Source organism: Hordeum vulgare, chromosome 3H (genome assembly GCF_904849725.1).
Source record: "Hordeum vulgare subsp. vulgare chromosome 3H, MorexV3_pseudomolecules_assembly, whole genome shotgun sequence".
NCBI classification, from domain to species: domain Eukaryota; kingdom Viridiplantae; phylum Streptophyta; class Magnoliopsida; order Poales; family Poaceae; genus Hordeum; species Hordeum vulgare.
Genome location: NC_058520.1, coordinates 473547991 through 473620079, shown reverse-complemented (window position 1 = coordinate 473620079; position 72089 = coordinate 473547991).

The following is a 72089-nucleotide window of genomic DNA, read 5'->3' as shown; positions in this document are numbered from 1 at the left end:
ATATTGCTAGGACGTAGCTTTAGTAGTAATAGCATGAGTAGCACGACAACCCCGATGGCGACACGTTGATGGAGATCATGGTGTGACGCCGGTGACAAGAAGATCGTGCCGGTGCTTTGGTGATGGAGATCAAGAAGCGCATGATGATGGCCATATCATGTCACTTATGAATTGCATGTGATGTTAATCCTTTTTGCACCTTATCTTGCTTAGAATGACGGTAGCATTATGAGGTGATCTCTCACTAAAATTTCAAGACGAAATTGTGTTCTCCCTGACTGTGCACCGTTGCGACAGTTCTTCGTTTCGAGACACCACGTGATGATCGGGTGTGATAGACTCAACGTTCACATACAACGGGTGCAAAACAGTTGCACACGCAGAACACTCGGGTTAAGCTTGATGAGCCTAGCATGTGCAGACATGGCCTCGGAACACATGAGACCGAAAGGTCGAGCATGAATCGTATAGTTGATATGATTAGCATAGATATGCTTACCACTGAAACTATTCTTGACTCACGTGATGATCGGACTTGAGATAGTGGATTTGGATCATGTACCACTCAAATGACTAGAGAGATGTACTTTTTGAGTGGGAGTTCTTAAGTAATATGATTAATTGAACTAATTGTCATGAACATAGTCTAATGGTCTTTGCGAATTACGATGTAGCTTGCGCTATAGCTCTACTGTTTTTATATGTTCCTAGAGAAAATTTAGTTGAAAGTTCATAGTAGCAAACTTTGAAGAGGATTGTCCTCGTTGCTGCGCAGAAGGCTTATGTCCTTAATGCACGAATCGGTATGCTGCACCTCGAGCGTCGTTTGTGGATGCTGTGAACATCCGACATACACGTTTCTGATGACTACACGATAGTTCAGTGCAAAATACTTAATGGCTTAGAAGCAAGGCACCGAAGACGTTTTGAAACGTCATGGAACATAAGTGATGTTCTAAAGAGATGAAATTGTGACTTCATGCTTGTGCCCTTGTTGAGAGGTACGAGACCTCCGACAAGATTCTTTGTCCACAAAGTAAAGGAGAAAAGCTCAATCGTTGAGCGTGTGCTCAGATTGTCTGAGTACGACAATCACTTGAATCAAGTGGGAGTTGATCTTCCAGATGAGATAGTGATGGTTCTCCAAAGTCACTGCCACCAAGCTGTGAGAGCTTCGTGATGAACTATAACATATCAATGATAGATACAATGATCCTTGAGCGATTCGCGATGTTTGACACTGCAAACGTAGAAATCAAGAAGGAGCATCAATAGCTGATGGTTTGTAAAACCACTAAGTTTCGAGAAAGGCAAGGGCTAGAAGGGATACTTCGTGAAACGGCAAAACAGTTGCCGCACTAATGAAGAGACCCAAGATTAAACCCAAACCCGAGACTAAGTGCTTCTGTAATGAGGGGAACAGTCACTGAGGCGGAGCAACTCTAGATACTTGGTAGATAAGAAGGCTGGCAAAAGTCGAAAGAAGTATATTTTGTATACATGATGTTGATGTGTACTTTACTAGTACTCCTAGTAGCATGAGGGTATTGGATACTGGTTCGGTTGCTAAGTGATTAGTAACACGAAATGAAAGCTACGGCATAAACGGAGACTAGCTAAAGGCGAGGTGACGATACGTGTTGGAAGTGTTTCCAAGGTTGATATGATCAAACGTCGCACGCTCCCTCTACCATCGGGATTGGTGTTAAACCTAAATAATTGTTATTTGGTGCTTGCGTTAAGCATGAACATGATTGGATCGTGTTTATTGCAATACGATTATTCATTTAAAGAGAATAATGGTTACTCTATTTTCTTGAATAATCACCTTCAATGGTTTATTGAATCTCGATCGTAGTGTTACACATGTTCATGATATTGGTGCCAAAAGATACGAGGTAATGATGATAGTACCACTTACTTGTGGCACCGCCGCTTGAGTCATGTTGGTATAAATTGCATGAAGAGGCTCCATGCTGATGGATCTTTATACTCACTTGATTTTGAATCACTAGTGACATGCAAATCATACCACATGAGCAAGGCCTTGTTTTCATTGAGATGAAATAAGATAGTAACTTGTTGGAAGTGATACATTTTGATGTATGCAGTCCAATGGGTGCTGAGGCACGCAGTGGATATCATTATGTTCTTACTTCAATGACGATTTGAGTAGATACTAGAGTATTTGCTTAATGAATCACAAGTCTGAAATATTGAAAAGTTCAATTCTGTTTCGGAGTGAAGTTCGTCGTAACAAGAGGATAAACTGTCTACGATATGATCATAGAAATGAATATCCGAGTTACGAGTTTTGGTACGCAGTTAAGACAATGTGGAAATTGTTTCGCGGTTCATGCCACCTAGAACATCATAGTGTGATGATGTGTCTGAACGTCATAGCCACACACTATTTGGTATGGTGCATGCTATGATGTCTCTTATCGAATTACCACTATCGTTTATGGGTTAAGCATTAGAGACAACCGCATTCACTTTAAATAGGGCACCACGTATTTCCGTTGAGATGACATAGTATAGACTGAGGTTTAGAGAAATCTAAACTGTCGTTTCTTGAAAGTTTGTGGTTTCGACACTTATGTGAAAAAGTTTCAGTCTGATAAGCTCGAACCCAAAGCGGATAAATGCATCTTCATAGGATATCCAAAATAGTTGGGTACATCTCCTATCTCAGATCCGAAAGCAAAGTGTTTGTTTCTAGAAACGAATCCTTTCTCGAGGAAAGGTTTCTCTCGAAAGAATTGAGTGGTAGGGTGGTAGAACTTGATGAGGTTATTGAACCATCACTTCGACCAGTGTGTAGCAGGGCGCAGGAAGTTGTTCCTGTGGCGCCTACACCAATTGAAGTGAAAGCTGATGATGGTGATCATCGAGCATCAGATCAAGTTACTACAAGCCTCGTAGGTTGACAAGGTCGCGTACTACTACAGAGTGGCACGATAACCCTGTCTTGGAGGTCATGTTGTTGAGCAACAGTGAACCTACGAATTATGGAGAAAGCAATGGTGGGCCCAGATTCCGACAAATGGCTAGAAGCCATGAAATCCGAGAGAGGATCCATGTATGAAAACAAAGTGTAGACTTTGGAAGAACTACTTGATGGTCATAGGACTATTGAGTAAAGATGGATCTTTAAAAGGAAGACCGACGACGATAGTGATAAGTCACTATTAAGAAAAGCTCGACTTGTCACAAAGATGTTTCCGACAAGATCAAACAGTTGACTATGATGAGACTTTCTCACTCGTAGCGATGCTAAAAGTCTGTTAGAATTATGTTAGTAGTTGCTGCATTATTTATGAAATATTGCATGTAGGATGTCAAAACCTAGTTTCCTCGACGATTTCCTTGAGCAAACATTGTATGAGATACAACCATGAGGTTTTGTCGATCCTAAAGATACTAGCAAGTATGCAAGCTCCAGCGATCCTTAAATGGACTGGTGCAAGCATCTCGGAGTTGGAATATACACTTTGATGAGATGATCAAGGATTTTGGGTTTGTACAAGGTTTATGAGAAACTTGCATTTCCAAAGAAGTGAGTGGGAGCACTATAGAATTTCTGATAAGTATATGTGGTTGACATATTGTGGATCAGAAGTAATGTAGAATTTCTGTAAAGCATACAAGGTTGTTTGAAAGGAGTTTTCAAAGGAATACCTGGATTGAGCTACTTGAACATTGAGCATCAAAGATCTATGGAGATAGATCGAAAGCGCTTAATGGAAGTTTCAACAAGATGCATGCCTTGACAAGTTTTGAAGGAGTTCAAAATAGATCAGCAAAGAAGGAGTTCTTGGTTGCGTTGTAAGGTGTGAATTTGAGTAAGACTCAAAACCCGACCACGACAGAATAAAGAGAATAGACGAAGGTCGTCTTCTATGCCTTAGCCATAGACTCTAAAGTATGCCATGCTGAGTACCTCACCTGATGTGTGCCTTGCAGCAAGTCTGTTGAGAGGTACAGAGAGTGATCCATGATTGAATCACTAGCAGCGGTCAAATTTATCCTTACTAACTGATGGACTAAGGATTTTTTCTCGATTATGGAGGTGGTTAAAGAGTTCGTCGTAAAGGGTTACGTCGATGTAAGCTTTGACACTAATCTGAATAACTATGAGTCGTGAAACGAATTCGTATAGTAGAGTAGATATTTGGAGTATTTCCGAATAGCACATGGTAGCAGCATCTATAAGATGACATAAAGATTTGTAAAGAACACACGGATCTGAAACCGTTGACTAAAACCTCTCTCATGAGCAAGACGTGATCAGACCCCATAACTATATGGGTGTTGGATTCGTTGGAATCACATGGTGATGTGAACTAGATTATTGACTCTAGTGCAAGTGGGAGACTGTTGGAAATATGCCCTAGAGGCAATAATAAATTAGTAATTATTATATTTCTTTGTTCATGATAATCGTTTATTATCCATGCTATAATTGTATTGATTGGAAACACAATACTTGTGTGGATACATAGACAAAACACAGTCCCTAGTAAGCCTCTAGTTGACTAGCTCGTTGATCAAAGATGGCCAAGGTTTCCTGGCCATAGGCAAGTGTTGTTACTTGATAACGGGATCACATCATTAGGAGAATCATGTGATGGACTAGACCCAAACTAATAGACGTAGCATATTGATCGTGTCATTTTGTTGCTACTGTTTTCTGCGTGTCAAGTATTTGTTCCTATGACCATGAGATCATATAACTCACTGACACCGGAGGAATGCTTTGTGTGTATCAAATGTCGCAACGTAACTGGGTGACTATAAAGATGCTCTACAGGTATCTCCGAAGGTGTTAGTTGAGTTAGTATGGATCGAGACTGGGATTTGTCACTCCGTGTGACGGAGAGGTATCTCGGGGCCCACTCGGTAATACAACATCACACACAAGCCTTGCAAGCAATGTGACTTAGTGTAAGTTGCGGGATCTTGTATTACGGAACGAGTAAAGAGACTTGCCGATAAACGAGATTGAAATAGGTATGCGGATACTGACGATCGAATCTCGGGCAAGTAACATACCAAAGGACAAAGGGAATGACATACGGGATTATATGAATCCTTGGCACTGAGGTTCAAACGATAAGATCTTCGTAGAATATGTAGGATCCAATATGGGCATCCAGGTCCCGCTATTGGATATTGACCGAGGAGTCTCTCGGGTCATGTCTACATAGTTCTCGAACCCTCAGGGTCTGCACACTTAAGGTTCGACGTTGTTTTATGCGTATTTGAGTTATATGGTTGCTTACCGAATGTTGTTCAGAGTCCCGGATGAGATCACGGACGTCACGAGGGTTTCCGGAATGGTCCGTAAACGAAGATTGATATATAGGATGACCTCATTTGATTACCTCATTTGATTACCGGAAGGTTTTCGGAGTTACCGGGAATATACCGGGAATGACGAATGGGTTCCGGGAGTTCACCGGGGGGGGGGGGGGCAACCCACCCCGGGGAAGCCCATAGGCCTTGGGGGTGGCGCACCAGCCCTTAGTGGGCTGGTGGGACAGCCCAAGAAGGCCCTATGCGCCATAGGAAGAAAATCAAAGAGAAAAGGAAAAAAAAGGAGGAGGTGGGAAAGGGAAGAAGGACTCCACCTTCCAAACCAAGTTGGATTCGGTTTGGAAGGGGAGACCTTCCCCCCTTGGCTCGGCCGAACTCCTTTGGGGTCCTTGGACCCCAAGGCAAGGCTCCCCCTCTTCCCCCTATATATACGGAGGTTTTAGGGCTGATTTTAGACGACTTTTCCACGGCAGCCCGACCACATACCTCCACGGTTTTTCCTCTAGATCGCGTTTCTGCGGAGCTCGGGCGGAGCCCTGCTGAGATAAGATCACCACCAACCTCCGGAGCACCATCACGCTGCCGGAGAACTCTTCTACCTCTCCGTCTCTCTTGCTGGATCAAGAAGGCCGAGATCATCGTCGAGCTGTACGTGTGCTGAACGCGGAGGTGCCGTCCGTTCGGCACTAGATCGTGGGACTGATCATGGGACGGTTCGCGGGGAGGATCGAGGGACGTGAGGACGTTCCACTACATCAACCGCGTTTCTTAACGCTTCTGCTGTGCGGTCTACAAGGGTATGTAGATCGAATATCCCCTCTCGTAGATGGACATCACCATGATAGGTCTTCGTGCGCGTAGGAAATTTTTTGTTTCCCATGCGACGTTCCCCAACAATATGCTTGCATCTTCGCTTGCTGAAAATCTAGTGATATGGATCCTCACCCACTTGCTAATCTCTTTAAGAGACCCACTTATGTGGAACAGATTGCTAGTGAATTGAGTGCACTTGACTATCTTTATGGAGTTTTTCCTGAGTTGCGTGAATCTAAAAATTGCGAGGAAGAAATTTATGAAGTGATTCACGAGGGCTCCTTGGATGAAAAGCATGATTGCAATGGTTTCACTATAAATTCTATTAGTGACAATCATGCTAAAAATATGCAAAACCCTAAGCTTGGGGATGCTAGTTTTGCTATGTCCACTACTTGTTGCAATAATCATGATTGGGGTGATGATCTTTCCTATGATCTTGAAAATTTGTGCAAACCTCGTGATGAATATGATATTTGCAATAATATTGAAAGTGGGTTTGGAGACGTCATGACTTTAGTTGATGATAATCCCACTATTTTTTAAGAGCGTCAACTTTGCATGCTTGTAGATCATGAAAAGAAAGCCTTAGGTGCTGGTTATATTGTTGAATTCATTCATGATGCTACTGAAAATTACTATGAGAGAGGATCATATGCTTCTACTTATTGCAATAGTATCAAGCTTCCTCTCCATGTGTTGAAATTTTTGAAGCTATGCTTGTTTTGCCTTCCTATGCTAGTTGATTCTTGTTCCAGCAAGTTGTTTGTTCACAAAATACCTATGCATAGGAAGTGGGTTAGATTTAAATGTGCTAGCCATATGCTCCATGATGCTCTCGTTGTGCTTCAATTCTTGTCTTTTGTGTGAGCATCATTGAAATCAATGCCTAGCTAAGGGCGTTAAACAATAGCGCTTGTTGGGAGGCAACCCAACGAATCTATCCTTTTTCTTTCTGTTTTGTGTTTTCCACACTTTCATAATTCTGTTATGATTGTGTTTTTTGAGTTTCTTTTTGCGTTTGTGCCAAGCAAAACCGTTATGATTAGTCTTGGGGATGATCGTTTGGTCATGCTGGAAAAGACAGAAACTTTCTGCTCACGATTTTTTTTTCCATTTTTTCTGTAAGAGCTTTTGAGTTTATTCTTTTTGCTGCTGATTGTTACACAAATTCTTCAGACTGTCGTAATTTGTCAGAATTTTTGAAGTACCACAGGTATACCAAATATACATATTGCTACAGACTGGTCTGCTGTTAACAGATTCTGTTTTTGTTGTGTTGGTTGCTTATTTTGATGAAACTATGGATAGTATCGGGGGATATTAGCCATGGAAGATTGAAAATACAGTAACCCAACATCAGCATAAGTAGAATTTAAGTTTTCTGCAGTACCTAAGGAAGTGGTGGTTTGCTTTCTCATACTAATGTTATCACGAGTTTCTGTTTAAGTTTCGTGTTGTGAAGTTTTCAAGTTTTGGGTGAAGTTCTTATGGACAAAGAGATAAAGAGTGGCAAGATCTCAAGCTTGGGGATGCCCAAGGCACCCCAAGAGATTCAAGGATGCCGTAAAAGCCTAAGCTTGGGGATGCCCCGGGAAGGCATCCCCTCTCTCGTCTTCAATCCATCGGTAACGTTACTTGGGGCTATATTTTTATTCACCACATGTTATGTGTTTTTGCTTGGAGCGTCTTGTATCGTAGGAGTATTTTATTTTTGTTGTGTCACAATCATCCTTGCTTCACACCTAGAGAGAGAGATACATGCACTCACCGTGATTTTGTCGAGCTTCACTTATATCTTTTGGTAGACAATTCAGCTCACATGTGCTTCACTTATATCTTTTGAGCTAGATATTTTTGCTCTATGTGCTTCACTTATATCTTTTAGAGAACAGCGGTGCATGGCTTGGTAGTTGATCTATGCTTTGAAAGTAGTCTCAAAAGGGGTAGTTATCCAAAGGGATATGAAAACTTCCACCTTTATGTGCATTGAATAGTGAGAGAAGTTTGATTCATCTCAATTAGTTTTGAGTTGTGGTTATGGTAATATTGAAGTCATGCTAGTAAGGTGTTGTGGATCTAGGAATACTTGTGTTGAAGTTAGTGATTCCCGTAGCATGCACGTATGGTGAACCGCTATGTGATGAAATCTGAGCATGATTAGTCTATTGATTGTCATTCTTTGCGTGGCGGTCAGGATCGCGCGATGGTTTATACCTACCAACCCTTCCCCTAGGAGTATGCGTTGAATGCTTTGTTTTGATTACTAATAAAACTTTTGCAACAAGTATATGAGTTCTTCATGACTAATGTTGAGTCCATGGTTTATATGCACTTTCACCTTCCACCATCACTATCTTCTTAGTGCCGTGCAACTTTCGCCGGTGCACAAAACCCACCATTAGCCTCCCTCAAAACAGCCACCATACCTACCTACTATGGCCTTTTCAAAGTCATTCCGAGATATATTTACATGCAACTACCACCATGACATGTGCCACCACGTCTACATTGCCATTGCATGATCGTAAGATAGCTAGCATGATGTTTCCATTAATGTCTATACCATGCTAGATCATTGCCACGGTACACTACCGAAGGCATTCCATATAGAGTCATTGTTGCTCTAAGTTTTGAGTTGAAAGTGTGATGATCATCATTAATGGAACATTGTCCCATGTGAGGAAATATAAGAGGCCAAAGAAGCCCACCACAAAAAGAGGCCAAAGAGCCCACCAAAAATAATAATAAAAATGAGAGAAAAATAGAGAAGGGACAATGCTACCACTTTTTCCACACTTGTGCATATTAAGCACCATGATCTTCATGATTGAGAGTCTCTCGTTTTGTCACCACCATATAGCTAGTGGGAAATTTTCATTATATAACTTGGCTTGTATATTCCAATGATAGGCTTCCTCAAAATTGCCTTAGGTCTTCGTGAGCAAGCAAGTTGGATGCACACCCACTAGTTCTCTTTAAGAGCTTTCACATACTCTTAGCTCTAGTGCATCATTTGTATGGTAATCCCTACTCGTTCACATTGATATCTATTGATGAGCATCTCCACATCTCATTGATATGCCTAGTTAATGTGACTATCTTCTCCTTTTTTGTCTTGCAACCTCCACCACACTCCACACCATCTATAGTGCTATAACCATGGCTCACGCTCATGTATTGCGTGAGAGTTGAAAAGGTTTGAGAAAGTAAAGGTGTGAAACAATTACTTGGCTAATACCGGGGTTGTGCATGATTTAAATTCGTTGTGCAATGATGATAGAGCATAGCCAGACTATATGCTTTTGTAGGGATAACTTTCTTTTGGCCTTGTTATTTTGAAAGTTCATGATTACCTTGCTAGTTTGCTTGAATTATTATTGTTTCCACGTCAATAGCAAACTATTGTTTTGAATCTAATGGATCTGAACATTCACGTCACATAAGAGGAGTTACAAAGGACATCTATGCTAGGTAGCATGAAAGCATCAAAAATTCATTCTTTATCACTTCCCTACTCGAGGACGAGTAGGAGTTAAGCTTGGGGATGCTTGATACGTCTCAAACGTATCTATAATTTTTGATGGTTTCATAATGTTATCTTGTCATCTTTGGATGTTTTATGTACCTTTTATATCTTTTTTGGGACTAACTTATTAATTCAGTGCCAAGTGCCAGTTCCTGTTTTTTCTGTGTTTTTGGCTCTTTTCAGATCTGATTTTGGAACGGAGTCCAAATGGAATAAAATCCCGGAAATGATTTTTTCCCGAACGAAAGAAGATCAGGGGGCCTGTGGGCCAAGCCAGGAGGGATCCAGGGAGCCCACAAGCCCCCATTCCGCCACCAGGGGGAGGCGGCGGTGGCAGAGCTTGTGGCCTCCTTGAGCGCCCCGTGACCTAGATCTTTGGCCTATATATTGCCTAAAATACAACAAAAAATCAGGGGATCCACGAAAATACTTTTCCGCCGCCGCAAGCTTTCGTTTTCATGAGATCTCATCTGGAGACCCTTCCCGGTACCCTGCCGGAGGGGACTTTGGAGTTGGAGGGCTTCTTCATCATCATCATCGCCCCTCCAATGACTCTTGAGTAGTTCACTTCAGACCTACGGGTCCGTAGTTAGTAGCTAGATGGCTTCTTCTCTCTCTTGGATCTTCAATACAAAGTTCTCCATGATCTTCATGGAGATCTATCCGATGTAATCTTCTTTGGCGGTGGGTTTGTCGAGATCCGATGAATTGTGGATTTGTGATCAGATTATCTATGATATATATTTGAGTCTTTGCTGATTTCTTATATGCATGATTTGATATCCTTGTAAGTCTCTCCGAGTCTTGGGTTTTGTTTGGCCAACTAGATCTATGATTCTTGCAATGGGAGAAGTGCTTGGTTTTGGGTTCTTACCATGTGGTGACCTTTCCCAGTGACAGTAGGGGCAGCAAGGCACACATTAAGTAGTTGCCATCAAGGGTAACAAGATGGGCTCTGTCGTTGATATGAGATTGTCCATCTACATCATGTCATCTTGCTTAAGGCGTTACTCTGTTCTTTTGGACTTAATACACTAGATGCATGCTGGATAGCGGTCGACGTATGGAGTAATAGTAGTAGATGCAGACAATATCGGTCTACTTAGTTTGGATGTGATGCCTATAGATATAATCATTGCCATAGATGACGTCACGACTTTGCGCGGTTCTATCAATTGCTCGACAGTAATTTGTTCACCCACCGTCTACTTGCTTTCATGAGAGAAGCCACTAGTAAACACTACGCCCCCCGGGTCTATTCACATCTATCGTTTCCACTTTTGCTTTTACTTTGCTTTGTTACTTTGTTGCTTTCAGTTCCCACTTGGTGAACAATCTATAAGGGATTGACAACCCCTTCATAGTGTTGGGAGCAAGCTTTTTGTGTTTGTGCAGGATCTTGTGATACTCCTCCACTGGATCGATACCTTGGTTCTAAAACTGAGGGAAATACTTACCACCGCTATGCTACATCACCCTTTCCGCTTCGAGGGAACACCAACACAAGGCTCCAAGGCCATGGAGAAATCCTTTGCATATTTGCCTAGGAAGTCCCTTAAGGCATAGCCGTAGCAGAAGGATTCCTGGTGCCGTCGACACGACTATTCCTGGCGCCGTTGCGAGAGAAGCACAACTGACATCACAAACCTATACCTTGCACCTCGTACTCTTGAGCTAGATGATGATGATCTTGGCTTCCTCAAGATGGACCTCCTTTCTTGCTTGCGTTGGCTTGATGAAGACTAGTTGATTGCTCCCCCATACACACTATGGGTGAGCCGCTCTTCAGCATATCTTCACAAGTCCATTGCCACCATCCTCCATCACTTGAAGCCATCCTCCATGGGTTGTATGAGATATTCCTCTTGACGCAAGCCCATGGAAACACGCCTAACCCCACATAGAACTCTCAAGAAGACCATGGGTTAGTACACAAATACGTACTGGACAATGCTTAGCATACCATGGGATCACTTGATCCCTCTCGGTACATCTTGTACGCTTTGTGTGTTGATCATCTTGATTTACTCTTTGTATGATGATATTGATCAACCGTGTGCCTCTATGACCATTCTTTGGATAATACCTTGAATACCACCTTGGTCATCATATAAACTCCTTGAACCCAACAAATGGACTTCAAGAAGTGCCTATGGACAAATCCTATAAATATAACTTAAGGCAACCATTAGTCCATATGAATTGTCATCAATTACCAAAACCACATATGGAGATATATGCTCTAACAATAGGCCTGCACACCATTGTAGAGGTGACCGAAAAAAATCGCTCCAGAAAGCGTTGGTGAAAATTGTTCGCTAATATGACAAGGGGCAAAGTACTCGTTCTTGAGCATCAAATGCTTCTGTGGACTCTTTGGGTTCAACACTCAATGGCCCTTGATATTCATGGCATATGCTCCTTTGCATGCTCCATGTGGGTTGGGACACCTTGCATCATGTCGCTTCATCCTCATTCGTCCTTCTCATATGATGAGGACAAATCCGTTAAGTTATTGTAGAAGTACTCGTGGTCCGAATCCACCTTATTTGCTTTAAAGTGAGAAAAAAATGTCAATAATTTAGCTACGACATTTGGTAAGCACTTGTTTAACGTGGTGTCAGTTGTGAACGACACTGCAGGGCGGAGGATACCTAGGCGGTTGACACGCGAGAAGTGGAATGGCAGTGTAGGCAAGATAGGCTTGGTACCTAGATGGAGCTAGGAGGTCCGACAAGTCCTTGTCAGGCATCCAGGATGGTACAACATGGCAACGCCTAAGAGCAAGTACAATAGAGCTGAGTCCGCTGGCTATAAGAAATAAACTAGTACATTTTTGCTTAGATGGAGGAAAGATAAGAGGAGAGAGAAGGTAAGCGGGCTCTTAGTTAAGAGTCAGCTCTAACATGTGCTCCTAGGCGCTTTGTGAGAGTGAAAGGTGGGCCATATAATAAAAAAGTAGTACACTCCTCTAATCAACTATTGTACATGTTGGCTATAAGATGGGCTATAGATGACATGGCAATGACTTATAGCCAGCAGCTGGCTATACTATTAACCATGCTCTAAGAGGGAGTAGATACATGGTAAGTAGGGGAGATAGACTAAAAAAACGAAGGCTCCGGATGCACATTTGGGTAGTTTGGAGGTGTTGAAGTCTACTTGATAGAGGTCCAAACTCCTCCAAAACCTTCATAACTTCGCATCTAGTTTACGACAATTTGAACACACGGACCTCCAAAAAATGATTCGGACGCATCTTTCTAGTTGTTCTCTGATGTGACATGGTGTTATGGATGTCTTGAGAGCATCTACAACCGGGAGCCCCAAACCCGCCTCTAATGAAAGGGCAATAGCCTGCTCACTTACCGGTCACAAAAATGGGATCCACACGGGCGCCCCAAATGGACGTCAAACGCTTGGGCTGACCCGCATCCCTCATATTCAGCCCAAAATATACGGCGAATGAGGGGGCACTAGGGCGCGTCTGCCACGTCAGACCCAACCCATGATGGCCCCCGACCCCCCCTATATTCTTCCCCATCCCTCCTCGGGCCGAACCCTAGCCACCCCACTCTGCCACCCAAACTCCCGTATGGTGATATTCTGCCTTCTCCGGTCCGCATTGCAGTCCGCCGCTCCCGGGAGGACATTGCCTGGCCGATGACACGATATGTCTGGTGTGACTCCATAGCATCGGGCGCTCGGATCCTCGGAGTATGGATCATCGCAGTCCCGAAAGCCTTGAAATTTCCCCTTCCCCATGACAGGTCTGATGGAGTACGAGTCCCACCAAGACCGGTGTGCCCGTCGTGGAAAGGAGAGGATGAGGGTGGTCGAGGCCCACCTTGCTGCCGAGATGGCTGCGTCGGAGGTGGCTGATGTAGCTATGTGGGAGGCTATAGAGGAGGAAGCCATCCTGCATCCGCATTGTCGGGAAGAAGCAATGGAGAAACACGTGTGCCCTTGCCCGAGAGAACAATAGGGGTGGTGTGTGTCATGACCGTATTGCAACCCAAGAAGGAGAAGGAGGACAACAACATGTCGGACAACTCCAGCGAAGAGTAGATCCGACTCAATCTGTACTATGTCTTCGACTGGTACTTCCGCGATAAGGTCTACAATGGTCACGAGAAGGCCAAGGGCAGCCATGGATGATCTTGTCCACTATAGCTAAACATGTCAAATTTTGGTAGTCTGATGTCATGTTGTACGTAGTAGCCGAACGATATGTGTGTATATCATTGCATGAGTTTGTATGGATTTGAGGTATGCTAATTAAGAAGTTGGGTCATGAAAATTATTTTTAATAAATTACATGGGCGCGCCCAACCGGGTCAGTTTTACAAGTCCAGTTGTAGATGCTCCGACTTAGGCCAACTCCAACACAAGACTCCAAATGGTTCGTCCCGGTCTGTTTGGGGGTTAATGGACAAAACAGTGCATCCAAAGCATGGGAGGAAATGGACCATTGTTCATTTTTGGTCTGCTTTCGACCCATTCCCGGTCCAACCTTGGGTCGCGTTTGATGCCGAACGGACACACATAGACGGGAGGGGGGGGACGCACACCCTTGTCCTTCCCGTGGCCCGCCCGTCGGGGACACAACCATTTTCCTCTAACCCCGCCCTTCCCCTCCGCCCTCCGCCCCCGCCATCATTGCAGCCACCCCCGTTCCCGACTGCACAGCCTTCCATCGAGTCTGCCTACCCCAAAACCATGCCGTGTCATACACAATCTCGGTCCGCATTTCGATAGAGCCTTTTATCGGTGTTTGTGGTTCCTTGCTGCTGGTGGGAGAGAAGCTACGGCCGTCGGCGTCAACCGTCCACCCAAACAACTTCCGTCTGTCGTGGGAATAAACCTGACAGTAGAGGTGTAGGGTACAAATGGAGAGGGCAGAGTCCTAGCTACGGCAAGATTGTACGCAAGATGTATGAGTTCAGGCCCCTCTCTTGGAGGTAACAGCCCTACGTCTCAGGTGCTCGGGGGCTCTTGCGGGGTGGTTTTGTGTAATACATGGGGTGTGAACCCTTATGCCAGAGGGGAGGGGTGGCTTATATAGAGTGCATCACCTCTCATCAATACCTCAACATCTAAGGGCTCGATCAATATGAGTTAAAGATATATGTTACTGATAACGTAAGTGGGTAATAAATGCTACTAAAGACCATTGGTTGAATGTGCGTCCGTTGGCCGTCGTGGGTGACTTCTAATCTTCAGTACCGACTGGAATCCTTCTGAGTGCATTTGGGTTGTCGAGTGGATGTAAATTTAATCTGAGTGCCTTCGTACCAAGTGACTTTTAAGTAACATCTTCATCGAGTCGGTGTCTTTTGTCTGACCCTTGTCCTAATAATGAGGTGCCCTTGGGTAGGACATTTAGGGCAGGCCTATGACCCTACCATAGGTACATATCCCCATCACCGCCAATTGGTGCAGTGCCACATGGCACACACCCGCCAACACCAACCTCGCTTCGCGTACTGGACTTCCTCTTTTCGGTTACGTCTCCACCATGACCGCAAGGTGTTCGACAATTCTCTCAAAGGTTATTATGGATAATGGCGATGAGTTTTTCTTTCACAGCTTCATTTGTTCATCAGATGATGAAGAGCTTGTGGTGGCTGCATTGGTCGTCCACGAACATGTTACACTACTGGAATCAAAGAATTTGCCATTAGCGGGTTCTTTATCATCTGTTGGCTGATGGCAAACAACCTCTTTGTCGTCAGCTTCTAGAAAACAGACGACAAAGATATGGCTGATGGCAACGGGCTTTTTTGCCATCAGCCATATCTTTGCCATCTACGAGGAGATGGAAAAGAAGGGAAAGGCGGGTAGTAAAGGGCCCAGACCCCACCCCCACTTTGTCGTCTGCCAGCAGACGACAAAGACGGGGCAGGCACATGGCAAAGGCTATGGCCTAACGGCCGACGCCATCCCCGCCACCACCCTTCTTCGCCGTCCGCCGTGGATGGGAAAGCCCACTGATACGTCCATTTTGCATCATGCTTTTATATCAATATTTATTGCATTATGGGCTGTTAATACACATTATGGTACAATAATTATGCCTTTTCTCTCTTATTTTACAAGGTTTACATGAAGAGGGAGAATGCCGACAGCTGGAATTCTAGACCGGAAAAGGAGCAAATCTGATATACCTATTATGCACAGCTCCAAAAGTCCTAAAAAGTCACGGAGAATTGTTTTGGAATATATAAAAAATATTGGGCAAAAGAAATACTAAAGGGGACCCACCAGGAGGTCACAAGCCAGGGGGCGTGACCTACCCCCTGGTCGGGCCCTGCAGGCTTGTGGGCCCCCTCCCAGGCCTCCGGTGCCCATCTTCTCCTATATGAAGGGATTTTACCTGGAAAAAATCACATCAGTGCTTTCAGGACAAAGCGCCGCTGTCTCGAGGTGGAACTTCAACACAACCAATCTAGAGCTCCGGCGGAGCTATTCCGCGAGGGAAACTTCCCTCCCAGAGGGGGAAATCGAAGCCATTGTCATCACCAATGATCCTCTCATCGAGAGGGGGTCAATCTCCATCAACATCTTCATCAGCACCATCTCCTCTCCAAACCCTAGTTCATCTCTTGTATCCGATCTTTGTCTCAAAACCTCAGATTGGTACCTCTGGGTTGCTAGTAGTGTTGATTACTCCTTGTAGTTGATGCTAGTTGGTTTATTTGGTGGAAAATTATATGTTCAAATCCTTAATGATTATTAATACTCCTCTGATTATGAACATGAATATTCTTTGTGAGTAGTTACGTTTGTTCCTGAGGACATGGGATAAGCCTTGTTATAAGTAATCATGTTAATTTGGTATTCGTTCGATATTTTGATGAGATGTATGTTGTCTCTCCTCTAGTGGTGTCATGTGAACGTCGACTACATGAAACTTCACCATTATTTGGGCATAGGGGAAGGCATTGGGAATTAATAAGTAGATGATGGATTGATAGAGTGATGGAAGCTTAAACCCTAGTTTATGTGTTGCTTCGTGAGGGGCTGATTTAGATCCATATGTTTCATGCTATGGTTAGATTTATTTTAATTCTTCTTTTGTAGTTGCGGATGCTTGTGAGAGAGGTTAATCATAAGTGCGAGGTTTGTCCAAGTAAGGGCAGCACCCAAGCACCGGTCCACCCACATATCAAATTATCAAAGTAACGAACGCGAATCATATGAGCATGATGAAAACTAGCTTCACATAAATTCCTATATGTCCTCGGGAGCGCTTTTCTTTCTATAAGAGTTTGTACATGCTTGTCCTTTGCTAAAAAAAGGATTGGGCCACCTTGCTGCACCATTGTTACATTTGTTACTTGCTACCCATTATGAATTACCTTATCACAAAACTATATGTTACCTATATTTTCAGTGATTGCATAGAATACCTTAGTGAAAACTGCTTGTCATTTCCTTCTGATCCTCGTTGGGTTCGACACTCTTACTTATAGAAAGGACTACGATAGATCCCCTACACTTGTGGGTCATCAAGACTCTTTTCTGGTGCCGTTGTCAGGGAGTGAAGCGCCTTTGGTGATTGGAACTTTGTAAGGAAAAATTCATATACTGTGCTGAAATTTACTGTCACTTGTCACTATGGAAAATAATCCTTTGAGGGGCTTGTTTGGTGTATCTTCACCCCGACCGGAATCACAAAGAGATGCTCCTCAACCTGTTGCACCTACTGAAAATATTTATTATGAAATTCCTTCGCGTATGATAGAAAATCTGCTAGCTAATCCTTATGTAGGAGATGGAACACTACATCCTGATTTGCATCTAATCTATGTAGATGAAGTTTGTGGATTATTTAAGCTTGCAGGTCTGCCCGAAGATGATGTCAAGAAGAAATTATTTCCTTTATCTTTGAAGGAAAAGGTGTTGACATGGTATAGGCTATGTGATGATATTGGATCATGGAATTACAACCGATTGAAATTGGAATTTCATCAGAAGTTTTACCCCATGCATCTGGTTCATCGTGATCGGAATTATATTTATAATGTTTGGCCTCGTGAAGGAGAAAGAATCTCTCAAGCTTGGGGGAGGCTTAATTCAATGTTATATTCATGCCCCAATCATGAGCTCCTGAGAGAAATTATTATTCAGAATTTTTATGCTCGGCTCTCTCGTAATGATCAATCCATGCTCGACACTTCTTGTGATGGTTCCTTTATGAAGAAATATATTGAATTCAAATGGAACTTATTGGAAAGAATTAAATGCAACTCTAAATATTGGGAACTCTACGAAGGTAATGAGTCAGGTATAAGCCATAAGTTTGATTCTGTTAAATCCTTTATAGACAATGATACTTTTCGTGAATTTAGCACTAAATATGGACTTGACTTTGAGGTAGTAGCTTCATTCTATGAATCTTTTGCTACTCATGTTGATATCCCCAAGGAGAAGTGGTTTAAATATCATCCTCCCATTGAAGTTAAAGTGGTTGAACCTATTAAAGTTGAAGAAGAAACTATTATTTATAATGTTGATCTTGTTATTCCTACTGCTTATATTGAGAAACCACCCTTTCCTGTTAGGATAAAGGAACATGCTAAAGCTTCAACTGTGGCCCGTAAGAGTTGTACTAGAACACCTATACCTCCTGAACAAATTAAAGTTGAACCTAATATTGCTATGGTTAAAGATCTCTTGGTTGATAATATTGATGGGCATGTCATTCATTTCTGTGATGAAGGTGCTAGAATTGCTAGACCTGATACTAAAGGTAAACATAGACCTATTGTTGGCATGCGTGTTGTTTCTGTTAAAATAGGAGATCATTGTTATCATGGCTTATGTGATGTGGGTTCTAGCGTGAGTGCATTTCCCTTTACCTTATACCAAGAAATTATGAATGATATTCCACGGGCTGAATTAGAAGAAATTGATGTTACCATCAAGCTTGCTAATAGAGATACTGTTGCACCAATTGGGATTGTTAGAGATGTTGAAGTCTTGTGTGGGAAAATAAAGTATCCTGTTGATTTTCTTGTTCTTGGTTCCCCTCAAGATGATTTTTGTCCCATTATATTTGGTAGACCCTTCTTGAATACTGTTAATGCTAAGATTGATTGTGAAAAAAACGGTTACTGTAAGTTTTGGGGATGCATCTCATGAGTTCAATTTCTCTAAATTCGTAGACAACCCCATGACAAGAATTGCCTAGTAAAGATGAAATTATTGGTCTCGCTTCTATTGCTGTGCCTCCTATTGATCCCTTAGAACAATATTTGCTAGAAAATGAAAATGATATTTTTTTTGGAAAAGGAGGTTCAAACCCCCGGCCTGTGCATCAACCGATGCATACGGCCATTCAATGAAAATGGTATGCATATGAATGAAAGGAATGAAATAGATAAGGTTTTCTTTGATCAGCAGCCTATTTTTAAACACAACATGTCTGTTGAAATACTTGGGGATCCCCCTCCACCTAAGGGTGATCCCGTGTTTGAGCTTAAACAATTACCTGATACTTTGAAGTGTGCTTATCTTTATGAAAAGGAGATATATCCTGTTATTATTAGTGCTAACCTTCTAGAGCATGAAGAAAAGAGATTATTGAAAACTCCGAGTAAGCACCGCACCGCTATTGGATATACTCTTGATGATCTTAAGGGCATTAGTCACACTCTATGTCAGCACAAAATCAATATGGAGCCTCATGCTAAACCAGTTGTTGATCACCAACGACGATTAAATCCTAAAATGAAGGAAGTGGTAAGAAATGAAATACTAAAGCTTCTGGAGGCAGGTATAATTTATCCTATTGCTGATAGTAGATGGGTTAGCCCCCTTCATTGTGTCCCTAAAAAGGGAGGTATTACCGCTATTCCTAATGAAAAAGATGAATTGATCCCGCAAAGAATTGTTATAGGATATAGAATGGTAATTGATTTCAGGAAATTAAATAAGGCTACTAGGAAATATCATTACCCGCTATCTTTTATTGATCAAATGCTAGACATAATATCCAAACATACACATTTTTGCTTTCTAGATGGTTATTCTGGCTTCTCTCAAATACCTGTGTCAAAAAAGGATCAAGAGAAGACCCCTTTTACTTGCCCTTTCGGTACCTTTGCTTATAGACGTATGCCTTTTGGTTTATGCAATGGACCTGCTACCTTTCAAAGATGCATGATGCTATATTCTCTGACTTTTGTGAAAAGATTGTTGAGGTTTTCATGGATGATTTTTTCGTTTACGGAACTTCTTTTGATGATTGCTTGAGCAACCTTGATCGAGTTTTTCAGAGATGTGAAGAAATTAACCTTGTCTTGAATTGAGAGAAGTGCCACTTTATGGTTAATGAAGGCATTGTCTTGGGACACAGAATCTCCGAAAGAGGTATTGAAGTTGATAAAGCTAAAGTTGATGCCATTGAAAAAATGTCATGTCCAACAAATATCAAAGCTATAAGAAGTTTCCTTGGTCATGCTGGTTTCTATAGGAGATTTATTAAAGACTTCCCTAAGATTTCTAAGCCTCTCACTAATCTTTTGCAAAAGGATGTTCCATTCGTTTTTTATGATGATTGTGTAGAAGCATTTGAAATTCTTAAGAGAGCATTGATCACTGCACCTGTTGTTCAACCACCTAATTTGAACCTACCCTTTGAAATTATGTGTGATGCTAGTGATTATGTTGTTGGTGCTGTTCTAGGACAAAGAGTTGATAAGAAATTAAATGTCATCCATTACGCTAGTAAAACCCTAGACAACGCTCAAAGAAACTATGCTACCACTTAAAAGGAATTTTTAGCAGTTGTGTTTGCTTGCGATAAGTTTAGACCTTATATTGTTGATTCCAAAGTAACTGTTCACACAGATCACGCTGCTATTAAGTACCTTATGGAAAAGAAAGATGCTAAATCTAGACTTATTAGATGGGTTCTTATACTACAAGAATTTGATTTGCATGTTATTGATAACCTCGTACCAGATAACTTGTCTAGATTAGAGAATGTTCTTGATGACCCACTACCTATTGATGATAGCTGCCCTGATGATCAATTAGCTGTCACAAATGCTTCAGCAATTCTCCTTGGTATGCTGATTATGCTAACTACATCGTTGCTAAATTTATATCGCCTAGATTCACATACCAACAAAAGAAAAAGTACTTCTATGATTAAGACATTACTTTTGGGACGATCCACACCTTTATAAAGAAGAAGTAGATGGTATTATTAGACGTTGTGTAACTGAGCATGAACAGGGACACATCCTACACAAGTGTCACTCTGAGGCCTACGGAGGACATCATGCTGGAGATAGAACTCCACACAAGGTATTACAATCTGGTTTTTATTGGCCTACTCTCTTCAAGGATGCTCGTAAGTTTGTCTTGTCTTGTGATGAATGTCAAAGAATTGTTAATATTAGTAGATGCGAGGAAATGCCTATGAATTACTCTCTAATTTTATAACCATTTGATGTCTGGGGTTTTGACTATATGGGACATTTTCCGAAGTCCAACGGGTATACTCATATTCTAGTTGTTGTTGATTATGTTACTAAGTGGGTAGAAGCTATTCCAACTAGTAGTGTTGATCATAAAACTTCTATTAAAATGCTGAAACAAGTTATTTCCCTAGATTTGGAGTCCCTAGGTATTTAATGACTGATTGTGGTTCACACTTTATTCATGGTGCTTTCCGTAAATTGCTTGCTAGGTATGATGTTAATCATAGAATTGCATCTCCTTTTCATTTTTAGTCTAGCGGGAAAGTAGAATTGAGAAACAGAGAAATTAAATTGATCTTGCAAAATACTGTTAATAGATCTAGAAAGAATTGGTCTAAGGAACTTGACGATGCATTATGGGCTTATAGAACTGCTTACAAAAACCCTATGGGTATGTCTCCTTATAAAATGGTTTATGGTAAAGCATGTCGCTTACCTCTAGAGCTAGAACATAAAGCTTATTGGGCAATTAAAGAGCTTAACTATGATTTCAAACTTGCTGGTGAAAATAGGTTATTTGACATTAGCTCACTTGATTAATGGAGAACCCAGGACTATGAGAATGCTAAGTTGTTTAAAGAAAAGGTTAAGAGATGGCATGATAGAAGGATACAAAAGCGTGAATTCAATGTAGGTGATCATGTCTTGCTATACAACTCTAGTTTAAGATTTTTTGCACGAAAACTTCTCTCTAAATGGGAAGGGCCTCATATGTCTCCAACGTATCTATAATTTTTCATGGTTTCATGCTATTATCTGGTCAAACTTTGGATGTTTTGCATGCCTTTTATATATTTTTTGGAACTAACTTATTAACTCAGTGCCAAGTGCCAGTTCCTGTTTTTCCATGTTTTTTACCCCTTTCAGAGGAGATTTTGAAACGGAGTCCAAACGGAAGAAAATCCCTGAAAAGATTTTTTTTTGGAACGGAAGAAGATCGGGGAGCTTGGGAGCCAAGGCAGGGGAGCCCCAGGGGCCCCACAAGCCCCCACCCTGCGGCCGGGGGGGGGGGGCGCCATCTAGGCTTGTGGGCCCCCTCGACGGCCTTTTCCCTAGGACTTTCGCCTATATATTCCCATAAATTCCAGAAAAAATCAGGAGATCATCGAAAGTACTTTTCCGCTGCCGCAAGCTTCTGTCTTCGCAAGATCCCATGTGGGGCACGTTCTGGTGCCCTGCCGGAGGGCGGATTCGGATACAGAGGACTTCTTCATCAACACCATGACCTCTCCGATGATGCGTGAGTAGTTCACCGTAGACCTACAAGTCCATAGCTAGTAACTAGATGGCTTCTTCTCTCTCTTGGATCTTCAATACAAAGTTCTCCATGATCTTCATGGAGATCTATCCAATGTAATCTTATTTTGCAGTGTGTTTGTCGAGATCCGATGAATTGTGGATTTATGATCAGATTATCTATGAATCTTATTTGAGTTTCTTCTGATTTCTCTTATGCATGATTTCATATCCTTGTAATTCTCTTCGAGTTGTGGATTTTGTCTGGCCAACTAGATCTATGATTCTTGCAATGGGAGAAGTGCTTGGTTTTGGGTTCATACCGTGCGGTTACCTCACCCAGTGACAGAAGGGGTAGCGAGGGACGCATCGTGTTGTTGCCATCAAGGGTAAAAAGATGGGGTTTTCATCATTGGTTTGAGATTATCCCTCTACATCATGTCATCTTGCTTAAAGCATTACTCTGTTCGTCATGAACTCAATACACTAGATGCATGCTGGATAGCGGTTGATGTGTGGAGTAATAGTAGTAGATGCATAAAGTATCGGTCTAGTTGTCTCGGACATGATTCCTATATGTATGATCATTGCCTTAGATATCGTCATGACTTTGCGCGGTTCTATCAATTGCTCGGCAGTAATTTTTCACCCACCATAATACTTGCTATTTGGAGAAAAGCCTCCAGTGAACACTATGGCCCCCAGGGTCTACTCCACACCATATTTTCAGCCTTACACTTTTTACTTCGTTGCACTTTCCGCCGTCAGATCTCACTTTGCAAACAATCTTGAAGGGATTGACAACCCCTTTGAAGCGTTGGGTGCAAGCTTGTTTGTGTTTGCGCAGGTACTCTGGACTTGACGAGACCCTCCTTTTGGATAAATACCTTGGTTCTCAAACTGAGGGAAATACTTACTGCTCCTGTGCTGCATCACCCTTTCCTCTTCAAGGGAAAAACCAACGCAAGCCCAGCCTCTGTCAACGTGTCAATTTATGGCGTTGTTGTCTATGGGATAGCAGAAGAATTTCTGGCGCCGTTGCCGGGGAGGAAGATCAAGTCAAGAACTCATCCAAGTAGGTGTCGCAAACTCATCTCTTGCATTTACTTTGTTTGCCTATTGCCTCTCATTTTCCTCTCCCCCACTTCACCAATTTGCCTTTTTCGTTCGCCTTTTCGTTCGCCCTTTTTCTCGCCTGCTCTTTGTTTGCTTGTGTGCTTGCTTGCTTGCTGAAGTCACCATGAACGAAAATACCAAACTTTGTGACTTCTCGAACACTAATAATAATGATTTTATTAGTACTCCGATTGCTCCCACCACTAGTGCGGAGTCATACGAAATCAATGCACTTTGTTGAATCTTGTTATGAAAGAGCAATTCTCTGGCCTTCCTAGTGAAGATGCCGCATCCCATCTCAATACCTTCATTGAGCTTTGCGATATGCAAAAGAAAAAATATGCGGATAATGACGTGATTAAATTGAAGCCTTTTCCTTTCTCATTGCGAGATCGTGCAAAAACTTGGTTTTCTTCTTTGCCCAAAAATAGTATCGATTCTTGGAATAAGTGCAAAGATGCTTATATATCCAAGTATTTTATGCCAGCTAAGATCATCTCTCTCCGTAATGATATCATTAATTTCAAGCAACTTGATCATGAACATGTTGCACAAGCTTGGGAGAGAATGAAATTAATGATTAGAAATTGTCCCGCTCATGGCTTGAGTCGTTGGATGATTATTCAAATCTTTTACGCTGGCTTGAATTTCGCTTCTAGAAATATCTTGGACTCCGCCTCAGGTGGAACGTTCATGGAAATCACGTTAGGGGAAGCCACAAAGCTCTTAGACAACATCATGACAAACTACTCTCAATGGCACACCGTAAGGTCACCTACTAGTAAGAAGGTACACGCTATAGAAGAAATTAACTCGTTGAGTGCTAAGATGGACGAGTTAATGAATTTGGTTGCTAGTAGAAGTGCTCCTTTGGATCCTAATGATATGCCTTTGTCTTCTTTGATTGAGAGTAGCAACGCTAGCTTGGACGTTAATTTTGTTGGTAGGAATAACTTTGGCAACAACAATGCCTTTAGAGGAAACTATGTTCCTAGGCCTTTTCCTAGTAACTCATCTAATAACTTTGGCAACTCCTACAACAATACTCATGGAAATTACAATATATTACCCTCTGATCTAGAGAGTAATATCAAAGAGTTCATCAACTCTCAAAAGATTTTCAATGCGTCCATAGAGGAAAAACTACTCAAAATTGACGATTTGGCTAAGAGCGTGGATAGAATTTCTTGTGATGTTGATGCTTTGAAAGTTAGATGTGCTCCTCCCAAAATCAACATGGATGAAACTTTGAAAGCTATGCGTGTTTCCATGATTGAGAGCCAAGAAAGAACCGCCCAAATTCGTGCTAGACATGAATGGCTTAAAAAGGCGTGTTCTCGTGATGAGAATCACGAAGATCTTAAAGTGCTTGGTGTGACTCCCATTGAATCTTTGTTTTCTTGTGACAAACCTAATGATTATGGGGCTGAATATGAATCCACTTTGGTTGAAAAGTGCCCTAATGATTCGGAGTTCATCTATCTTGATGCTAAAAGCATTAAAAATGGAGTAGTTAAAACTTTGAGTAGTAATGAAATTACTACCGTGGATTTCAAGGAATTCAATTATGATAGTTGCTCCTTGATTGAATGCATTTCTTTGATGCAATCCATGTTAAACTCTCCACACGCTTATAGCCAAAACAAAGCCTTTACCGATCATATCGTCGAAGCTATGATAAAATCTCTTGAAGAGAAACTTGAATTGGAAGTCTCTATCCCTAGAAAGCTTCATGATGAGTGGGAACCTACCATCAAAATCAAAATCAAAAACTATGAGTGCAATGCTTTGTGTGATTTGGGTGCTAGTGTTTCAATGATTCCAAAGTCTTTATGTGATGTTCTGGGTTTTAATGAGATTGAACAGTGTTCTCTTAATTTGCATCTTGCTGATTCTACGATCCAGAAACCCATGGGAAGGATCAATGATGTTTTTATTATTGCAAATAGGAACTATGTACCCGTGGATTTCATTATGCTTGACATTGATTGCAATCCTACATGCCCCATTATTCTTGGTAGACCTTTCCTAAGGACTATCAATGCTATCATCAATATGAAGGAAGGGAATATTAGATTTCAATTTCCTTTAAGAAAGGGCATGAAACACTTCCCTAGAAAGAAAATAAGATTGCCTTATGAATCCATGATGAGGGCCACTTATGGTTTGAGCACAAAGACGACGATACGTGATTCTATCGCTTCTATGCCTAGCTAAGGGCGTTAAACAATAGCGCTTGTTGGGAGGCAACCCAATGAATTTATATTTTTCTTTCTGTTTTGTTGCGTCCACACATTCATAATTCTGTTGTGATTGTGTTTTTTGTGTTTCTTTTGTGTTTGAGACAATCAAAGCCTTTATGACTAGTCTTGGTAATGGTTGTTTGATCCTGCTGGAAAAAGACAAAAACTTTTTGCTCACGAGATGATTTTTCATTTTTATTCAGAAAGAGATTTTGAGTTGATTCTTTTCGCTGCTGATTGATATGCTTTTTTCCCAGGCCTTCGTAATTTTTCAGATTTCTTGAGGTACCAGAAATATACAAAGTATACAGATTTCTATAGACTGGTATGTTTTTGATAGATTCTATTTTTGTTGAGTTGGTTGCTTGTTTTGATGAAACTATGGTTAGTATCGGGGGGTACTAGCCATGGAAAAGTGAGAATACAATATCCCATCATCAATATAGATGGAATTCAAGTTTGCTACAATACCAAAAGAAGTGGTAGTTTGTTTTCTTGTACTAATGTTATCACAAGTTTCTGTTGAAGTTTTGTGTTGTGAAGTTTTCAAGTCTTGGGTGATGTTCTCATGGACAAAGAGATAAGGAGTGGAAAGATCTCAAGCTTGGGATTCCCAAGGCATCCCAAGCCAAATTCAAGGACACTAAAAAGTCTAAGCTTGGGGATGCCCCGGGAAGGCATCCCCTCTTTCGTCTTCAATCCATCGGTAACATTACTTGGAGCTATATTTTTATTCACCACATGATATGTGTTTTGCTTGGAGCATCTTGTATCTTAGGAGTCTTTTCTTTTTGTTGTGTCACAATCATCCTTGCTGCATACCTTTTTGAGAGAGAGAGACATGCACTCATTGTGATTTTGCTAGAATGCTCATAGTGCTTCACTTATATCTTTTGAGCTAGATACTTTTGCTCTTGTGCTTCACTTATATCTTTTGAGCACGGCGGTGCGTGATTTGGTAGTTGGCTTGTGCTATGAAAGTAGTACCAAATGTGATAGGTACCCAAAGAGGACGCAAAAACCTCCATCTTCATGTGCATTGAGTAGAAAGAGAAGTTTCGATTCCTCTCAAATAGTTTTGAGACTTGGATTCGGTAATATTGAGAGTTATGTTAGTAGGGTGTTGTGAATCTAGAGATACTTGTGTTGGAGTTAGTGATTCCCGTAGCATGCACGTATGGTGAACCGCTATGTTAGGAAGTCGGAGCATAATTGATCTATTGATTGTGATCCTTTGTGTTGAGGTCGGGATCGCGCGATGGTTTACACCTACCAACCCTTTTATTGGGGAAAGTCGCATGGGAAACAAAAAATTTCCTACGCGCGCGAAGACCTATCATGGTGATGTCCATCTACGAGGGGGATTTCAGATCTATGTACCCTTTTAGATCGCACAGCAGGAAGCGTTAATAAATGCGGTTGATGTAGTGGAACGTCCTCACGTCCCTCGATCCGCCCCACGAACCATCCCACGAACCGTCCCGCGATCCATCCCACGATCCGTCCCGCGATCCGTCCCATGAACCATCTCGCGATCCGTTGCACGAACCGTCTTGCGATCCATCTCACGATCTGTTCCGATCTAGTGCCGAACGGACGGCACCTCCACGTTCAGCACACGTACAACACGACGATGATCTCGGCCTTCTTGATCCAGCAAGAGAGACGGAGAAGTAGATGAGTTCTCCGTCAGCGTGATGGTGTTCCGGAGGTTGGTGGTGATCTTATCTCAGCAGGGCTCCGCCCGAGCTCCGCAAAAACGCGATCTAGAGGAAAAACCGTGGAGGTATGTGGTCGGGCTGCCGTGGCAAAGTTGTCTCAAATCATCCCTAATACCTCAGTATATATAGGATGGAGGGGAGGGGCCTTGCCTTGGGGCTCAAGGAGCCCCAAGGGGGTCGGCCGAAGGGGGGGAGGAGGATTCCTCCTCCAATCCTAGTCCAATTAGTATTGGAAGGTGGAGTCCTTCTCTACTTTCCCACTTCCCCCTTTTTTTTCTTTCTCTTTGATTTTCTCTCTCTCCTGCGCAAGGGCCCTCTTGGGCTTGCCCACCAGCCCACTAAGGGCTGGTGCGGCACCCCTAAGGCCTATGGGCTTCCCCCGGGTGGGCTGCCCCCCGGTGAACATCCGGAACCCATTCGTCACTCCCGGTACATTCCCGGTAATGCCGAAAACTTTGCGGTAATCAAATGAGGTCATCCTATATATCAATCTTCGTCTCCGGACCATTCCGGAAACCCTCATGATGTCCGTGATCTCATCCGGGACTCCGAACAACATTCGGTAACCAACCATATAACTCAAATACGCATAAAACATCGCCGAACCTTAAGTGTGCAGACCCTGCGGGTTCGAGAACTATGTAAACATGACCCGAGGGACTCCTCGGTCAATATCCAATAGCGGGACCTAGATGCCCATATTGGATCCTACATATTCTACGAAGATCTTATCGTTTGAACCTCAGTGTCAAGGATTCATATAATCCCGTATGTCATTCCCTTTGTCCTTCGGTATGTTACTTGCCCGAGATTCGATCGTCAGTATCAGCATACCTATTTCAATCTCGTTTACCGGCAAGTCTCTTTACTCGTTCCGTAATACAATATCCCGTGACTTACACTAAGTCACATTGCTTGCAAGGCTTGTGTGTGATGTTGTATTACCGAGTGGTCCCCGAGATACCTCTCCGTCACACGGAGTGACAAATCCCAGTCTTGATCCATACTAACTCAACGGACACCTTCGGAGATACCTGTAGAGCATCTTTATAGTAACCCAGTTATGTTGTGATGTTTGATACACACAAGGCATTCCTCCGGTGTCAGTGAGTTATATGATCTCATGGTCATAGGAATAAATACTTGACATGCAGAAAAACAGTAGCAACAAAATGACACGATCAACATGCTACGTTCATTAGTTTGGGTCTAGTCCATCACATGATTCTCCTAATGATGTGATCCCGTTATCAAGTGACAACGCTTGCCTATGGTCAGGAAACCTTGACCATCTTTGATCAACGAGCTAGTCAACTAGAGGCTTACTAGGGACAGTGTTTTGTCTATGTATCCACACAAGTATTGTGTTTCCAATCAATACAATTATAGCATGGATAATAAACGATTATCATGAACAAAGAAATATAATAATAACTAATTTATTATTGCCTCTAGGGCATATTTCTAATAGTCTCCCACTTGCACTAGAGTCAATAATCTAGTTCACATCACCATGTGATTCTAACGAATCTAACACCCATATAGTTCTGGGGTCTGATCACGTCTTGCTCGTGAGAGAGGTTTTAGTCAACGGTTCTGAAATTTTCAGATCCTTGTGTTCTTTACAAATCTTTATGTCATCTTAGAGATGCTGCTACTACGTGCTATTTGAAAATACTCCAAATATCTACTCTAATATACGAATCCGTTTCACTACTCATAGTTATTCGGATTAGTGTCAAAGCTTGCATCGACGTAACCCTTTACGATGAACTCTTTAACCACCTCCATAATCGGTAAAAATTCCTTAGTACATTAGTTACTAAGGATAAATTTTGACCGCGGCTAGTGATTCAATCATGGATCACTCTCTGTACCTCTCAACAGACTTGAGGCAAGGCACACATCAGGTGCGGTACTCAGCATGGCATACTTTACATTCTACAGCCAAGGCATAGAAGACGACCTTCGTCTATTCTCTTTATTCTGCCGGGGTCGGGTTTTGAGTCTTACTCAAATTCACACCTTACAACACAACCAAGAACTCCTTCTTTGCTGATCTATTTTGAACTCCTTCAAAAACTTGTCTAGGCATGCATTTTGTTGAAACTTCTATTAAGCATTTCGATCTATCTCCATAGATCTTGATGCTCAACGTTCAAGTAGCGCAATCCAGGTATTCCTTTGAAAAACTCCTTTCAAACAACCTTGTATGCTTTACAGAAATTCTACATTACTTCTGATCCACAATATGTCAACCACATATACTTATCAGAAATTCTATAGTGCTCACACTCACTTCTTTGGAAATACAAGTTTCTCATAAACCTTGTACAAACCCAAAATCTTTGATCATCTCATCAAAGTGTATATTCCAACCCCGAGATGCTTGCACCAGTCCATTGAAGGATCGCTGGAGCTTGCATACTTTCTAGTATCCTTAGGATCGACAAAACCTTCTGGTTGTATCACATACAATCTTTCCTCAAGGAAACCGTCGAGGAAACAATGTTTTGTCTTCCTATGTGCAGTATTTCTCAAATAATGCAAAAACTACTAACATAATTCCAACAGACTTTTAGGATCGCTACGAGTGAGAAAGTCTCATCATAGTCAACTATTTGATCTTGTCGGAAACATCTTTGCGACAAGTCGAGCTTTTCTTAATAGTGACTGATCACCATCATCGTCTGTCTTCCTTTTAAAGATCCATCTTGACTTAATAGTCTCACTACCATCAAGCAGTTCTTCCAAAGTCTACACTTTCTTTTATACATGGATTCTCTCTCGGATTTCATGGCCTCCAGCCATTTGTCAGAATCCGGGCCCACCGTTGCTTCTCCATAACTCGTAGGTTCATTGTTGTTCAACAACATGACCTCCAAGACAGGGTTACCGTACCACTCTGCAGTAGTACGCGACCTTGTCGACCTACGAGGTCTGTAGTAACTTGATGTGATGCTCAATGATCACTATCATTAACTTCCACTTCAATTGGTGTAGGCGCCACAGGAACAACTTCCTGCGCCCTGCTACACACTGTTTGAAGTGATGGTTCAATAACCTCATCAAGTTCTACCACCCTCCCACTCAATTCTTTCGAGAGAAACCTTTCCTCGAGAAAGGATCCGTTTCTAGAAACAAACACTTTGCTTCCAGATCTGAGATAGGAGATGTATCCAACTGTTTTGGATATCCTATGAAGATGCATTTATCCGCTTTGGGTTCGAGCTTATCAGACTGAAACCTTTTCACATAAGCATCACTGCCCCAAACTTTCAAGAAATGACAGCTTAGATTTCTCTAAACCTCAGTCTATACTGTGTCATCTCAACGGAAATACGTGGTGCCCTATTTAAAGTGAATGCGGTTGTCTTTAATGCATAACCCATAAATGATAGTGGTAATTCGATAAGAGATATCATAGTATGCACCATTTCAAAATAGGGTGTGGCTATGACGTTTAGACACATCATCACACTATGGTGTTCCAGGTGGCATGAACTGCGAAACAATTTTCACTTTGTCTTAACTGCGTACCAAAACTCGTAACTCAGATATTCACCTCTATGATCATATCGTAGACAGTTTATCCTCTTGTCACGATGATCTTCACTTTGAAATTGCTTTGAACTTTTCAATATTTCAGACTTGTGATTCATCAAGTAAATACTCTTGTATCTACTCAAATCGTTAGTGAAGTAAGAACATATCGATATCCACTGCGTGCCTTATTACTCATTGGACTGCACACATAAAAAATGCATCACTCCCAACAAGTTACTTTCTTGTTTCATGTGGCATGTTTTGCATGTCTCAAGTGATTCAAATAAAGTGAGTCCAAACGATCCATCTCTATGGAGTTTCTTCATGCATTTATACCAACAGGTATGGTTTGCATGTCTCAAACGTTTCAAAAATGAGTGAGTACAACGATCCATCAGCATGGAGCTTCTTCATGCATTTTATACCAACATGACTCAAGTGGCCGTGCCACAACTAAGTGGTACTATCATTATTACTTTGCATCTTTTGGCACCAATATTATGAACATGTGTAACACTACGATCGAGATTCAATAAACCATTGAGGGTAATTTTTCAAGCAAATAGAACAACTATTATTCTCTTTAAATGAATAATCGTATTGCAATAAACACGATCCAATCATGTTCATGCTCAACGCAAACACCAAATAACAATTATTTAGGTTTTACCACGAATCCCGATGATAGAGGGAGCGTGCGATGTTTGATCACATCAACCTTGGAAACACTTCCAACACGTATCGTCACCTTGCCTTTAGCTAGTCTCTGTTTATTCCGTAGCTTTCATTTCGTGTTACTAATCACTTAGCAACCGAACCGGTATCCAATACCCTCGCGCTACTAGGAGTACTAGTAAAGTACACATCAACATCATGTATATCCAATATACTTCTATCGACTTTGCCAGCCTTCTTTATCTACCAAACATCTAGGGTAGCTCCGCCTCAGTGACCGTTCCCCTCATAACAGAAGCACTTAGTCTCAGGCTTGGGCTTAATCTTGGGTCTCTTCATTAGTGCAGCAACTGTTTTGCCGTTTCACGAAGTATCCCTTCTAGCCCTTGCCTTTCTCGAAACTTAGTGGTTTTACTAACCATCAACTATTGATGCTGCTTCTTGATTTCTACTTTCGCAGTGTCAAACATCGCGAATCGCTCAAGTATCATTGTATCTATCGTTGATATGTTATAGTTCATCACAAAGCTCTCATAGCTTGGTGGCAGTGACTTTGGAGAACCATCACTATCTCATCTAGAAGAATAACTCCCACTTGATTCAAGCGATTGTCGTACTCAGATAATCTGAGCATACGCTCAATAATTGAGCTTTTCTCCTTTACTTCATGGACAAAGAATCTTGTTGGAGGTCTCATACCTCTTAACAAGGGCACAAGCATTCATCTCTTTAGAACATCTCTTATGTTCCGTGATGTTTCAAAACGTCTTCGACGCCTTGCTTCTAAGCCATTAAGTATTTTGCACTGAACTATCGCGTAGTCATCAGAAATGTGTATGTCGGATGTTCACAACATCCATAGATGGCGTTCGAGGTGCAGCACACCGAGTGGTGCATTAAGGACATAAGCCTTCTGTGCAGCAACGAGGACAATCCTCAGTTTTACAGACTCAGTCCGCAAAGTTTGCTACTATCAACTTTCAACTAAATTTTCTCTAGGAACATATAAAATAGTAGAGCTATAGCGCAAGCTACATCGTATTTCGCAAATACCATTAGACTATGTTCATGATAATTAGTTCAATTAATCATATTACTTAAGAACTCCCACTCAAAAAGTACATCTCTCTAGTCATTTGAGTGGTACATGATCCAAATCCACTATCTCAAGTCCGATCATCATGTGAGTCGAGAATAGTTTCAGTGATAAGCATCTCTATGCTAATCATATCAACTATATGATTCATGCTCGACCTTTCGGTCTCATGTGTTCCGAGGCCATGTCTGTACATGCTAGGCTCGTCAAGTTTAACCCGAGTGTTCCGCGTGTGCAACTGTTTTGCACCCGTTGTATGTGAACGTTGAGTCTATCACACCCGATCATCACGTGGTGTCTCGAAACGACGAACTGTCGCAACGGTGCACAGTCAGGGAGAACACAGTTTGAGCTTGAAATTTTAGTGAGAGATCACCTCTTAATGCTACCGTCGTTCTAAGCAAGATAAGGTGCATAAAGGATTAACATCACATGCAATTCATAAGTGACATGATATGGCCATCATCATGTGCTTCTCGATCTCCATCACCAAAGCACCGACACGATCTTCTTGTCACCGACGCCACACCATGATCTACATCATCATGATCTCCATCAACGTGTCGCCATCGGGGTTGTCGTGCTACTTATGCTATTACTACTAAAGCTACTTCCTAGCAATATAGTAAACGCATGTGCAAACACAAACGTTAGTTTAAAGACAACCCTATGGCTCCTGCCGGTTGTCGTACCATCGACGTGCAAGTCGATATTAACTATTACAACATGATCATCTCATACATCCAATATATCACATCATGTCGTTGGCCATATCACATCACAAGCAAACCCTGCAAAAACAAGTTAGACGTCCTCTAATTGTTGTTGCATGTTTTACGTGGTTGCCATGGGTATCTAGTAGGATCGCATCTTACTTACGCAAACACCACAACGGAGATGTATGGATTGCTATTTAACCTCTCTCCAAGGACCTCCTCGGTCAAATCCGATTCAACTAAAGTTGGAGAAACCGACACTCGCAAGTCATCTTTAAGCAACGGGGTTGCTCGTAGCGATGAAACCAGTCTCTCGTAAGCGTACGAGTAATGTCGGTCCGAGCCGCTTCGATCCAACAATACCGCGGAATCAAGAAAAGACTAAGGAGGGCAGCAAATCGCACATCACCGCCCATAAAAACTTTTGTGTTCTACTCGAGATAACATCTACGCATGAACCTCGCTCTGATACCACTGTTGGGGAATGTCGCATGGGAAACAAAAAATTCCTATGCGCACGAAGACCTATCATGGTGATGTCCATCTACGAGGGGGATATCAGATCTACGTACCCTTGTAGATCGCACAGCAGGAAGCGTTAATAAACGCGGTTGATGTAGTGGAACGTCCTCACGTCCCTCGATCTGCCCCACGAACCGTCCCATGAACCGTCCCGCAATCCATCCCACGATCCGTCCCGCGATCCGTCCCACGAACCGTCTCGCGATCCGTTGCACGAACCGTCTTGCAATCCATCTCACGATCTGTTCCGATCTAGTGCCGAACGGACGGCACCTCCGCGTTCAGCACACGTACAACACGACAATGATCTCGGCCTTCTTGATCCAGAAAGAGAGACGGAGAGGTAGATGAGTTCTCCGGCAGCGTGACAGCGCTCCGGAGGTTGGTGGTGATCTTATCTCAGTAGGGCTCCGCCTGAGCTCCGCAGAAACGCGATCTAGAGGAAAAACTGTGGAGGTATGTGGTCGGGCTGCCGTGGCAAAGTTGTCTCAAATCAGCCCTAATACCTCAGTATATATAGGAGGGAGGGGAGGGGCCTTTCCTTGAGGCTCAAGGAGCCCCAAGGGGGTCAGCCGAAGGGGGGGGGGAAGAGGAGGATTCCTCCTCCAATCCTAGTCCAACTAGGATTGGAAAGTGGAGTCCTTCTCTACTTTCCCACTTCCCCCTTTTTTTCTCTTTGATTTTTTCTCTCTCGTGCGCAAGGGCCCTCTTGGGCTTGACCACCAGCCCACTAAGGGCTGGTGCGGCACCCCTAAGGCCTATGGGCTTCCCTCGGGTGAGCTGCCCCCCCGGTGAACATCCGGAACCCATTCGTCACTCCCGGTACATTCCCGGTAATGCCGAAAACTTTCCCGTAATCAAATGAGGTCATCCTATATATCAATCTTCGTCTATGGACCATTCCGGAAACCCTCGTGATCTCTGTGATCTCATCCGAGACTCCGAACAACATTCGGTAACCAACCATATAACTCAAATACGCATAAAACATCGCCGAACCTTAAGTGTGCAGACCCTGCGGGTTCGAGAACTATGTAGACATGACCCGAGGGACTCCTCGGTCAATATCCAATAGCGGGACCTGGATGCCCATATTGGATCCTACATATTATACGAAGATCTTATCGTTTGAACCTCAGTGTCAAGGATTCATATAATCCCCTATGTCATTCCCTTTGTCCTTCGGTATGTTACTTGCCCGAGATTCGATCGTCAGTATACACATACCTATTTCAATCTCGTTTACCGGCAAGTCTCTTTACTCATTCCGTAATACAAGATCCCGTGACTTACACTAAGTCACATTGCTTGCAAGGCTTGTGTCTTATGTTGTATTACCGAGTGGGCCCCGAGATACCTCTCCGTCACACGAAGTGACAAATCCCAGTCTTGATCCATACTAACTCAACGGACACCTTCGGAGATACCTGTAGAGCATCTTTATAGTCACCCAGTTACGTTGTGACGTTTGATACACACAAGGCATTCCTCCGGTGTCGGTGAATTATATGATCTCATGGTCATAGGAATAAATACTTAACACGCAGAAAGAGAGTAGCAACAAAATGACACGATCAACATGCTACATTCATTAGTTTGAGTCTAGTCCATCACATGATTCTCCTAATGATGTGATCCTGTTATCAAGTGACAACACTTGCCTATGGTCAGGAAACCTTGACCATCTTTGATCAACGTGCTAGTCAACTAGAGGCTTACTAGGGACAGTGTTTTGTCTATGTATCCACACAAGTATTGTGTTTCCAATCAATACAATTATAGCATGGATAATAAACAATTATCATGAACAAAGAAATATAATAATAACTAATTTATTATTGCCTCTAGGGCATATTTCCAACACCCTTCCCCTCGGAGTATGCGTTTAGCACTTTGTTTCGATTAGTAATAAAAACTTTCGCAACAAGTATGTGAGTTCTTCATGACTAATGTGAGCCCATGGTATAGATGCACTTTCACCTTCCACCATTGCTAGCCTCTCTAGTGACGCGCAATTCTCGCCGGTGCACACGCCCACCAAATTCCTTCCTCAAAACATCCACCATACCTACCTATTATGGCATTCTCATAGCCATTCCGAGATATATTGCCATGCAACTCCCACCGTTCCGTCTCATGACTTGTGCCTTGACTCTCATATTGCCATTGCATGATCGTAAGATAGCTAGCGAGATGTTTCAACGTCATACGCCATGCTAGATCGTTGCATCCCGGTACACTGCCGGAGGCATTTCCTATGGAGTCATCATCATTGTGATCTTTGAGCTGTGAGTAAATAAAAGTGTGATGATCATCATTATTAGAGCATTGTCCCATGTGAGGAAAAAAAGAGGCCAAAGATCCCAAAAAAAGGGGAGAAAAGAAAAGGGGAAAAAGAGGCCTAAGAGCCCAAATGAAAAAAAATAAAAGAGAGAAAAAGAGAGAAGGGACAATGCTACTATCTTTTTCCACACTTGTGTTTCATGATAGCACCATGTTCTTCATGATTGAGAGCTTCTTGCTTTGTCACTACCATATGCTAGTGGGAATCTTCATTATATAACTTGGCTTGTATATTCCAATGATGAGCTTCCTCAAAATTGCCCTAGGTCTTCATGAGCAAGCAAGTTGGATGCACATCCACTAGTTTTCCTTTTGAGCTTTCACATACTTATAGCTCTAGTGCATCCTATGTATGGCAATCTCTACTCATTCACATTGATATCTATTAATGGGCATCTCCATAGCCTATTGATACGCCGAGTCAGTGTGACCATCTCCTCCTTTTTTTGTCTCACAACCACCACCACACTCTATTCCACCCATAGTGCTATATCCATGGCTCGCGCTCATGTATTGCGTGATAGTTATAAAAAGTTTGAGAAAGTAAGAGTGCGAAAACAATTACTTGGCCAATTCCGGGGTTGTGCATGATTTACATTAGTTGTGTGAGGATGATGGAGCATAGCCAGACTATATGATTTTGTAGAGATAACTTTCTTTGGCCTTGTTATTTTGAAAGTTCATGATTACTTTGCTAGTTTGCTTGAAGTATTACTGTTTTCATGTCAATAGCAAACTATTGTTTTGAATCTTACGGATCTGAACATTCATGTCACGTGAAAGAAGTTGCAAAGGACAACTATGCTAGGTAGCATTCCACATCAAAAATTCATTCTTTATGACTTCCCTACTCGAGGACGAGCAGGAGTTAAGCTTGGGGGTGCTTGATACGTCTCCAACGTATCTATACTTTTTGATGGTTTCATGCTATTATCTTGTCAAATTTTGGATGTTTTGCATGCCATTTATATATTTTTTGGAACTAACTTATTAACTCAGTGCCAAGTGCCAGTTCCCGTTTTTCCATGTTTTGACCCTTTCATAGGAGATTTTGAAACGGAGTCCAAACGAAAGAAAATCCCCGAAAAGATTTTTTTGGAATGGAAGAAGATCGGGGAGCTTGGGAGCCAAGGCAGGGGAGCCCCAGGGGACCCACAAGCCCCCACCCCTCTGCCAGGGGGGCGCGCCATCCAGGCTTGTGGGCCCCCTGAACGCCCTTTGCCCTAGGACTTTCGCCTATATATTCGCATAAATTCCAGAAAAAATCAGGAGATCATCGAAAGTACTTTTCCGCCACCGCAAGCTTCTGTCTCTGCAAGATCCCATCTGGGCACGTTCTGGTGCCCTGCCGGAGGGGGGATTCAGATACGGAGGGCTTCTTCATCAACACCATGACCTCTCCGGTGATGCGTGAGTAGTTCACCATAGACCTACGGGTCCATAGCTAGTAACTAGATGGCTTCTTCTCTCTCTTGGATCTTCAATACAAAGTTCTCCATGATCTTCATGGAGATCTATCCGATGTAATCTTCTTTTGCGGTGTGTTTGTCGAGATCCGATGAATTGTGGATTTATGATCAGATTATCTATGAATCTTATTTGAGTTTCTTCTGATCTCTCTTATGCATGATTTCATATCCTTGTAATTCTCTTCGAGTTGTGGGTTTTGTCTGGCCAACTAGATCTATTATTCTTGCAATGGGAGAAGTGCTTGGTTTTGGGTTCATACCGTGCGGTGACCTCACCCAGTGACAGAAGGGGTAGTGAGGCATGCATCATGTTGTTGCCATCAAGGGTAAAAAGATGGGGGGTTTCATCATTGGTTTGAGATTATCCCTCTACATCATGTCATCTTGCTTAAAGCGTTACTCTGTTCGTCATGAACTCAATATACTAGATGCATGCTGGATAGCGGTCGATGTGTGGAGTAATAGTAGTAGATGCAGAAAGTATCGGTCTACTTGTCTCGGACGTGATGCCTATATGTATGATCATTGCCTTAGATATCATCATGACTTTACACGGTTCTATCAATTGCTCCGCTGTAATTTGTTCACCCACCGTAATACTTGGTATTTTGAGAGAAGCCTCTAGTGAACACTATGGCCCCCACGGTCTACTCCACACCATATTTTCAGCCTTACACTTTTTACTTCCTTGCACTTTCCGCTGTCAGATCTCACTTTGCAAACAATCTTGAAGGGATTGACAACCCCTTTGAAGCGTTGGGTGCAAGCTTGTTTGTGTTCGCGCAGGTACTCTGGACTTGACGAGACCCTCCTTCTGGATCGATACATTGGTTCTCAAACTGAGGGAAATACTTACTGCTCCTGTGCTGCATCACCCTTTCCTCTTCAAGGGAAAAACCAACGCAAGCCCAGCCTCTGTCAACGTGTCAATTTCTGGTGCTGTTGTCTGTGGGATAGCAGGGCCTTACATTATCGAGGAAGTATATTGTTCCGGTGCCATCAAGATCAACAACGCCGAAGGCACAAATCCGAAAGTGGTGAATGGACAAAGAATCAAACATTATATCTTAGGTACTCCCATAAATATTGAAACTAATATTATCAATACCATAACCCCGGAAGAGTACATTAGGGAGACCTATCATAATGTTTAGGACTCCGAAAAGGAATAGATATGTGTTACGGTAAGCAAACCGACTCCAAAACTTTTCCAATGGCAATTTTTATCAGTTTTGGAACATTTAAAAAATTAGGAAAATTTAAAGCAATTCGAAGAGTGCACGAGGAGGCGACAAGCCAGGAGGGCGCGACCTACCCCCTTGGCGCGCCCTACAGGCTTGTGGCCACCCCGTGCACCCTCCAGACTCCGTTTTCTTGTGGAATACTCCTTTTGGTTGGCAAAAAATCATTATATAATCTCCCGAAGGTTTTGACCATCGTATCACGACAATATCTCCTATTTTCGTTTTGAGATGTTTCTGTAACAGATTTAGATCAACATGATGTCTTCAAGTACTTTGAAGGACAAGTTCTTTGAGAGGGTCATTAACCCCTACCTTGCAGAGGTGCTGCAACACCCTCAAACCATTGAGATGCATGAGGGGGTGCTGCACATCTATGATGTTGAGGGGCCAAAGAAGACCGGAAGCGTGGAGACAAGGCTCGAAGCAATGGAGCAACAAGTCTTCAAGTGCCAAGGGATGGTGGAACGAGGACTTAATGCCAATCACGTGATGATCATGGAGTTTACCCATAAACACAAGCTAGACACCAAGGACCTCTGGGATCACGTCTTCAAGATTTACGAGAAAATCGAGCACCTCCGAGCCCAGATCTATGACCTGCAAAACAAAAACTGTGAGTACAAATACATATTTCAGAAAATGAGTTTGGCTGTAGGCTTGAGGATCCCGGAGACTAGTTCATCTTTTCACGATGGTGTGCCCATGCCTTGGAAGATGGAGGACAAACCTTCAACCTCACCAAAAACTCCAACATCACCACCTCTGAAGAAAGACAACTAAACACATGGGTATGGGCACTCCCCTTGGCTTGTGCCAAGCTTGGGGGAGGTGCCCCGGTATCGTATCACCATCACACCTTTTACTTTCTTCGTTTTTCTTCATTCGATCCTTTTGGTTATATCTTGATCTAGTAGAATAAAGTTTTAGTGTGATCTAGTTTTGAGTTTTTCTTTATTTTCCCCCTATGTAAGAAAGTCCAAGAGTTATATAATAAAGAGTAGTTTTGAGTTGAGGGCTTTGCTTGCTTGCTATGATCTTGAGAAAAAGAAATAGTAAGAAGTATAGAATAAAAGCAAAAGAGCATACATAATGATCTTATGGGGAGTGATGACTTCACGTATAAAAAGTATGTCGATTGAAATTTGTTGTGAGTTGATAAACAAAGCTACTGGTCATTGCTGCAATTATAAGGAAGTAATAAAGAAAGAGAGGTTCACATATAAATATATTATCTTGGACATCTTTTATGATTGTGAGCACTCGTTAAAATATTATATGTTAATAAGTTGATGTTGGACAAGGAAGATAATATAATGAGTTATGTTTGCTTATTTTCAAATAGAAGTTATATGGTTATAGATCCTTCAACATGTGTCGCTCGCTTCCACCTCATATTAGCCAAAAACTTCTGCACCAAGTAGAGATACTACTTGTGCATCCAAAAACCTTTAACCCAGTTTTGCCTTGAAAGTCCACCATACCCACCTATGGATTGAGTAAGATCCTTCAAGTAAGTTGCAAATGGTGCAAGTAATAAACATTGCTCTTTAAATATGTGTGATTTATTAGTGCGAGGAAAATAAACTTTATACAAACTTGTGATATAGAAGAAATAAAAGCGACAAGCTGCATAATAAAGTTCTTTATCACAAGGGGCAGTATAAAGTGACGTTCTTTTGCATTAAGGGATTGCGCATCCAACTACAAAAGAGCATGCCAACCTTTGCTTCCCTCTGCGAAGGGCCTATCTGTTACCTTTACTTTCTAGTACTTACCTTTATGTAAGAGTCGTGGTGATCTTCACCATTTCCTTTATTTCGCCTTTATCTTTTGGCAAGCGTCATGTGTTGGGGAATGGTCTAGACAAATATATCCACTCGATGTGGATGATCATGAGTTATTATTGTTGACATTACCCTTGAGGTAAATAGTTGGGAGGCAAAATTATAAGCCCCTATCTTTCTGTGTGTCCGATTGAAGCTTTGACCTCATAGGTAACGCATGAGTGTTAGCAATTATGAAAGACCATAAGATGATTGAGTATGTGGATTTGCTTTACAAGCTCTTATATTGAATCTTTCTTACTTTGCGATAAATTGGGATTGCTTTAATGACTGAAATCATAGTTTGTTAGTTCTTAATAGAGTTCTTGATTCATATTTTGCCTTGTGAATTAATTGTTACTCTAGCATAAGATATTCTATGTCAATACGTGTTGCTGTTCTAAAGATAACCATGATTCCTTCATGTCCGTATTTTATTTTATCGACACCTATGTATCTAAACATGTGGGCATATTTATCGATCTCGGCTTTCGCTTGAGGACAAGCAAGGTCTAAGCTTGGGGGAGTTTATACATCCATTTTGCATCATGCTTCTATATCAATATTTATTGCATTATGGGCTGTTAATACACATTATGGGACAATACTTATGCCTTCTCTCTCTTATTTTACAAGCTTTACATGAAGAGGGAGAATGCCGGCAGCTGGAATTCTGGACCGGAAAAGGAGCAAATGTGAGAGACCTATTCCGCACAGCTCCAAAAGTCCTGAAAAGTTATGGAGAATTGTTTTGAAATATATAAAAAATATTGGGTGAAAGAAATACTCAAAGGGGACCCACCAGGATGTCACAAGCCAGGTGTTGACACCAGATTTTGGCATGTGAGAAAACATAATTAAGGTGGCTTCAAATAAGGAAGTGTTCTACATGAAAAAGTTCCTTGGTGTTGACATGAACGTTCTCTAAGTTTGGGCCATCGCCATCTGATTTCATCTCAAAGGCCAAAACTGTGCTCAAAGTACAGGTAATTCATATTCAGAGTATTGTTCGGACGATTAAGCCCTTAAGACGACCTCAAATGAGAAAATGTTCTACTCGAATTGTCTTCGTCTCGTATAAACTGTCGATTTTGATATAGATGTCATCTCAATCGAAGGTCGTATGCAACCTGTGGAGCCAAAACAAGACCAATAGCAGAAGCTGCAGAGTCATTTCGGATCCACCGAGTTGACTCAGTAATTCCGAGAAAAGTCACTAGGAAATTCCGAGTGAGATGCAAAAGATTACAGAAAGTTGGTCATGTTAACTTGATGGGACCGAGAAAAATCACTTGATGGCTCCGAGTTGGTCCGAAAAATTGCTACAGTTTCCTGTCCGAGTTAGTTTAGGGTTTTGGATGTTTTGGACATAATTTTTAGTCCTTTTCTTGTACGGGAAGTCCAGTTGCCTTATATATATATGTTAGAGGTGATGGTCAATTGAACAACACACAATCGAAACATCAGTATATTACTTTTTCATCTATGTTTTATCTCTCCATCGGTTTTCTCTCTCGTTCTTCCTTATTCTTCGAGTTTGAGAGCTGCAAATCCCGAGGCTCTAGGGGCGAGTGAATCAACCTAGGGCAGCCCATAGCCACCACACTCCCTAACGGGCCCCCTTCTGGGCGTGTGGGGTTTTGGGTCTTCAAAAGCATTCGCCAGTTGTCTTGTGAATCACGTTGTCGATCGGATCTCCTTCGACGTGAGCTGCGGTGCATCACCCACGATGTCGAGGGTACACATGACGTGTTCGTGTGTCAACACACTTTTTCGCGACTCCGTTGGGGACTAGAGATTAACCGTCATCATCAATCATCATGTCTGATCTTCCCAACCCATCTGAGGTAGACGCCGATAACATCTTTATGCCCAAGCTTGATTAACTATCGGACTATCATCGTCAAGCTTATGAAGAATACAAGAAGGCGCAAAAAGAGAAGGAGCTGCACAAGTTCCTTGCAAAATTCATGAAGGATCGCCAAGGCAATATCACTCCAATTGGAGAAATCAAGTTCCCTCCTCTTCAAGCCGAGCAGGTTAAACACCATGTGAGTACTACATTTTCTCCTAAGCAATGGGCTGAGATTGAGAGTCGTATTGTCGATGGTAACAATCTGGTCTATCAATCTTTTATGGAAAACACTAATGCTTAGAAAAATATGCCTCAAACATCTACTCGTAATACCGGTGTGCCGATTGGTGCACAAAACCCTAACCTGTCTTTACCTATTGCAGCGACACCTACCATGCCGATGAATTATTATCCTGCTCAAACAAGTCAAATTGTGACTACACCCATTAATCCTATCATGAGCATGCCAAGTTCGGTCACAACGCCGAACCAAACCTTACCTGTAGGTGCAAACACTGTCAGACCGCTGTCGAACTATGGTTCGGCATATATGCCACAGTTCCTACCTGCAGCTAGTAATCCTACTCCTCCTATGCCATTGCAGCAAACTTCATCGTCTACTATGAACGGTGATCTAGCTAATTTTAGAGAGGAGATGGCTAAGATGCTTCGGGAAAATTTTGGTGTTGAATTACCCAGGAATCGGATTTATCAAAAACCGTATCACGAGTACTTCAATGTAATCTAGTGCCCTCCAGGATATAGGATTCCATATTTTGTTAAGTTTAATGGAGAGGGCACAAAAACCACATGTGAGCATGTTAGTCAATACTTAGCCCAGTTAGGTGAAGCAGGTTCACTAAATGAATTGAAAGTGCGTTTATTTCCTTTGTCCTTAACTGGTACTGCATTTTCATGGTTTTCTTCTTTAGCACATGGTTCTATCCGTGTGTGGTCGCAACTAGAACATAAGTTTCATGATCACTTCTATAGCAGCAACAATGGTGTCGTCGTTTTCTCAGGACAGATGCCATGGGTAGGCTAATCCAGTTAAGAGCAAGGCTGTCGTGGAAGATCCGGGACGATATAGGGTAGTAGCACGCGGTGGTTTACCCAGGTTTGGGGCTCTCCGGAGAGATAATACCTGTGACGCCCTCGGTTTAATCGTACGCTAATCATTCACGCAAATGCGTATGATCAAACCCAAGGACTCACGGGAAGATATCACAACACAACTCTAGACACAAATAAAATAATACAAGCTTCATATTACTAGCCAGGGGCCTCGAGGGCTAGAATACAAAAGCTCGATAAGCACACGAGTCAACGGAAACAACAAATATCTGAGTACATACATTAAACATGGGGTGCCTTAGAGAAGGCTAGCACAAAAAAAACACGATCGAACGAGGCGAGGCCTCCTGCCTGGGAACCTCCTAAACTACTCCTATCTTCAGCGGCCTCCATGAAGAAGACACCATCGGGATGGCAGACATCGACAAGAAACTCCACTCCTGGGCTCCATCATCTGGTCGCAGCAACGGGTCAAGGGAACAAAGGGGGAGCAAAGCAACGGTGAGTTTTCATCCAAATTACTCGCAAGACTTACATCAGAACTATGCTAAGTATGCATCAGTATCAAAGAAGGGGGTTATATGTGGACTGACTGCAGCAATGCAAGAATAGAGAGAAGGCCTAGTCCAATCGAAGACTAGCATCTTCAGGGTCTTGCAGCAATAGACGAGAGTAGAACAGGTGTAACACAAATAATAGTCATATTGTTGCAGCAATATTAAAGTGAGGTCACACCCTGAGATCCTCCCTCGACTCCCTGCGAGGAAGCATTCCCGAGGCAACTAATTCCAGTTAAGTAACAGTTGTAGTTGTATAAGATCAGGGGACAACTCCAAGTCGTCCTGTAACCGTGGACACGGCTATCCGAATAGTTAATTTTCATCCCTGCAGGGGTGCACCACATGTCCCGTCACGCTCGATAACACTCTGGCCGGACACACTTTTCTAGGTCCTGCCCGGCCTCGGAATATCGACACGTCGCAGCCCCACCTAAGACTAAATAGAGAGGCCAGCCCGCCGGTCTAAATCCTAAGCACAAAGGGTTCGTGGGCCCAGTTCCCCTTCGCGCTCGTGCATGATGCGTGGGCGGCCGACGTTAGTCCTAGCATCCCTTAATCACAAGCGCGATGCATCTCAGGACCACTCGGGCGTGCACCGCTATGTTGCTGACATCTGAAAAGCCTCGGCTGATATCGCGACGCCGAGTACCCATAATTTTTCCCGCGTAGCCGGTTAGTGCGAAAAGGTCTCCAACCAACCCAGATCAAATACCCAGATCCATTATCATTTTAATTAGGCCATCAACACAATCTCGCGGGAATCCACCCGACTAACATCTAATCACCAATGATCCCAGTAACATGGTTGAGTAACTGTGTGGTTGTAAGATCGGGGGGAATCCGAGGTATCACCCTCATTGGATTCCGAACGATTTATCCGTCAAGGTGGGCTTAGAGGAATCACCATCGGGAGTCCCACACTTGAGGGGTTGCACGACAGAGGCATCGTCGCGAATGGTGAAAGAGGAATCACCCTCGATAACCACGACCGACTAGCTATACTACACATATATAATCAGGAGTACATAACGAGGTGTCACCCTCGGTACCCGATAGTATCTGTGTAGCATCGTACAAATAAGGGGGGTGTATGTGTTGTGTCGGGTCTGGCTCGTCGATCAGGGATCGAGATTTGTAAACAAGCGGGTCTACTGGACTACGGGGTCAGAGGGGAAGACTGCTCCACCTATATTAAGCAGATTTAAAGTACAATGCCGAAAGTAGCAATTCATCAAAAATAGGCTATGCATCAGATATAGGATCTAACTACAGCAGTAGCAAAATACTAATGCAAGCAGTAGGAAGAAAGACATAGGCGATATAGGAATGATCAAGGGGGGGGGGTTTGCTTGCCTTGCTGCTCTGTGGCAAAGGACTGATCGGCAGGGTCATAGATGTACCCGACAACAGTGTCAGTCTCGGGGTCTACCGGTAAGAAGAGGGGGAAGAAACAATAAATAATAGCAACGGTGCAACACAATGCATGACATGGCAAGATGCAGGCTAGACATGAGCTAACGTAGTAACATCCGTCACAGACGGGTCGGAAGAATATTTGACGATATTTTCCGCGTCTCGGGCTACTACCGGTCAGAGTGGAAACGATGGAAAAGTTCCATGTTTGCAATGCTAGGGACGCGTGACACACGAATGGACCGCGTATCCGGGTTCGTCTCGTTCTGCTGATCAACTTTCATGTTGAAAATATTTTGATTTGACTTACAGATTATTTAATATTATTTTTTAAAGTTTTATTATTTTTATTTTTATTTTACTATTTATTTTTATTTACTTCATTTACTTTACCTAAAGTTTCTTTTTTTTAATATATTGGGATTACCAATAATTCCAAAAGTGCCCGATTCGCATTTATAATTTGTTAGAGAATTTTTATAACTCCTCGACGTTTTTATTTCAACAACATAAAACCTTTCTCGTCCGACTTTAATTTTAAGATTCGAATTTTGATTCGGTTTCAACTAACACGAGATCATTGATATAATTAACGGTGACATGGCACCATTAGCGCGGGATCACTGTCGCTTAATTACAATCATCACTGTAGCAAAAGTCGAGGATGTCACAATACCCTTACTCATGCATGTCTGTATATGAGGTATATTTGTAGTACAAGGTTGCTCCTGGAGTTGTATTGGAGAGGAGAGCCATGGGCTTCTATCTCATACATGAGTGTGTGTGGGATGGGAGAGAGTGAGGCCATGAGAGGATGAGAGGGCAGCCAAAAGGGGCCCTCCCATACGTGGTGGGCATAAGGCCCCTTATATGGCATGAGTGTGGGTGGCTTGGCACGTAAGCTAGAGTGGGTAGCTTACATGTCAAGCATCTTGGGATGTAAGCTACAGTGAGTAGCTTACATGCCAAGCCGAACATGGCTTGAGAGCTAGGCTATGCTTGCCCCCTAGGGCGCTTTATAATCCAGCGCCCAGGGGACAAGTTACACTGTAGATGAAGCTGCATGATGTTGGTGTTGGAAATATGCCCTAGAGGCAATAATAAATTGGTTATTATTATATTTACTTGTTCATGATAATCATTTATTATCCATGCTAGAATTGTATTGATTGGAAACTCAAATACATGTGTGAATACATAGACAACACACTGTCCATAGTAAGCCTCTAGTTGACTAGCTCGTTGATCAAAGATGGTCAAGGTTTCCTGGCCATAGACAAGCGTTGTCACTAGATAAGGGGATCACATCATTAGGAGAATGATGTGATGGACAAGACCCAAACTATAAACATAGCATATGATCGTGTTAGTTTATTGCTACTTTTTCTGCATGTCAATGTATCTGTTTCTATGACCATGAGATGATGCAACTCCCGCACACCGCAGGAATACCTTGTGTGTATCGAACGTCGCAACGTTACTGAGTGACTATAAAGGTGCTCTACAGGTATCTCCAAAGGTGTCTGTTGGGTTGGCATGGATCAAGACTGGGATTTGTCACTCCGTGTGACGGAGAGGTATCTCGGGGCCCACTCCGTGATACAACATCACAATAAGCCTTGCAAGCAATGTGACTAAGGAGTTAGTCACACGATCTTGTATTACAGATCGAGTAAAGAGACTTGCTGGTAACGAGATTGAACTAGGTATGGAGATACCAACGATCGAATCTTGGGCAAGTAACATACCGAAGGACAAAGGGAATAACATACGGGATTAATTGAATCCTTGACATAGAGGTTCAACCGATATAGATCTTCGTATAATATGTAGGAGTCAATATGGACATCCAGGTCCCGCTATTGGTTATTGATCAGAGAAAGTCTCAGGTCATGTCTACATAGTTCTCGAACCCACAAGGTCTGCACACTTAAGGTTTGGTGACGTTTCGGTATAGTTGAGTTATAGGTGTTGGTGACCAAAAGTTTTTCAGAGTCTCGGATGAGATCCCGGATGTCACGAGGAGTTCCGGAATGGTCCGGAGGTAAAGATTTATATGTAGGAAAGTAGTTCTTGAACTCCGGTAAAGTTTCGGTCATTTCCGGTAGTCTACCAGGAGTGACGAATGGGTTCCAAGGGTCCACCAGGTGGGCCCACCCACCCCAAAGGGTATCATGGGCTGTGGGAGGATGTGGACCAGCCCTTAGTGGGCTGGCCGAAGCCCCCACCAAAGCCAAAGGCGGATTGGAGGTTTGAAGGAAAGAAACCTAAGTGGGGAAGGGGGGAATCCTACTAGGAGTAGGATTGGAGGTGGACTCTTCCACCTCCTCCTAGTTCGGCCGAACCCCTAGAGAATTTTTTGGCTGCCTCCTCCCCTCCCTCCCGCCTATATATACTAGAGGAATTAGAGGCACCCTAACCCTAATTGCCACATGCTCCCTCTACTTCATCTAGATCGGTTTCTCCTCTAGTCTAGTTCGGCGGTGCTTAGGCGAAGCCTTGCTGGATTAGTTCCCCACCACCACCACCATGCCACCATGCTGGAAAACTCATCTACCTCTCCGCCCCTCTTGCTGGATCAATAAGGCGGAGATCTTCATCAAGTTGTAAGTGTGCTGAACGTGGAGGTGTCGTCTGTTCGGCACTAGATCGGGATGGGATCGTGGGACGGATCGTGATGAGATCGCGAGGCGGGCTGCGATTTGGATCGCGAAGATGTTCCACTACATCAACCGCGTTATATATGCTTCCGCTTAGCGATCTACAAGGGTATGTAGATTCACTCTCCCTTCTCGTAGGTATTGTGTGTGCGTAGGATTTTTTTTTGTTTCCAATGCAACGTTCTCCAAAGTGGTATCAGAGCTAGGTTCATGCGTAGATAATATCTCGAGTAGAACACAAAAGAGTTTGTGTGCGTTGATGTTCAATTTTCTGCCCTCCTTAGTATTTTCTTGATTTGGCGGCATTGTTAGATTGAAGCGGCCCGGACCAACTTTACTCGTACACTTACGAGAGATCAGTTTCATCGACTGATATGTAACTTGTTGCATAAAGATGACTGGCGGGTGTTTGTTTCTTCAACTTTAGTTGAATCGGATTTGACCGAGGTGGTCCTTGGATAAGGTTAAATAGCAATTTGCATATCACCGTTGTGTCTATTGATGTCTATGCATGCTTCTATTCTTGTAGACTATGTTGGGCCTCCAAGCGCACAGGTTTGTAGGACAATAGTAATTTCCCTCAAGTGGATGACCTAAGGTTTACCGAACTCAGGGAAGTAGCGGTTGAAGATGGTCTCTCTCAAGCAACCCTGCAATTAAGATACAAGAAGTCTCTTGTGTCCCCAACACACCTAATACAATTGTCAGTTGTATAGGTGCACTAGTTCGGCGAAGAGATGTTAAAAGGCAAGTGACATGGATGGTAAAACAAGGTATTGTAAATCTGAAATAAAAATGCCAGCAAGCAAACATGAAACAAAACTTAAAGTAAACGGTGTTCAATGGTGAAAAAACAAGGCCTAGGCTTTATACTTTCACCAGTGGCAACTCCCAACAACATTAACATAATCTAATCACATGATATTTCCACCAAAACATGCAATGGAGACGTATTTGGAGGTCATTCCTTTGTGATCAAGAGAGGACGAGAATTATGTAGGGCTACAAAAGCACACCTCGGAGTTTGTAGTTGTCATCTATGGATTTCCCAATGTCACTGTGGCCATCCAAATAGAGTACCACAATCACCACAACATATCTCAAGGATAGTCAAAGACAAGCACCGAGAGACTCTCAATCTTCAATCAATTCACAAAATAGGAAATCACTCATGAAAATATTCTTGTAATACATGTCCAATAGACCGCTATCACCATGGTCTCGGGGATTATACTAGATAAGATCAAGTAAGTACATCAATCCAATACATAGAAGAAGGGGAAACATCATGGAATCACCCTAGATTAACATAGACTATGATCACAATCAAGATCACATAATGGGAGAGAGAGATGACCACATAGCTACACGTAGAAGACCTCAGCCCCGAGGGAGACTACTCACACATGGCCATGGTGAGCAAGAGGTTGATGGAGAGGTGCAACCCGGAGAGGAGACGACGGCCGACGGCAGCCACGACGGCGGCCACGACCCTTGGGGGTGGCGGCCCTTGTCCCCCCTGCTTCCTTGGAGATGGTGCTGGTATGGAGGTGGTTCTCCACCCCAAGGCGGCTTCCTGGGAGGAGGAAATCTCGTAGCTCTTGGTGGCCCCCAGAAATCAGGTTTTCCTCTCCTTATATGAGTCGGGACGATCATCCTTGACCCTCTGATGGATGCCCCATTGATCCAAGGGCTCTTGGGCACCTCTAGAACCTTCCTAGGAACCCCTCTCAGCCCTAATGAGGTCCCCAAGACGTGGCTTGGCCGAATCCATCTAATATGGTAAGAGTTGGATTTAATCACTTCACCGGTTTATGCTCGAGTAAAACGGGCTTTCGTGGAGCGCCGGACTTCAAATGAGCCGAATTTTATGTCTATAATTATCATCACAAAATTCCCCACAACTTTCGCATATATTATTTTTCCATTTGACGTCATTTTCGAGGCGTAAATAGACGATATCTAAAATCTTTAGGGGGGGAGATTTCAGGAAAGTCAGAGTCCCACTCCAACAAGGTTTCCTCTGCTATTTTTGATAGTTCCTACACATCAAAGTGTAAAACAAGAACATTGTGCACTTTTGCAACTATTAGTAGGTTAGTCCAAATAAATCGTAAACTTAATATGAAAACAATTATCAAAAGCATAAAAGTAGCATGAAACCATCAAAATTATAGATACGTTTTGGACGTATCAACATCCCCAAGCTTAGTTCCTACTCGTTCTCGAGTAGGTGAAACGATAAAAACAAAATAATTTTTGAGGTGACATGCTACCAACATAATCTTGATCATCATATTTGTACAAGAATTTGTAAGCTGAGATCATAGCACTATAAACATAGGCATGCTAGATATAATTCTAACAATGAAACTTAGCAACCATGTTGCAACATGAAAAGTAACAGAAACAAAAGATCATGAATAATAATGCACTTGAAAGTTATCCATTTGTTTCGAGCATAAAGAAAACATAGCAAAGTGGTATTTCGCTTGTCCTTAAGAGTGGGGCAAAACATAAATGCCAGGACACCTTCGAAGTTCAAGTGGTGACTAGATATAAATAATTTGGGAACAAATAATAACATAATCATGAATCAATCAATTATAATTTTTTGGGACTATGCACACTATACTCAGAATGACAACTATGCTCTCTTAATTGGTGCATAAATTTAGAAGATGAAGACTCAACATAAAAGTAAAAAAGAAAGGCCCTTCACAGAGGGAAGCACGGATTACTCATGTGCTAGAGCTTTTAGAGATTTTTGAAATCAATAAGATTGTAAAACAAGCTTTTGGGAGGTGCATAATTCGTCAACGAATGCTAGCAAATAGCCCAATACTTCCCATGCTGGACAAGTTTTGAGGAACGGCTCCCAAAGTGGGGACAATCACATCTCCTTACTCTCCTTTGTTTATCACTATTCTGATTTCTCATGAACAAAGCGTGAAGGAGGTTTTGTTTGTTGCTATTATCTTTTATGAGTTGGGCGCACTCATGTCAGTCCCTCCTCGTATTAGGGGTTCACAGATTAGGCATGCAAACCCAAGATTAAGCTTGCCAAGTATGATAAGATCATGAATTATCTACTACTTCCTCATGAGGTAAAACAAAGGCACAAAATAGGAATAATTTTGAAAGTTTTAAAGGTAGAACATGAGAAATTTACTTGGAATGGCGGTTAAATACCAAATGTAGGTAGGTATGGTGGACACATTTGGCAAACTTTGTTTTTTTGGGAGTTGGATGCACGAGTAGAGCTCATACTCAGTACACGTGGAGGCTAGCAAGAGACTGGGAGCGACCAACTAAGAGAGCAATAACGACCATAATCATGCATAGCGACAAAACATTATTAATCAAAGCATAAATAATATTACATGTCAAAAATTAAATGATCATAGAGGCTAGAGGTGACTGGTTTGTAGTCATAACATGGTGTGAGCATGCGCAAAGTCAACCCAAATGAAGGAGTAAAGGAGAATACCACAATATTATGCTTCGATATGATAAAAACAACACATGATTCTTTCAATGGCACATTAAGCACTCTCAGCTATTTGAGACAAGTCATTCTACATAAATAACTACTAAGCATATAATTAATATAATATCTAACATGACATGTAAAATTCTAAGCCACAGTCTAAACAAGCTTCCTATTGCACCACTATAAGCATGAAATATTTTACTCTTCTCCAACACCAATCAACTTTATTGAAACAACTCTCATAGATAATATTAATTAAAGACCAGAGAGATAATCATATATAACTCAAGCAAACTAACAAGCTCTAAACAAAATATGAGTGGAAAACAAGAGCTAAACGTAGTAGTAGCAAAAAGTGAACACTCAAGAACAAAAAGAGTGAAAACCAGAGTGTTCTAAGCAATTAAAACGGAGCGTGTCTCTCCCCCAAATAAGAATGATAGGATGTAACTTATTTATGACCAGCAAGCAAAACTAAAACAAACTAAAAAGTAAAGAGCGGGATGCTTGATACGTCTCCAACGTATCTATAATTTTTGATGGTTCCATGCTATTATCTTGTCAACTTTGGATGTTTTATATGCATGTATATGCTATTTTATATCTTTTTTGGGACTAACCTATTAACTCAGTGCCAAGTGCCAGTTTCTATTTTTTCCGTGTTTTTGGCCCATTTTCAGATGGAGTCCAAATGGAATGAAACCTTACGATGATTTTTTTGGACCAAAAGAGACCCTCGAAGCTTTGGGAGAAGGCCAGATGGGCCATGAGGGAGTCACAAGCCCTCACTCCGCCACCACCACCCCGGTGGTGGCGCGCAGGCTTGTGACCTCCTCGTAGGCCCAACTGACGTAATTCCACCGCCATAAATTCCTATAAATTCAGAAACCCCCAGAAAGAAACCTAGATCGGGAGTTCCGCCGCCGCAAACCTGTGTAGCCACCAAAAACCAATCTGGAGCCCGTTCCGGCACCCTGCCGGAGGGGGAATCCATCTCCGGTCGCCATCTTCATCATCTTGGTAATCTCCATGATGAGGAGGGAGTAGTTCTCCCTCGGGGCTGAGGGTATGTACCAGTAGCTATGTGTTTGATCTCCCTCTCTCGTGTTCTTGAGATGTCTTGATCTTGATGTACCATGGGCTTTGCTACTATAGTTGGATCTTATGATGTTCTTCCCCCGCTCCTTCTTGTTATGAATTGAGTTTCCCCTTTGGAGTTATCTTATGGGATTGAGTCTTTGAGAACACTTGATGTATGTCTTGCACGTGTCTATCTGCTGTGATCAACTTGCGGGTTTGTGACAATTGGGAAAATATGCATATGGGTTGGCACACGTGGATTCATGTGAGTACTTGATGTATGTTTTGGTGATCAACTTGTGAGTTCGTGACATTGGGAACCTATGCACAGGGGTTGGCACACATTTTGACTCTCTGGTATAAACTTTGGGGCACTCTTTGAAGTTCTATGTGTTGGTTGAATAGATGATTCTGAGATTATGTGATGCATATCGTATAATCATGCCCACGGATACTTGAGGTTACAATGGAGTACCTAGGTGACATTAGGGTCTTGGTTGATATGTATCTTAAGGTGTTATTCTAGTACGAACTCTATGATGGATCGAACGGAAAGAATAGCTTCGTGTTATTTTACTACAGACTCTTGAATAGATCGATCAGAAAGAATAACTTTGTGGTGGTTTCGTACCCGACAATAATCTCTTCGTTTGTTCCCCGCTATTAGTGACTTTGGAGTGACTCTTTGTTGCATGTTCATGGCTAGTTATATGATCTAATTATGTTATCATTGTTGAGAGAACTTCACTAGTGAAAGTATGAACCCTAGGCCTTGTTTCCACGCATTGCAATACCGTTCGTGCTCACTTTTACCATTTGTTACCTTGCTGTTTTTGTAATTTAAGATTACAAAAACCTATATCTACCATCCATATTGCACTTGTATCACCATCTCTTCGCCGAACTAGTGCACCTATACAACTTACCATTGTATTGGGTGTGTTGGGGACACAAGAGACTCTTTGTTATTTGGTTGCAGGGTTGCTTGAGAGAGACCATCTTCATCCTACGCCTCCCGCGGATTGATAAACCTTAGGTCACCCACTTGAGGGAAATTTGCTACTGTCCTACAACCCTCTGCACTTGGAGGCCCAACAACGTTTACAAGGAGAAGGTTGCGTAGTAGACATCAAGCTCTTTTCTGGCGCCGTTGCCGAGGAGGTTAGCTCTTGAAGGTATATCTTTAGATCTTGCAACCGAATCTTTTTGTTTCTTGTTCTTTCGCTAGAAAACTACAAAAAAAATGGAATTGAGGATGCTTCATATGCTCCATCTTTTCAATGTCTTTCGTGAGCATGATGGGAAGGAAATTTGTGCTCAAGTGCTGAAAGAAGAATTACATAGAATGCTTGGCATAGAATACGTGAATGATGAGCATGATTGTAATGTTGTTAGAATGAATTCTATGAATATCCATGATGCTAATTGTGATTGCTCTATTCATGATGAAAATGCCTCCTATAAGCATGTTGATTTCTGTGGTATACATAGAGTTTGCAAATATATACCAAAAAGAGAAGATAGATTTTGCAAGACGCATAAGTATTTAGAAACTAAGTCGTTGCATGTGAGGCTAGATGATTGTGCTGAAATATTTAATATTGATAACCGTCCTTGTGAACTTTGCAATGAACATGGTCATTTAAATCTGCAATTCAAATTGTTTCATGATCAAATCGTGTCCAAAAATTTTGATGACTTGATTTTCCCTTGCGTATCACAATGAACTTAGTTAGCTTCTGAGATATGAAGAAATGAAATGTATAACTAAGGACCTTCCAGATTGGGCTGTCATGAAAATGCTTGATTATGATCTAGAAGAAATTTATTTATATTGTGCGGTGAATTGCATGGAGAATCCTTATATTGCCAATTACCTAAAGGCAAGGAAACAAATAGGATATAAAGATAAGACTAACAAAGGGGAAGAAGTTTCCCAATACCCTCCTATTATTTCTTATGATGAATCAGGTAACGAGGAGGAGCTCTCTATTCAACCAACCTATCCAAAAGGAAGCTTGGAAGAATTAAGTAAATCTTCACATGGGGTGAAGAAGAAGAAACGAAGAAAAAGTAAAGGTAAAGAGGTATCTCTCCCAAATGGTATAAATATGGAGGATGACAATAATTGTTATACTCTTGGTGTTATTCATGCTATTAATGATGAGAGTGATTATGTCTATGATTTGCAAAAGCACAAGCTTTGGGATGCCATGTTTGAGAATATATTTGCTACAATTAAAGTTTGTCCCAAGCTTGGGGATGCTTCGTTAAGTGAAGATGATCCTTTTAGCCCCCCACTTTGAGTGATCAAATTTACTATGACTTTTGCATGCCTCCTATCTATGATGATTATTGCGAGGATACTTATGCTATAAACAAGAGGGATGATAAAACTTGTCATACTCTCGAGTACCCCTTTGCTAAACCTTGCTTTTTCAATGTGTAAACTATTTGTAGTGCTCAAGTCTTTTACGATACTCCCACTACTATTCTTGAGAATAGATTTCCTTATGTGGAGAGTAGTAAAATTTATATGCTTGTAGATCATGAAAAGAAAGCTTTAGGTGTTGGTTATATTGTTGAATTCATTCATGATGCTACTAAAAATTACTATGAGATAGGATCATATGCTTCTACTTATTGCAATTGTATCAAGCTTCCTCTCCATATGTTGAAATTTTTGAAGCTATGCTTGTTTTGCCTTCCTATGCTAGTTGATTGTTGCTCCAATAAATTGTTTGATCACAAAATACCTATGCATAGGAAGTGGGTTATACTTAAATGTGCTAGCCATTTGCTCCATGATGCTCTCGATGTGTTTCAATCCTTACCTTTTATGTGAGCATCATTGAAATCAATGCCTAGCTAAGGGCGTTAAACGATAGCGCTTGTTGGGAGGCAACCCAATGAATAAATTTTTGTTTGCTTTTTTGCTTCCTGTTTTGTTTTCTCCACACCATCATAATTCTGTTATGATTGTGTCTTTTGTGTTTCTTTTTGTGTTTGTGCCAAGCAAAACCGTTATGATTAGTCTTGGTGATGATTGTTTGATCATGCTGGAAAAAGACAGAAACTTTATGCTCACGAAAATAATTTTCATTTTTATTCTGTAAGAGCTTTTGAGTTTATTCTTTCTGCTGATGATTTCTATGCAATTTCTTTATACTTTCGTAATTGGTCAGATTTTTTGAAGTACCAGAGGTATACGAAATGTACTGATTGCTACAGACTGGTCTGCTCTTAACTGATTCTGTTTTTGTTGTGTTGCTTGCTTATTTTGATGAAACTATGGATAGTATCGGAGGGTATTAGCCATGGAAGATTGAAAATACAGTAACCCAACATCAGCATAAGTAGAATTTAAGTTTTCTGCAGTACCTAAGGAAGTGGTGGTTTGCTTTCTCATACTAATGTTATCACGAGTTTCTGTTTAAGTTTCGTGTTGTGAAGTTTTCAAGTTATGGGTGAAGTTCTTATGGACAAAGAGATAAAGAATGGCAAGAGGTCAAGCTTGGGGATGCCCAAGGCACCCCAAGAGATTCAAGGATGCCGTAAAAGCCTAAGCTTGGGGATGCCCTGGGAAGGCATCCCCTCTCTCGTCTTCAAATCCATCGGTAACGTTACTTGGGGCTATATTTTTATTCACCACATGTTATGTGTTTTTTCTTGGAGCGTCTTGTATCGTAGGAGTATTTTTTTTGTCACAATCATCCTTGCTGCACACCTTGAGAGAGAGACATGCACTCACCATGATTTTGTCGAGCTTCACTTATATCCTTTGGTAGACAATTCAACTCACATGTGCTTTACTTATATCTTTTGAGCTAGATACTTTTGCTCTATGTGCTTCACTTATATCTTTTAGAGCGCAGCGGTGCGTGGCTTGGTAGTTGATCTATGCTTTGAAAGTAGTCTCAAAAGGGGTAGTTATCTAAAGGGATACGAAAACTTCCACCTTCATCTGCATTGAATAGTTAGAGAAGTTTGATTCATCTCAATTAGTTTTGAGTTGTGGTTTTGGCAATATTGAAGTCATGCTAGTAAGGTGTTGTGGATCTAGAAATACTTGTGTTGAAGTTAGTGATTCTCGTAGCATGCACGTATGGTGAACCGCTATGTGATGAAATCTGAGCATGATTAGTCTATTGATTGTCATCCTTTGCGTGGCGGTCGGGATCGCGCGATGGTTTATACCTACCAACCCTTACCCTAGGAGTATGCGTTGAATGCTTTGTTTCGATTACTAATAAAACTTTTGCAACAAGTATATGAGTTCTTCATGACTAATGCTGAGTCCATGGTTTAGATTCACTTTCACCTTCCACCATCACTATCTTCTTAGTGCCGTGCAACTTTCGCCGCTGCACAAAACCCACCATTAGCCTCCCTCAAAACAGTCACCATACCTACCTACCATGGCTTTTTCAAAGTCATTCCGAGATATATTGCCATGCAACTACCACCATGACATGTGCCACCACGTCTACATTTTCATTGCATGATCGTAAGATAGCTAGCATGATGTTTCCATTAATGTCTATGCTATGCTAGATCATTGTCACGGTACAGTACCGAAGACATTCCATATAGAGTCATAGTTGCTCTAAGTTTTGAGTTGAAAGTGTGATGATCATAATTAATGGAGCATTGTCCCATGTGATGAAATAAAAGAGGCCAAAGAAGCCCACCAAAAAAGAAGAAGAGGCCAAAGAGCCCACCAAAAAAATATATGAGAGAAAAAGAGAGAAGGGACAATGCTACCACCTTTCCACACTTGTGCATATTAAGCACCATGATCTTCATGATTGAGACTCTCTCGTTTTTTCAGCACCATATAGCTAGTGGGAAATTTTCATTATATAACTTGGCTTGTATATTCCAATGATAGACTTCCTCAAAATTGCCTTAGGTCTTCGTGCGCAATCAAGTTGGATGCACACCCACTAGTTTTCCTTAAGAGCTTTCACATACTCTTAGCTCTAGTGCATCATTTTTATGGCAATCCCTACTCATCCACATTGATATCTATTGATGAGCATCTCCACAGCTCTTTGATATGCCTAGTTAATGTGATTATCTTCTCCTTTTTGTCTTGCAACCTCCACCACACTCCACACCATCTATAGTGCTAAAACCATGGCTCACGCTCATGTATTGCGTGAGAGTTGAAAAGGTTTGAGAAAGTAAAGGTGTGAAACAATTACTTGGCCAATACCGGGTTTGTGCATGATTTAAATTCGTTGTGCAATGGTGATAGAGCATAGCCAGACTATATGCTTTTGTAGGGATAACTTTCTTTTTGGCCTTGTTATTTTGAAAGTTCATGATTACCTTGCTAGTTTGCTTGAATTATTATTGTTTCCACGTCAATAGCAAACTATTGTTTTGAATCTAACGGATCTGAACATTCATGTCACGTGAGAGAAGTTACAAAGGAAAACTATGCTAGGAAGCATGCAACATAAAAAATTCATTCTTTATCACTTCCCTACTCGAGGACGAGTAGGAGTTAAGCTTGGGGATGCTTGATACGTCTCCAACGTATCTATAATTTTTGATCGTTCCATGCTATTATCTTGTCAACTTTGGATTTTTTATATGCTTGAATATGCTATTTTATATCTTTTTTGGGACTAACCTATTAACTCAGTGCCAAGTGCCAGTTTCTGTTTTTTCCGTGTTTTTGGCCCATTTTCAGACGAAGTCGAAATGGAATGAAACTTTACGATGATTTTTTTGGGACCAAAAGAGACCCCCGAAGCTTTGGGAGAAGGCCAGATGGGCCACAAGGGAGTCACAAGCCCTCACTCCGCCACCACCACCCCGGTGGTGGCGCGCAGGCTTGTGACCTCCTCGTAGGCCCAACTGACGTAATTCCACCGCCATAAATTCCTATAAATTCATAAACCCCGAGAAAGAAACCTAGACCGGGAGTTCCGCTGGCGCAAGCCTGTGTAGCCATCAAAAACCAATCTGGAGCCCGTTCCGGCACCCTACCGGAGGGGGAATCCATCTCCGGTGGCCATCTTCATCATCCCAGCGATCTCTATGACGAGGAGGGAGTAGTTCCCCGTCGGGGCTGAGGGTATGTACCAGTAGGTATGTGTTTGATCTCCCTCTCTCATGTTCTTGAGATGTCTTGATCTCGATGTACCATGGGCTTTGCTACTATAGTTGGATCTTATGATGTTCTTCCCCCTCTCCTTCTTGTAATGAATTGAGTTTCCCCTTTGGAATTATCTTATCGGATTGAGTCTTTGAGAACACTTGATATATGTCTTGCACGTGTCTATCTGCTATGATCAACTTGCGGGTTTGTGACAATTGGGAACCTATGCATATGGGTTGACACACGTGGATTCATGTGAGTACTTGATGTATGTTTTGGTGATCAACTTGCGGGTTTGTGACATTGGGAACCTATGCACATGGGTTGGCACACATTTTGATTCTCTGGTAGAAACTTTGGGGCACTCTTTGAAGTTCTATGTGTTGGTTGAATAGATGATTCTGAGATTATGTGATGCATATCGTATAATCATGCCCACGGATACTTGAGGTGATAGTGGAGTATCTAGGTGACATTAGGATCTTTGTTGATATGTATCTTAAGGTGTTATTCTAGTATGAACTCTAGGATGGATCGAACGGAAAGAATAGCTTCGTGTTATTTTACTACAGACTCTTGAATAGACCGATCAGAAAGAATAACTTTGTGGTGGTTTCGTACCCGACAATAATATCTTCGTTTGTTCCCCGCTATTAGTGACTTTGGAGTGACTCTTTGTTGCATGTTAAGGGCTAGTTATATGATCCAATTATGTTATCATTGTTGAGAGAATTTCACTAGTGAAAGTATGAACCCTAGGCCCTGTTTCCACGCATTGCAATACCGTTCGTGCTCACTTTTACCATTTGTTACCTTGCTTTTTTGTAATTTCAGATTACAAAAACCTATATCTACCATCCATATTGCACTTGTATCACCATCTCTTCGCCGAACTAGTGCACCTATACAACTTACCATTGTATTGGGTGTGTTGGGGACACAAGAGACTCTTTGTTATTTGGTTGCATGGTTGCTTGAGAGAGACCATTTTCATCCTACGCCTCCCGCGGATTGATAAACCTTAGGTCACCCACTTGAGGGAAAATTGCTACTGTCCTATAACCCTCTGCACTTGGAGGCCCAACAACATCTACAAGGAGAAGGTTGCGTAGTAGACATCAACGCTCCAAGCATAGCACATAACATATGAAGTGATAAAAATATAGTATGGAGAAGGACGAACTGGTGATTGTTGATGGAGAAGGGGATGCACGGGGGCATCCCCAAGCTTAGACGCTTGAGTCTCCTTGAATATTTCTTGGGGGTGCATGGGGGCATCCCCAAGCTTGAGCGCTTGACACTCCTGGATCTTCTTTCATCATCTTCCATCGCATACTTGAAAACTCCCTTCATACGAAACTCATCATAAGCTGATTAGAGTGGTTACTACCCGTAATAAAATAATTTTTCTCCACTGGAAATAAAGATTTTCATGATGATCTACTGTTTCTCAAGATTGCCAAAAAGTTTTTGCAAAGAAAAAACAAGCTTAAGATTTGCAAAACGATGAAAACGCAAAACGTGACAGAATGTGTGAAAAACAGACCAGCAGGTAGTAAATATTTTCTTCAGGGCACTTCTGCAACTCAAATCAGTAAACTCAGATCAGACACCATAAAGCCAATTGTATAGAGCATACTTTCAAAAACATTTAGATCAAAAAGATGATCTGGTAATTTTTGGTGAATTTTTCCGTCAAGCAGACATAATCCGTTTCTCGACAGCATGTCACAATTTTCAACTTTCTTGCAATCGGAGGCTAAAACTTGGCACAAAGCTTAAAAATAAAGATACAATGATGTTGCTACAGTAGTAACAAGCATCAAGACCACTAAAAACTGGAAGTAAAAACTCAAAGTAAAGATAACAAGGGTTGTCTCCCTAGAGCTCTTTCTTTATAGCCATACAGATAGGCTTAAGATTTTAATGATGCTCTCGTAGGAATAAGAGTTGTAGAACAAAAGAGAGCATCAAGAAGAAAATACCAAACACATTTAAGTCTAACATGATTCCTATGCATATGAATATTTCAATAGAATAATTCATTGAAGCACAAAGCAATAAGCATAGGAAGGCAAAACAAGTGCAACTTCAAAACCTTCGACATAAAGAGAGGGAACTTGATATTATTGAATTATCTATAAGCATATGTCCCCTTCTCATGTTCATCAAACCCGTCATCCCCAAGCTTAGAGATTTCCATGTCATTAGCAATATTGGTATTCAAAGGAAGCATACTAATAACATTGCCACCATCATAATTGTTATGCAAATAAATGAAGTTCCATAGATTTTTTAATTTTCGCCTCAAACACTTCATGTCCTAGTTCAAGATAAAGTTTATAAAGCTCTATCATATTTTTGTTGTTTTACATTAAGCCTAACTAGTGAAAATAAAAACAAGAAACGAAAAGATTTATTTGCAAGATCTAAAGATATACCTTCAAGCACTCACCTCCCCAGCAAGGACGCCAGAAATAGATTGATGTCTACAAACGCTTCTGTTCTTGTAGACTATGTTGGGCCTCCAAGCGCACAACAATTTTCGTCAAGTGGATGACCTAAGGTTTATCGAACTCAGGGAAGTAGAGGTTGAAGATGGTCTCTCTCAAACAACCCTGCAATTAAGATACAAGAAGTCTCTTGTGCCCCCAACACACCTAATACAATTTTCAGTTGTATAGGTGCACTAGTTCGGCGAAGAGATGTTAAAAGGCAAGTGATATGGATGGTAAAAAAGGTATTGTAAATCTGAAATAAAAATGGCAGCAATCAAACATGAAACAAAACTGAAAGTAAACGATGTTCAATGGTGGAAAACAAGGCCTAGGCTTCATACTTTCACTAGTGGCAACTATCAACAACAATAACATAATCTAATCATATGATATTTGCACTAAAACATGCAATGGAGACATACTTGGAGGTCATTCCTTTGTGATCAAGAGAGGACGAGAATTATGTAGGGCTACAAAAGTACATCTCAGAGTTCGTAGTTCTCATTTATGGATTTCCCAATGTCACCGCGGCCATCCAAAGAGAGTACCACAATCACCACAACATATCTCAAGGATAATTAAAGACAAGCACCGAGATACTCTCAATCTTCAATCAATTCACAAGAGAGGAAATCACTCATGAAAATATTCTTCTAATCCATATCCAATGGACCGCTGTCACCATGGTCTCGGGGATTATACTAGATAAGATCAAGTAAGTACATCAATCCAATACATAGAAGAAGGGGAATCATCATGGGATCACCCTAGATTAACATAGCCTATGATCACAATAAATATCACATCATGAGAGAGAGATATGACCACATAGCTACACGTAGAAGACCTCAGCCCCGAGGGAGACTACTCACACATGGCCATGGTGAGCAAGAGGTTGATGGAGAGGTGCAGCCCAGAGAGGAGACGGCGGCCACGACCCTTGGGGGGCGGACCTTGGCCCCCTTCTTACTTGGATATGGTGATAGTATGGAGGTGGTTCTCCACCCCAAGGCGGCTGGCTGGGAGGAGGAAATCTCGTAGCTCTTAGTGGCCCCCAGAAATCAGGTTTTTCCTCTCCTTATATGAGTCGGGACGATCATCCTTGGCCCTCCGATGGATGCCCCTTTGATCCAAGGGCTCTTGGGCACCTATGGAACCTTCCTAGGAACCCCTCTCAGCGCTAATGAGGTCCCCAAGTCGTGGCTTGGTCGAATCCATCTAATATGGTAAGAGTTGGAATTAATCACGTCACCGATTTCCTTAATCCTGTAATCAGATATTTGTGATATAGTAAAACGGGATTTTATGTAGCGTCCGGACTCCAAATGGGCCGAATTGTATGTCTAGAATTATCAGCATAAAATTCCCCACAACGTGCGCATCTATTATTTTTCCATTTGACTTCATCTTCGATGCGGAAGCAGATGATGTATAAAATCTATGGGGGGCAGATTTCAGGAAAGTCAGAGTCCCACTCCAACAAGGTTTCCTCTTCTATTTTTGATAGTTCCTACACATCAAAGTGTAAAACAAAAACATTGTGCACTTTTGGAACTATTAGTAGGTTAGTCCAAATAAATCATAAACTTAATATAAAAACAATTATCAAAAGCATAAAAGTAACATGAAATATAAAAAATTATAGATACGTTTTGGACGTATCAGCTTTGCGTAAGTAAGATACATTCATACTAGATATCCATAGCACACACGTAAAACATGCCACAACAAATTGGAGGACGTCTAACTTGTTTTTGCACGGTATGCATGTGATGTGATATGGCCAAAGACATGACATGATATATTGGATGTATAAGATGATCATGTTCTAATAGTTAAATACCAACTTGCACGTCGATGCTGTGGCAACCGGCAGGATCCATAAGGTTGTCTTTAAATTTATTTTGCGCTTGGAGATGCTCTTGCTATATCGCTAGGCAGTAGCTTTAGTAATAACAACATAGATAGTGCGACAACGTCGATGGTAGCACGATGATGGAGATAATGGTGCGGTGCCGGTGACGATGGAGATCATGCCGGTGCTTTGGTGATGGAGATCAAGAAGCACAAGTTCATGGCCATATCATGTCACTTATTATTTGCATGTGATGTTAATACTTTCATGCACCTTATTTTGCTTAGGATGACAACAACATTATAAGGTGATCCCTCACTAAAAATTTAAGATAAAATTGTGTTCTCCCGACTGTGCACCATTGCGACAGTTCGTCATTTCGAGACAACACGTGATGATCGGGTGTGATAGACTCAACGTTCACATACAACAGGTGCAAAACAGTTGCACACGCGGAACACTCGGGTTAAACTTGACGAGCCTAGCATGTACAGTCATGGCCTCAGAACACAAGAGGCCGAAAGGTCGAGCATGAATCATATAGTTGATATGATAAACATGGAGATGTTCACCATTGAAGCTAAACTCAACTCACGTGATGATCAGACTTGAGTTAGTGATTTTAGATCATGCGTCACTCGAATGACTAGATGGATGTCAATTTGAGTGGGAGTTCGTAAGTAATATGATTAACTGAACTCATTATCATGAACATAGTCAAAAGGTCTTTGCAAAATATGTTTTAGTTTGCGTTGTAGCTCTACTGTCTTTAATATGTTCCTAGAGAAAATTTAGTTGAAATATGATATTAGCAATTATGCGGACTAGGTCCGTAAACCGAGGATTGTCCTCATTGCTGAATAGAAGGCATATGTCCTTAATGCACCGTTCGGTGTGCTAAACCCCGAGCGTCGTTTGTAGATGTTGCGAACATATGACATACACATTTTTGATGACTACATGATAGTTCAGTGCATAATGCTTAAACGGCTTAGGATGGAGGCGCTAAAGACGTTTCGAACGTCGCGGGACATACAAGATGTTCCAAGGTATGAAATTGGGATTTCAGGCTCGTGCCCTTGTTGACAGGTATGAGACCTCCAACAATATTCTTTGTCTACAAAGTAAGGGAGAAAAGCTCAATCGTTGAGCGTGTTCTCAGATTGTCTGAGTGCTACGATCGCTTGAATCGAGTGGGAGGTAATCTTTGAGATGAGATAGTGATGGTTCTCCAAAGTCACTGCCACCAAGCTACTAGAGCTTTGTGATGAACTATAACATATCATGGATAGATATGATGATCCTTGAGCTATTTGTGATGTTTACACCGCGAAAGTAGAAATCAAAAGGAAGCATCAATTGTTGATGGTTAGTAAAACCACTAGTTTCAAGAAGGGCAAGGGAAAGAAGGGATACTTCATGAAACGGCAAACCAATTGGTGCTCTAGTGAAGAGACCCAAGGTTGAACCCAAACCCAAGACTAAGTGCTTCTATTATGAGGGGAACGGTCACTGGAGCGGAACTACCCTAGTTACGTGGTAGATGAGAAGGCTGACGAAGTCGACAAAAATGTATTGGATATACATGGTATTGATGTGTACTTTACTAGTACTCCTAGTAGCACCGAGATATTAGATACTGGTTCGGTTGCTAAGTGTTAGTAACTCGAAATAAAAGCGACGGAATAAACATAGACTAGCTAAAAGCGAGGTGATGATGTGCGTTGGAAGAAATTTCAAGGTTGATGTGATCAAACATCACACACTCCCTCTACCATCGGGATTAGTGTTGAACCTAAATAAATGTTATTTGTTGTTTGCGTTGAGCATGAACATGATTAGATCGTGTTTATTGCAATATGATTATTCATTTAAAGAGAATAATAGTTATTCTATTTGCTTGAATAAATACCTTCAATGGTTTATTGAATCTTGATCCTAGTGATACACATGTTCATAATATTTGATGCCAAAAGATAATAGTAATGATAGTACCACTTACTTGTGGCACTGCCACTTGAGTCATATTGGTGTAAAACACAGGAATAAGTTCCATACTAATGGATCTTTGGACTCACTCATTTTTGAATCGTTTGAGACATGCGAATCATGCCTATTGGTGTGAACGCATGAAGAAACTTTATGAAGATGGATCATTTGGACTCACTTGATTTTGAATCACTTGAGACATGCAAATCATGGGCAAGATGACTGAAAGCCTTGTTTTCCAGTGAGATGGAACAAGAGAGTAACTTGTTGGAAGTAATACATTTTTATGTATACAATCCAATGAGTGCTGAGGCACGCAGTGGATATCATTATGTTCTTACTTCACATATGATTTGAGTAGATACTGGTATATTTACTTGATGAAACACAAGTCTGAATTATTGAAAGGTTTAAGTAATTTAGAGTGAAGTTGAAGATCGTCATGACAAGAGGATGAAATGTCTACGATATGATCGTAGAGATGAATATCTAAGTTGCGAGGTTAGTACACATTTAAGACAATGTGAAAATTGTTTCACAACTCATGCCACCTGGAACACCGTAGTGTAATGGTGTGTCCGAACTTCATAGCCGCGCCCTATTGGATATGGTGCATACTATGATGTCTCTTATCGAATTACCACTATAGTTTTTGAGTTACGCATTAGAGACAACCACATTCACTTTAAACAGGTCGCCACATAATTCCGTTGAGATGACATTGTATGAACTATGGTTTGGAGAAACCTAAGCTGTCGTTTCTTAAAAGTTTGGGGCTGCGACGCTTATGTGAAAAAGTTTCAACCTGATAAGCTCGAACCCAAAGCAGATAAATGCATCTTCATAGGATACCAAAAACAGTTGGGGATATCTCGTGTCTCAGATCTGGAAGCAAAGTGTTAGTTTCTAGAAACGGGTCCTTTCTCGAGGAAAAGTTTCTCTTGAAAGAATTGAGTGGGAGGATGGTGGAACTTGATGTGGTTATTTGAACCGTCACTTCAACCAGTGTGTAGCAGGGCGCATGAAGTTGTTCCTGTGGAGCCTACACCAATTGAAGTGGAAGCTGATGATAGTGATCATGAAGCTTTAGGATCAAGTTACTACAAAACCTCGTAGGTTGACAAGGTCACGTACTGCTCCAGAGTGGTACGATAACCATGTCTTGGAGATCATGTTGTTGAACAACAATGAACCTACGAGTTATGGAGAAGCGATGGTGGGCGTGGATTCCGACAAATGGCTGGAGGCCATGAAATCCGAGAGAGGATCCACGTATGAAAACAAAGTGTGGACTTTGGAAGAACTACTTGAAGGTCGTAAGACTGTTAAGTACAGATGGATCTTTATAAGGAAGACAGATGATGATGGTGAAAGTCACCATTTAGAAAGCTCGACTTGTTGCAAATAAGTTTCCAACAAGTTTAAGGAGTTGACTGCGATGAGACTTTCTCACTCGTAGCGATGCTAAAAGTCTGTTGGAATTATGTTAGTAGTTGCTGCATTATTTGTGAAATATTGTATATAGGATGTCAAAACATTGTTTCCTTGACGGTTTCCTTGAGGTAGGTTGTATGTGATACAACCAGAAGGTTTTGTCGATCCTAAAGATGCTAACAAGTATGCAAGCTGCAGCGATCCTTCTATGGACTGGTGCAAACATCTCAGAGTTGGAATATACGCTTTGATGAGATGATCAAAGCTTTTGCATTTATACAAAGTTTATGAGAAACTTGTATTTCCAAGTAAGTGAGTGGGAGCACTATAGAATTTCTGATGAGTATATGTGGTTGACATATTGTTGATCGGAAATAATATAGAATCTCTAGAAAGCATAAAGGGTTGTTTGAAAGGAGTTTTTCAAAGGAAAACATGGATTAAGCTACTTGAACATTGAGCATCAAGATCTATAGAGATAGATTAAGACGCTTAATAAAACTTTCAAATAAATGCATGCCTTGACAAGGTTTTGAAGGAGTTCAAAATAGATCGGCAAAGAAGGATTTCTTGGTTGTGTTGTAAGGTGTGAATTTGAGTAGGACTCAAAAGTTCGACCACGACAAAAGAAAGAGAAAGGATGAAGGTCGTCCCCTATGCATTAGCCGTAGGCTCTAAAGTATGCCATGCTGTGTACCACACCTGATGTGTGCCTTGCCATGACTTTTTCAAGGGGTACTAAAGTGATCCAGGAATGGATTATCGGACAACGATCAAAAGTTATCCTTAGTAACTAGTGGACTAAGGATTTTTTTTCTCAATTATGGAGGTGATAAAAGAGTTCGTCCTAAAGGGTTACGTTGATGCAAGCTTTGACACGAATCCGGATGACTATGAGTAGTAAACCGGATTCGCATAATGGAGGAGTCATTTGGAATAGTTCCAAATGGCACGTGGTAGCAGCATCTATAGGATGACATAGAGATTTCTAAAGCACACATGGATCTGAAAGGTTCACACCCGTTGAATAATAACCTCTCTCACAAGCAAGACATGATCGAACCCAAAAACTATATGGGTGTTAGATTCATTACAATCACATAGTGATGTGAACTAGATTATTGACTCTAGTGCAAGTGGGAGACTGTTGGAAATATGCCCTAGAGGCAATAATAAGTTGGTTATTATTATATTTCCTTGTTCATGATATTCCTGTATTATCCATGCTAGAATTGTATTGATTGGAAACTCAAATACATGTGTGGATACATAGACAACACACTGTCACTAGTAAGCCTCTGGTTAACTAGCTCGTTGATCAAAGATGGTCAAGGTTTCTTGGCCATAGACTAGTGTTCTCACTTGATAACGGGATCACATCATTAGGAGAATGATGTGACATACAAGACCCAAACTATAGTGGTAGCATATGATCGTGTTAGTTTATTGCTACTGTTTTCTGCATTTCAGTGTATGTGTTCCATAGTTTAAAAAACCGAACCGGAAATTGAACCGGAAAGGTTGTCGGTTTAGATTTTTACTGGTCGGACCGCCAGTTCACCGGTTCGGTTGTCGTTTTTTTAAGGATAACATAACAATTGTTGAGTAATATATGTGCTAATATAGTGTAAAACAATGATCAAATAAAATTATTTTTATTTAGTGGATAACAAAGTAGTACAACCGATTTGGTTATAGGACCGTGGGCAGGCCTCGCGTATTGCTTGCACGTCCTGAGATCAAATCCCACGTCTCCCAATTTCTATTAAAATATTTTTCTAGTTTTTTTTTGGTTTAATGACCCGGGTTTTCACCGGTTTTACAAAAACAACGGCCGGTTCGATCGGTTTTCTCCGGTCCGATTGCAAAATGATCTTATTAGCGTAAAAACCCGATGAGGTTGCCGATTCCGGTTTTATCCAGTCTGACCGCTGGTCTGGTCCGGTTTTCTAAACTATGATCTGTTCCTATGACCATGAGATCATGCAACTCCCGGACACCGGAGGAATACCTTGTGTGTATCAAACATCGCAACATTACTAGGTGACTATAAAGGTGCTCTACAGGTATCTCCGAAGGTGTGTGCTGGGTTGGCATGGATCAAGACTGCGATTTGTCACTCCGTATGACGGAGAGGTATCTCGGGGCCCACTCGATAATACAACATCACAACAAGCCTTGCAAGCAATGTGACTAAGGAGTTAGTCACGGGATCTTGTATTACGGAACGAGTAAAGAGACTTGCCGGTAAAGAGATTGAACTAGGTATGGAGATACCGATGATCGAATCTTGGGCAAGTAACATACCGGAGGACAAAGGGAACAACATACGGGATTAACTGAATCCTTGACATAGAGGTTCAACCGATAGAGATCTTCGTAGAATATGTAGGAGCAATATGGACATCCAGGTCCCGCTATTGGTTATTGACCGGAGAAAGTCTCAGGTCACGTCTACATAGTTCTCGAACCCACAGGGTCTGCACCCTTAAGGTTTGGTGACGTTTCGGTATAGTTGAGTTACAGGTGTTGGTGACCAAAAGTTGTTCAGAGTCCCGAATGAGATCCCGGACGTCACGAGGAGTTTTGGAATGGTCCGGAGGTAAAGATTTATATATAGGAAAGTAGTTCTTGAACTCCGGAAAAGTTTCGGGCAGTTCCGATAGTGTACCAGGAGTGACGAATGGGTTCCGGGAGTCCACCAGGTTGGGCCACCCACGCCAAAGGGTATCATGGGCTATGGGAGGACGTAGACCAGCCCTTAGTGGGCTGGCCGAATCCCGTGATAACCCACGAGTATAGGGGATCGCAATAGTTTTCGAGGGTAGAGTATTCAACCCAAATTTGTTGATTCGACACAAGGGGAAGCCAAAGAGTATTCTCAAGTATTAGCAGTTGAGTTGTCAATTCAACCACATCTGAAAGACTTAGTATCTGCAGCAAAGTATCAGTCACAAAGTGGTGTGATAGCAACGGTACCAACGGTAACAGTAGCAGCAGCGACAGAAATAGCGACAGAGTAACAGTAGCAGCAGTGACAACAATAGCGACAGAGTAACAGTAGCAGTAGTGACATCAGTAGTGGCAAAGTAACGGTAGCAAGGACTAGTAGGAAAAGCTCGTAGGCATTGTATTGGTGATGGATAATTATGCCGGATGATATTCATCATGCAACAGTTATAACACGGAGAGATATGTAACTAGCTCCAGTTCATCAATGTAATGTAGGCATGTATTCCGTATATAGTCATACGTGCTTAGGCAAAAGAACTTGCATGACATCTATTGTCCATCCCTCCTGTGGCAGCGGGGTCCTAATGGAAACTACGGGATATTAAGGTTCTCCTTTTAATAGAGAACCGGAACAAAGCATTAGCACTTAGTGAATACATGAACTCCTCATACTATGGTCATCTCCGGGAGTGTTTCCGGCTATTGTCACTCTGGGGTTGCCGGGTCATAACACATAGTAGGTGACTACAACTTGCAAGATAGGATCTAGAACACACATATATTGACGAGAACATAATAGGTTCAGATCTGAAATCATGGCACTCGGGCCCTAATGACAAGCATTAAGCATGGAGAAGTAGTAGCAACATCAATCTAAGAACATAGTGGATACTAGGGTTCAATCCCCGTCAAAACTAACTCGATTACATGATAGATCTCATCCAACCCATCACCGTCTAGCAAGCCTATGATGAGATTACTCACGAACGGTGAAGAGCATCATGGAATTGGCAATGAAGGAAGGTTTGTGATGACGATGGCGATGATCTCCCCTCTCCGGAGCCCAGAACGGACTCCAGATCTGCCCTCCAAAGGAAGAACAGGAGGTGGCGGCGCCTCCGTATCGTAAAACGCGATGAACTCTTCTCCTTGATTTTTTTCCGTGCGAAAGAGACTAAATAGAGCTGGAGTTGGAGGCGGCGGAGCCCCGAGGGCCCCTCAAGCCTGCTAGGCGTGGCCAGGGGGACCCGCGCCTGGTGGGCTTGTGGGCTCCTCGCTCCACTCCTCCGGTTGATTCTTGTGCCAGTATTTTTTATATATTCCACAAAAAATACTCGTAAATTTCCAGGTCATTCCGAGAACTTTTATTTATGCGCAAAAACAACACCATGGCAATTCTGCTGAAAACAACGTTAGTCCAGGTTAGTTCCATTCAAATCATGCAAATTAGAGTCCAAAACAAGGGCAAAAGAGTTTGGAAAAGTAGATACGACGGAGACGTATCAACTCCCCCAAGCTTAAAGCCTTGCTTGTCCTCAAGCAATTCAGTTGACAAACTGAAAGAGACAAAAGAAAAACTTTTACGAACTCTGTTTGATCTTGTTGTTGCAATTATGTCTAACTCATATTCAGATTTTCAGCAAGATCATGTGCTAACCACATAAGCAATAACATTTAGGTCTCATGGCAAACTCATATCAATGGCAAAATCAACTAGCGAGCAATAATAATAAGTTTCAAAAGTTAACACTTCAATCAAAACAATCATGAAGCAATATGAACAGATGGTATCTCGCTAGCTCTTTCTGAGACCGCAAAACATAAATGCAGAGCACCTTCAAAGACCAAGGGCTGACTGAACATTGTAATTCATGGCAAAGAAGATCCAGTCACAGTCATACTCAATATCAATTAAAAGCAAAGCACAAAAATGATGGAGGTGCTCTCTAATTGGTGCTTTTTGGAAGAAGAGGATGACTCAATAGAAACATAAATAGACAGGCCCTTCACAGAGGGAAGCATTGATTTGCAGAGGTGCCAAAGCTCAAGCTTTGAAGACAAAGATAAATAATTTTGGGTGGCATGCTTTCATTGTCAACGTAATGACCAAGAGTTTTCACCATCTTCCATGCTACGCATACTATAGGCGGTTCCCAAACAGAAAAGTAAAGTTTTGACTCCCCCACCATCGATCAATCACACTCCACGACTAGCCGAATACTCGAGTGCCGTCCATACCAACAACAATCCGGGGGGAGTTTTGTTTGCAATTATCTTTTCAATTTGAGCATGGAACTGGACATTCCAATTACCGGCCCCTTTCTCGTGAACGATAGTGAATAAACACATATCGAGGATAACACGCCTAGCATGGAAGATACTGATCGCCCTTGTCACCACATAAGCGGTTCGGGCATGCAAAACAGA